Consider the following 72089-nt stretch of genomic DNA (forward strand, 5'->3'; position numbering starts at 1 on the left):
GTCTTCTCCTCCTCAGCACTATGTGATTGCTCCTGTGGCTTCTGGTCCTCAGCATTAGGTACTTCATCTGTGGCATCAAGGTGTATGACACCTTCTTGTACTTTAGAGCTCTCACCCAGCTCCACAGTAGCTGGTACAATAGGTTTGGGGGAGGCATAGCTCAAAAATCTCCAAATTGTATGAGCTCTAAAATTATGTACATAGTTTGAGCTGAAGCTATCCTCTTTCATCTGCAATGGCAGATGATAATTTAGAACACTTTGTATCATTATGCATTATCTTCAAGCTAAATGAAAATTATTTTTCCTTACAAGGTCTGGCTGTTCCTTCTCAAAGTAGCTTGAAAGTAGATATTTTGCATTGATCAGCACTCTCCATCCGCAGCTACTTGAATCATTTTGTTGTGGTGTCTGTACAGTTGGAAAGATATGTTAGAAACTGTTAGCATCTACACAAAACAAAATTATTCAATAAGTTCAAAGACATAGCATTTAATAGACTTTTTACCTCTAGACTTATTGGCTCTATTGAATCCAAAAGAGAGACATTGGGAGGACAGTGATCCAATGCATCTAAAAGCCTTCTGATACAACTGCAATATGTATAATTTAGATAGTATGATATCAAAATAATGAAGTTTTAAGTTCAAAAAGCACACACAGCACTTACAATTTCAGCTCTCTGTGTGTGTTTTTAAGAGAGTTGAATAGAAAGCATTGTTTCTGCTGGATGTCAATAGAAACAAAACTCCAGTGGTCACTGCATAAGGAAAAAAGCATAAGGAAATCAAAGGCTACAAGAGTTCCCAATCTAAAAGAAGAATCTTAAAAGAAGTAGTCACGCACATACCTGCTATGGTATGGAAGTAGCAAAACATCAATTACTTCAAAATTGCAGTGTTTGAACCAGCTGGAAATACTAATGGGAGTCTCCTTTGCATCTCTTAATTTAGAAGAAATGGCAGGATCAATAATATGGACTGTATGCTGTACAGAGGGGTGAAGCCAGCTTCTCATCATGCTGCATAGGACCAAAAAATAATTAGGGTAGGTTATAAAGGAGGTACCAAGAGGATTGATTTGCAAAAAATGTAAAATAATAGACACTTACTAGAGCATTGCAAGAATGATAGTATCTGAGCAATACTCATTCTTATGAGCCAATGCTGCTAAGCATTGTTTTGTCAAGTCAAAATCATTCACTGAAACTTCATCCTCAATATGGACAACTACATCAGGGCCCAGCTCCTGCAACCTTCTATGTATCTGCAGCTCCTTCTTTCCAGTCTCCACATCTATAACAGATTTTGTTTCTTTTATTTGTTGCTTCAGTGACTCCTCATAAGCAGCCTTCCCTCTGGTGTTCTTTGAGTGCGTTACCTCAACAACCTTTACCTCATCAACCTTCAACTTCCTTGTAGGTGGAATTAGCAATATGTCTCTCATCTTTATGTCCTGCCATTCCACAGGATGAACAAGCTTGTCATACCTCCATCTCACTTTGGACAAAGTGTTGAAGTCTTTGGCCATCAAAGTCACCCTGTGAGCATGGGCTGCTACAAGCATTGCATCTTCAAAATATTTTTCCAAGTAATCCTCTGCCATTTCCTGTAAGGAAAGAATGGTAGTTCTATTCCACCTAAACCCAAGGTTCCAACTATCACAAATTTCTCTCACCAGTCTTTGAAAAGGTGCCTTGGGTATTGCAAAGCCTATAGCTTTCTGTTGCCTCCTGATCTCCCTTAGCACACCTGTACCATGATTCAATCTTTTGGCCTTTTGCTTGAGCAGGCTCATTGGCTTACCCATCCTGCCATGTGCAGCTCTTCCCTTTGGAGGCACACTAAATTTCTTGGTACCTGCCCCAGCTGCTGTTGCTGCAAGCCCTGGCCCTTTGCCAACTTTCCTTGCAGTTGACTTGGTTCTTGCCATCACTCTGAAAAACTGCATACAAAGGATTGGAAAGAGATTACAGACATGGAGAACATGTTTTGACAAAAAAAAGGCAATCACAGGGGTGGATGAAGCAATATAGAGAAATTTGCAATAAAATGCGATATGAGGAGTTTGAAATTCCAAACAGGTCCAAATCGCGTTTTGCTGCAAATTCCTGAAATGACATGCTGGTGCATTCCTACAGTGATTTCTCTGTCTCTACAACTAAATACAGTATGAATGGAGTTTATGCAAGAAGATTACAGCTATGGATAGCTATGGAAGTCACAAAACCAGAATGACAGGGGTTGATGAAGCAATATTTTAATATTTGCAACAAAATGCAATTTCAGTTGTTTGAAATTCCTAAGGCCTTCTCCTCACGTTTTCCTGCAAATTCATGAGGCAGCATGCTAGAATATGCCTTCAGTCATTTGAAGGTGTTTGCATAACCATGCAGGACGGATTGAGTCTATGGAAGGCAAGAAGTGTGCACAGACTGAAGGGAGAACCCATAAGTACAGTTTTACACTCACATGCAAATATCACACTTGAAGATCTGCATTCCTACAGTGCTTTCTCTGTCTTGACTTGAGTCTATGCATTTCCATGCAGGATGAATTGTTTCTATTGTAGGCAAGAAGATTGTAGAGACTAAGGGGAGAACCCATTGTTACTGACCTGGAATCTATCTGTGAATGTGCTGTGCTGCTGATGAGTAACCTGTGCTGAGGATGAACCTGTGGTGCTGGACAGGATGCTGATGTTGTAGAGTATGGAGGTCGGGAGGCAAGAGAGCAGAGACTGGAGGGCAAGAGGTCTAAAACAGGATACTACAAATAAGTGCAAATACAAATAAGGCATCTTCTAAATCCCACACATATGGAATGTAGTCGTTTTTCACACGTGTGGATGGGACCCAGATCTCTTGGAGTTTGAAATTTGGCATGTGTGAAAGTACACTTTATGCCTTGGAACTTGTGCCATTCATGATTTCATAATCATTACCACAACCACTCTTCCCTCCCCTGCCTCCCAATCTTTCATCCCTGCCATGACCCTCGCATCTTCCATTTCCTTCTCTCTGATCCTTTCCTACCCAGCACACTCCATCCAGACTGCAACCTGCCTGAAGACTACTACTACTGCCAGATCTCTAGGTTACCTAGAGTGCAGAGTTCAAGCTAGTGAAAGAGTAGGAGATTTACCAGTGCAACTCCAATAGCATGGAAAAGGAAAAAAAAGGTCAGAATTCTAGATTGGTTTCAATGTTTTTTAACATATATTTCTTCCATCCATTGGATTTTTGATGTCCAAATGTCTTCACTCAGCTCCACCCTTCTTGTTACATTTTCAATTTATACTGTCCAAGAATGTGGTATATCACCCAAGAATTTGATTGGAGATGGATATGAATAGAAACTAGAAATTTGCAACAAAATGCGAGGAGAGTGGTTTATAATTCTCTAAATAGCCCATATCGCATTTTGCTGCAAATTCCTGTTGTTGACACATTCCTCATGAAAAGTTTCACTCAGCTCCATTATTTCTCTTGCATATGAGATCATAGTGTCCAGGAATCACTGAGATGAACCTAGTGCTTGATTTGACATGCACATGAACAGAACTGGAGAATTTGCAACAAAATGCGAGGAGAGTGGTTTATAAATCTCTAAATAGCCCATATCGCATTTTGCTACAAATTCCTGTTGTTGACACGTTCCTCATGAAAAGTTTCACTCAGCTCCAGCATTTCTCTTGCATATGAGATCATAGTGTCCAGGAATCACTGAGATGAACCTAGTGTTTGATTTGACATGCACATGAACAGAACTGGAGAATTTGCAACAAAATGCGAGGAGAGTGCTTTATATTTTCCAAATGGTCTCCCATCGCGTTTTGCTACAAATTCCTGTGTCTGATTTGGTTCTCACTTCTACCTCATTAATTTGCTATCTTTAGCCCTGTGGAAATCTTCATTGATGATGAGAAATGTTTTTGCTTTGGAACAGCTGGCTCCCAGGCCCCACCTTTCAAGAGGAAGCTGGACTTTTCTGCTGCTATAATTAGACCACAGCAATCACCAGGCGAGTCATGAGATGTCATGAAGGAATTATCTGGTGATATCCAATGCATTCACTGATTGCATATGTCAGCATATAGAATTCATAGTATATAAGTTTTTGAACAGGCAAAAAGAAGAGATTGGAGCAGAGTGCTGATTCTTCCATCAAAAAACAAATGGAACCAGAAGAGGACAATTCTCCAGATTTGCTCCAATTTGAGTTTCTTCACAAATGCAAGGCTCAGAGTAACTTCCATATATACCACAGTATTTTCAACATGGAGTTCACAATGAGCTCTGTACTGGAGCAGCACAAAGATTTTCTTTCAGACTATTGGGATACCTTCAAAGAACTGACAGAGGCAGGAAGAATTGTGGAAGGAGAAAAGGTTTTTGTGCATATAAATCATATTGTCTCCAATGACAGGCTGAGGTACCATGTGAACAGAAGATTTAATAGCCTGCCTGATCAATATAAATTCAACTGTACTTTGCACACCAGAAAGTGCAGAGTGCTGGAGGAAACCATGGCATTTCTTATGTACATTGTCTTCAGTCAGGAGTCTTTGGATGAACAAGGGCAGGAGATAGAAGAAGAAGACACATCTGAAGCAGAGGAAAAGGAGGATGTTTCTTTGGTCACAGAAATGGCAGAGCAAGAAGAAGATATCAACCTTCAGGATGAGGGGCTGCAAGTGGCTGCTCTTGACCTTGTTCAACTGAGGACAAAAACTCTGAGGGGAGCAGAGCCAGTTGAAGATTTTGATGTTCAGAGCAGCAACTATGCAGTGCCCATGCTTCCAGGTGTCTTGATTGGTGGAAAAGATTATGTTTTCCTCCATGATATAGAGTGTATGTTCAATTTGAGGGAGGACTATGCCATTTCCCTTATTGCCCAGGCTCAAGGCTTGACAAGGAGGTTGGCATAGAGGATGACCATTCACTACTGGCTTTGGAAATGTTGTTTCAAAGAGGCTAATCCAAGAGGCCCTTACATTTTGTTTCAAAGAGGCTAATCCAAGAGCCAAATGAAGCTGCCTTCCAGCTCACACAGGAAGCTATGAATCTCTCAGCACTATACACAAAAAAGCCTAAAGAAGAGGCTGGACAAGAGGGGAGAGGAATAAATCTTTGGAAAGATGAACTGCTTGTTGCTGATGAAAATGAGAAGGTACTTCAAATCAAATACTTTGACTTCTGCTTAACTTTGTTTTTGTAGGTTGTGTATTGTCTCACTCCAATCTTTTGATATGTGGCAGCTACAAATTGAGGATGACACATTCCTCCAGAGATCAAGTGGAAGCAGGCCGGTTGGGTTTCACAAAGTGTCAGGCCTAGCTCATTATATTCATGATCTAGGCAGTGCCAAGATCTTGATTTACCATAGGCAGTTGAGCAACAATGGAGAAGCCATTGTTTACTTCTTAAAATGTTTGTCCAGGGCTTTAGATGGACATGTTCTTTCATGGCAAAAGGAAAAGATCATTTTGATAGAGAGGTTGTCTGCCATAGATATATTTGGAGATTATGTGAATAAGCAGGCCTCTAGGGCCGCTTACTTTTTGTCTTACACTTCTTATGCATTAGCATGTGGTGTTAAGGAGCCCAAATATCTGGAGGGCTATGGAAAACACCAGCTCGTAAGGTTTCGAGAGCCACCCATGATTGCATCAGGCCACATAGTCCAAGAAGAGAAACAAGTGGAGACAGCTGAAGAAAAGGATACCCCTCCCAGACAAGCAACAGAGGCAAGCATTGATAAACAGACAGTCAACATCAAGCCAATAAAGAAGAAAAAGACTCCAATCAAGATCAAAAAGAGAGTTCCGATCGGCAGGCCCTGGGAGAAATAGGATTTAGTCATCAAATATAGCACAAACATTATATTAAATTTGAACTGATTTGTACAAAGTCTTTGATATCTGGTATGATCTTGTATAAATGAACAATAAGTTGAAGATGAAAATATTTGTACATTTACATAGAGTGGTGTCGTTAAATATTAAACAAACAATATATTGAAATTGTGAACAAATTGTATTAAGTTTAGATCATATGTTTCACAAAAGAAATACTTTTCATGCATAACACCAAGAGTCACTTGTTCCACTAAAAAAATTTCTATTGAATGAGTTTGAAAACATGTGGACATAACACCAATAAGTTACAAATGAGTCCTATTCATGTTTACTTGTCCATTTATGGTTTCTAAATATCTTCTATTCCCTCCATTGTCTATGTCTCTCTACTGCAATTGAATTGTCTAGAGCTTGTCTTCGTCTTTGCTTTTGGGCTAGAAGAAAAGCAAGCATGATTTTGGAGCTAGCAACTTTTCTTTTAGCATGCAGCCTCTGTAATATGCCTCGGTAAAACCATTGGAAGACTTCCTTCAGACTATTTGCCTTCTGACTCCCTCCATAGTGTTGTGTGTGTCTAAAAAATGCATTACGTGCCATGTAGTGAGACTTCTCCATGCCTTGGGTAGACCAAATTGCTGGGCATCCATACTTTTTGACAAAATAGGGAAGGTGGTTGTATATGATATGCTGTAAGACATAAGAATGCATAGTAAGTAATAAAAAAAAGAGGATCACACTTAAGTAAAAGAAAAAGACAGAACCTTACCATGTAGTGAGTTATATTGCAGGCTATCCACGCGTCTTTTATTGACTTCCCAAAATGTTTAATTGCCTCCTCAAAGTTCTTGTAATCACTCTTTGTCCATGTTACTTTGTCACAGAACATGAAGAGTTGATCAAGAGACCTCCACACCTCTGCCTTCCTATTTCGTGCTTCCCCATCTGCCTCATGATCTTTCACAACATTATGGACTTGCTTCCACAATCCATAATTAATTTTGAAACTGTTCTACCTTGCCTTACTTGCTTACTGTGTTTGGGTCGAGACAAGAATCTTCTTGCCTTAACACCACCAATAGAGGGCTTGATTGGTACCTCCTTGCCATCGGTAGACTTTTTAAAATCCTTTGTGATTTGAACATCTCCTCCATGCAGGCCTATATCGGATAACACTTTTTCGAATGCTTGAAGAGCATCCTTTCTATTTTTTTCGGGATGGAGTTTCCAAGCAAATCCAATATATAAAAATACCAATTTCTCAATAATTCAACATAGACCATGCAATGTGCAGATGTGAACATTACATAGTGGAATGTCCAGAATGGCCTTGAAGTCAGGGTCAACTTTATCTCTATTAGGTGCTCTCTTTCACCATTTTGAATCCATTACTTGAGCTGATTCTTTGCAGTAAAGATAAGGAGACTTTGAGTTGCTCCTTTACTAATATTATACATGCACTTAAGTGTTTTAAGATCCCCGGCCATGTGCCACTCTACTTGAAAATCACCTTTTCCTGCAACATGGAGATTCTCGCCTTGCACTTGTCTTTTGATTATTCTTGGTATTTCCGTGTGGTGAAACACCCAATCTAGTGTTTCATGGTCTTCGGTCTTCACCTGCCAGATTATAGAAAACAAAAGTATTACTATAACAGATTTGAAAACAATGACCAAAATCAAGTATAAAACAAAAAATGATCATACCTGGAACGAGCCTAACCACCATGTGTGTTTCTCTGACTGCACACTAAAATACTTCGAACTCGCTTCAGTCAATGATGTATCAATTGCTCCATTCATCAATGTAATAGTAACTCTTTCCATTTTCTTTTCCTTTACAACCTCACACTCATCCAGTTTGATAACAAATTTCAAAATGCCTTTGCACTCCTCAAATGTAATTCCATAAAGCTCGACCATTCTTTTTTGAAGTTGTTGTAGATCTAAAAATATATTGTTCCAAGGATCATGCATAGTGGTTCCTTTAACACCATGAAATATTTCTTCAATATGGATATATTGCCCAATAAATTCATCTATACTTTCATTCAAATGACCTCTTATCCTCCACACGATTGCTGGATTTGGCAGTTAAACTCGTTTAATCCTTTGATCTTTCAAAGTTGAGGATATCGCATGGAAAATCGAACTATATCCCTTCCTGCTAACTCCACTAACATCAAGAGCCTCTTGGATTATAGCGCCATCAACTTGATTATTGGATACAAAGTCCTCTACAACATTGCGTTTGACTGTTTTGTATTTTTTTTCCTCAATCAAACCTTTTGCTACACCGCAAGAAAGCAATCCTTTCATTTGTTTAACAGGAAGAAGGTTCGGGTCCATATTTTCTTTTGCAGGCTCCAATAATATCCTGTAGTAACAACACAATATGCCTATATCATTCAGCACCTCCATTCTTGTTTTGCGACAATCGACGAAATAGATATAGTCTGGAAGAGAGCCTTTTTGAGTATACAAAATGATAAATTTCAATCTAACCTTGCTTCCTGAATTCGTCGCTTGCATCCACCAGTCCCAGCCTTCAAATTTGCAATGTTTTTAATCTTCTTGGTACTACGTAGTTTGTCTCCAAGCACGGTTCTCTTCTTTCTTGCGCTTGTCAACTCTTTTTTACTCTTTGAATGCTCCTCAATTTCATTCTGCAACTGTTGCTCCAATTTTGCACGAATGGCTATCTCCTGCATCTTGGCCCCCTTTTCTTGTAGGTACATCATTTTATACGTTTCCGCAAATGCAGACTGCGCTGAAATATAACCAAGAAGTCCATTTTATCCATCGCCGGCAAACCTCAGTAATGTGGTGGGATTGACAAATGGAGGTGTAGAGTTTTTTACTTGACATTTTGGATATATGCTTCCATCGCACCATAAGTCAATATGTTGAAGCCCTTCTCTTCTCATATTTTCCCGCTGTTGAGCATTCAGCACCGTATCCTTTCGTCTTTTTTGTGCTAGAGCATATTGTTCTTCTAAGTCGATGTGAAGATGGTGTAATCGCTTCTTCTGAGATAGTGACTCACTAGTATCGGCCATTTTTTGTGCTTCTGAGGTTGCGAAGTTTGTTTTTCAATCTCATAGTCGTTTTGTAACATGAATCGTGGAAGTGTGGCGGTTTCCATGTGAATATTTTGAAAACTTGCAATCACCAAGTTCAGTGATGGACTCTTTATGAAAGGCCTGCACACGTCGGCAAAAGAGATGCGGAATCTTTGGTAAACAAAAAAAATCTAAGGAGATATTTAATGCAAAATCGTGTTAGTCAGACAAAAGATTATCTTATTCCTTTTTAAATTGATAGTTCTGTAGTCCTTACTGACAGTTCTGAGCCACGTTTCCGTATTTTACTATTTTTGAGGTCTTTTAGGAGAGAAATAAATAAATAAATAGTGAATTTCTTACAGGGCCCCAAAATGAGTTCCCTTTTTCCCTAATGGGATTTGGGAGAGCTGCATTATTTCTTGGGCATTGAGGTGATTAGATCACCAAGTGGGATACGGCCCTTGCAGACATGCTGTCCAAATATGGGATGACAGGCTGTAAGCCTATTTCAGTTCCTTTGGGGGAGAATGTAAAGCTGAGCGCAGATGCAAGTGAGCTTCTAGAAGACCCTACTATGTACAGACGCATAGTAGGAAGTTTGATTTATATGACTATCACTAGGCCAAATTTGAGCTATGCTATTGGATTGGTAAGTCAGTTTATGCAGGCTCCAAGGAGACTGCATTTGGATGCGGCTAGACGCATACTCAGGTATGTGAAGTCCACATTGTAGTATGGACTATTTTATGAGACTGGGGTTTAGATACAGTTGCATGGATACACTTATGCTGATTGGGCTGGTAGTATTTCTGATAGACGATCTACTAGTGGATTTGTGTTCTCTTTTGGGAGTGCTGCAGTCACATGGAGCAGCAAGAAACAGCCTACAGTTGCCTTATCGAGCACAGAGGCTGAGTACAGGGGTGCAGCAATGGCTGCATGTGAGGTAGCTTGGTTGCATAAGCTACTTTATGATATGCATCAGTCTACAGATGGGCCAGTTGTCATTTATTGTGACAACATGAGCAATGTATACTTGGCACAAATAACCCAGTCTATCATGCTAGAACAAAGCACATTGAGGTGCATTATCACTATGTGTGGGAAAAGGTTTTACTAGGTCTTATTGATCTAGTTTATGTCAACACAAAGGATCAGGTAGTTGACAGATTCACGAATGCATTGGGCACAGAGAAGTTGCACAAGTTTAGAGACCTACTTGGTGTGTAGGAATTGGGATTGAGTTCGAGGGGGAGTGTTGAGATATCGAGCTCCACTCATGATATGCGAGGGTGACCGTTGTGCATTTATGTCACCGACTTGTTAGCTGCAGATGCGGTTGGTATACACCCCATGAATAATAGCTGGATGATAGCTACCCTTATGTACTCTAGTTCATGGCTCAGTTAGTATGCCACCTTAGTTAGCTGAGTTTGGTTTGAGACCCACACATAGCTTTCACAACTAAGAAGAGGAAAACTATTTTTAGCCTCCACCTTTGTGTGTATTCCCCCATTATGTATGTGAGAAAGCCGGAAGTGAGACTCCTTCCTTCTCTCCCACTATCTTCACAAAAAGTGCTGATCTTTTAATTACTATGATGGAATTTTTGTTGCCGTCTAGATGGGAAGTCACATTGTGTCGAATGGGACATTTGTTTGAAGCTCTTATCAGAAAAGGACACCATGTAAACATTACTGAGAGCCCTGCTTGCTTGGAATACCTTGATACCGTGTCTTCTCTCACAATAAAGTATGATAAGAAAGGTCCGATCTCACATGAAGAGGATGTTGACATAGAGATGGCCATGTATGATGAGAGCAAGAAAGATGATGAAAATGCTGAAAGCTCTGGATATGATAGTGATGACACTAGCGATAGTAAGGAAGGTGAAGGAGATGGATATGACACTGACCTTGCCTCAGAAGGTTGCATAAAAAGACCATGAAGCTAGAGGTATGAAAACTTATCTTTAATTTTCTTTATTTATTTAAAAAACTTTTTTAAATTATAATTAATTTAAAATTTTGAATCTCATAATTATTTTATCCTTTTATAGGAGGAGGAAAAGGAGGAGGATGAGGAGGACATAGCTAGAGTAGAGAATATAGGAAGCTCATCTCAAGAAAGCAAAGCTGCTCTGGCTATCCATCGGATGAGTCTAGAAAATAATCATACCTTGCAACAGATGGAGAAGTCATTTCAAGTTAGATTTCAAGTTCGAGAACAACCTATTACTTCTCTATTCGATGAAGAGGACATTTCAATCCTTTTAAACTTCAAGAAAGAGCTTAATGACAAGGTCACCATGAGAAAGACAAGAAGAAACAAAGATAATCCCAAATTTGAAATGAGAAAAAGCAAACACAACATACAAAAGTCATCAAAGGCCACAGAGTCCTGAAGACAAGTCGACAGCCTAAGCATTGCTCTTATTAGAGATAGCTCTAGGTTGTTGGGATGATGTAGCAACACAGACATCTCCATGGCCTCTACCAACAATTGAGCCCATTCCCTTTTCTTAAGAAGTTTTGCCACCTCAACAACCCCATTGGAATTTATGAACTGTCCTTGGCAAAGTTCAATTCTAGATGTCTTATCACGCACTGGATGTAATGATGACCAAGGCAAGTCGTTCTGGGTCTTCTCCTTGCAGTTATATCAACAATTGCCCCATGCAGTATTTTTGGATGCCCTACCTGGTGAGGTTTCCCTATACAAGCGTGCTTGATTTAGCAATAAAGGGAAATGCCAAGTGTAAACTAGAGACCTTGAGCTAAACAATAGGTCAGCATGGTGAAGGTGCATGAACTTCCTAAGCCAACCATGGCGATCATGCCAGATTATTACACACTTAGCTCCTCCATCTAGTTGAGAAACTACTGGGCATTTCCATGATCGAGTCGAGCCAACATGTGGCATCACTTATTGGAGGTCAGGAGTCTAGCTACCAGAGTGGACCAAGCCGTAATAATAATTCAAAAGGTACAAGTATAAATTTGCACATTTAGGCAAGGCAATCCAGACATGGTCCAAGTTGTCGACTAGTGGAAAGAAAAATGGCACCTGCACCCTATCAAAGTACCACCCTCTATCCTTGGCCACCAACACTAGATCCTAGGCTTCTAGGTTGAATTAGACCTTATGTCCTGTAAAACCCAACAGAGACACCTGATACCTTCACAGATTGTCCACCTCATTGGACCCCACTTTCTCTCTAGCACCAAGTGTCAAAGACCTCTACAATGCCCCACCAACGTTCACATTTAGTTTGGATGCACTATAGGATGTCATTGAGTGGAAGCATCTTCTAGTTGTTTCCTTCTTCATTGTTTTGTCCTGCACTTCAAAGAGCATCTCATTCACATTAGTGCAGACTTGTGAGGACACGGATGAAGTTAGGCCGAGGTGAAATGTTGGAGGCAAACTGCTCAATGCAAGCTTCAAGTAACCAAGTACCAGGGTACTATTTACTGAGCGCTCAAGAAGTGAGGTTAGGAAAGATGTGGCTATGTAGCTAGACCAATCAATAACGTCAATTTTGAGAAGTCCTCGGCCGAATCCAAAAGGTGGTTCATGGGTCGACAAGTCTAGAGAGTCGTAAAGTTATTTAAGTAGGAAACCTAAAATAGGACGGGTATCATCAAGTGTTTAGTGCTTAGTGTAGCTCTAGAAAAGACGGAGTCATGCTATTCTTGAGTGATAGAGTAGTGCCTCGAGTTGAGGTGAGTCTATGAGTCACTACATCAACTTGTTGCATAAGCACCATTGCAGCTACTCTGCGACTGGTTGTAACAGACTCCGAGCCCCTTTCCTTGATAATACAAGTACTTAGTTTTCTTTGCAACACTTGTATTAACTCACTCATTCTTAATCACTCATCTTCATATGGTTTTGGTACATGCCTGCACAACCCTGTGATAGTCTGATGCTCGTTCTCTGCATCTAAGCACCAAGTAGAATGCTACATGCCAAGCATACCTCAGAGAGTAAGAGAAGGCATCTTCCATAATGAGCACTTTGATGCTCAACAAGCACTAAGCACACATTGAGCAACTGGGTACACTGGTCAACTGAGGTTTAGAAAAAAACATTGTTAGTTAGTAAGCAATGACCCTTTAGTCAAAGAATGTTTTCATAGAACTTTACATGGTAATAACTAGAGAATCTGGCACAGTAGCAACAAAATTTCTTGACTCAGCTTGTTTTTCATCACTATCTTGGTGAGGCGCAAAGTAGCATAATTCCTATGGGTGAAGGGAACAATTTCACATAGAGCATGCCAAAAGGAGGGTATAAAAGAAGTATTTACTAAAGAAAGAAATCAATGATCTCTAGAGGTTTTGTTTAGGCATCAGGCTTACTTGCAGCCTAGCTTTAAGAAAAACAAAAGAATGGTTAAACAATATACATGGAAATTCCCTAGATGTATTACGATCAACACTCCACTAAAAGACTCCCTCCTATGAAGGTAGTGCTAACAAAATAAGTACATGTGGAAATTCCCCCCAAGTAACATCAACTCTCCACTAAAGCATTCCCTTCCTAGGGGGACAACTACATCAAACTTGCACATAGCTCTCACTACATATATATAAATAGTTCCTTCATGTAGGTTGATTATTGGCATGGTCCATCATACACGTGCAATGCTCCTTTGCAATTAGTCGCAATCCAACAATCTTGTTCAACTAAGAGACTTGGCATCGATTACACAAATAGTGTTATGATGTTATTGTTTTGGTATCTGACCTTGTTAAGATGTGATATGAATTTGTTTTTTTCCCTTCGTGCTAGGATCTTAGGATAGGGAGTATCAAATACAAATTCTTTGTCAGAATCTAGAGTTTATGAGCACAAGAACCTAAGAACCACCCACTAGCTCCGTGTACAACACGAGATAAATTTTGGATGTAGGATCCAGGCATCATGGACCAAAAATATATGATTGCTCCTTTGCTTATGATGATTCCTCTCCATAGCAATGTGAACCATTGCTGCTTGCCCCTTCGCTTCCACCTTTGTTCTTGTAGAATTCTCCACATGCCTTTTATTCTTTGGTTGAAAAATATCCACCCTCCCCACATTCACAATATTTGGTTGAGCAATATCCACCCTCCCCACATTCATTGAGTCCATTATTTCATTGTATGCAATTCAAAGGAAGTTATAAAACATGAGGAGCCTAGTTTAATATGATTCTCGATCACTATATGTGTTCAAGATAATAAGTTAAAGAATGGTTGCTTGCATTGCCTTCTTGGATGATTGGTTGATCTTGATGTTGCAATAATGAATCCTATACAGTGTGCTTTGCAAGTGCAATTGTTTGCAACAAGAGTGGTGGTGACGATTTGCAGCTTGATTTTGTGCCTGAGCTCGTCACCACCAAGGACCTTGTTGGGTGTTGCAATGTTGAGGTGGCTTTGTATGGTGCTACATGGCCATGTCTTCCACCTTCTCCTTGTGCCCTTCCTTACTTGTTTGTGATGATTGCAAAAGCTCAATCAAAGACCTCTTTACATGCCTTCATGGATTTGAGAAGTGAGGTTATGAAGCCAAACATTATAACATGGAATGATATACTATGATAGCTCACCGCTTCGTGCTAATGGCATTGTTGTGAGAAAGATGAGTCGAAATGAAGATAACAACAAATTGAAATGAGAAAACACGAAAGATGAAAGCAAAGGTAGTTAACTTACAAGGATGCAAAGCTTGCCTCTAGTGATCAAAGGCCACAATAGTAGATCAACAAGAGAGGATGAAGGTAGAAAAGGTTATGAGAAAAAGCAAAGAGCGCTAGAGAGGACTCATGGTTTCACACACATTTCAATCTAAGAAACCTAGCTTTTTGGCCTGCTGTGGGTGCAGGTCTTAGTGAAGGCTTTGCACTAGAAACGAAAAAGGAGATTTGTGTATTTTTTCAAATTTTGGATAATTTACTTTGCATCATTCCTTCGGTGAGGTTGTTGAAAGCTGGCCAGCCTCTAGGTTAAGCAGCTGCAAGTAGCCAATATGATTTTGTGTTTAAGTAGGTACTGCACATAAGCGTAGCAAGGGCCTTGAAAAGATGAAGCCCAGTGTGGCAAAGAGGCATGGCCTATAACTACGAAAGCACAAAAGGGACGTTCAATAAGGTCCGAGGCATGCCATTCAAGTCTCCTCCATTCACTACTACAAGCGTAAGTGACAACAGAGCGCCATAAAGAAACGCCGCGTAATCCTTCAATAAAACCTCAACCTAACTGATGCATGCAAAGCCCAATCAAACATTTCCACGTGGGCAAGCATAAAAAATTGCCACGCAAGTGAGGCCAACGAATGAAAGTGGACAATGGTTTCCAAATGTAGAGCACCAAGGTAGTCCGGTTAAACCACCTAGGGTTTTATTTGGAGCGATATGACTTGACTCCAATCCGAAAATGAGGAGGATTAAAGTCGCCCACAGAAACCATGTCCCGCCGCCCACAGAAAACATGCTGCTTCTTCTTCTTCTTCTTCTTCATCTGAAACAGGGACAGTTTTGTCAGCTCCTGCTATTTCCCATCGCTGCCTCTGTCGCACTTCATCGTCCTACGGTTCGCTTCACCCTGTTTCTCGCAATCCCTCTTGCCTCCCTTGAAACATCAATTGTCTCCTGTGCCCTCATAATTGCTTTCATTGCGCTTCTCACCAAATTTTCTTTCAGATCCATTCACAGATCGATCTCATTCTCCGCCGTTTTTCTGTGCACTAGATTCAGAGCGCTTCTAAAGGGATCGATCAAGCTGCACCGCACATGGGCTTGACAGTTTTGAGCATGAATTCACCACCCGAGTTCTTTTAGTGACGCCCAAGATGAACAGCACTTCTCAAGGAACTCTCTTTTCTTCCTCCTTGTAAGACAACCTATGATCGATTCAAAAAATTAAGCTCAAGGCTTGGGGATGAGATATTCCCGCGTAATCGCTGAACGTCATGAACAAGGTGCAACAACTCTACGAGACCTGTGTGGAAACGTTCAGTCCTGTTGAAGCCCTTCCCTCACCAGAGGCGTTGCAGCATTTGCAATCTGTACTAGGTGACTACGTCTGGTTCATGCACTCTTTGCAATAACTGCTTGAATTACGTTCGTTTTATCATTCGTTTTTTTTCCGTTCGTCCGTTTGAACAATCCCCGTTCGTGAAACCGTACTTTATAACTCGAATTTATGCCCTCTACGGTATCTGTCTGTTATGTCCTGTAGCCATTTGGTTTGTTCAAATAGTCTAGCAGCTTGCCGTTACAAATTTTGTGAAAATCTATAAAGATTCTCAAAGTGGAAAGTTTGAAGTCTAGGCGTTACGCTTTCGTGTGAATTTGTGATGCTTTGATTTCACACTAATTTTTTTAACGTGCCTTACGGCAGAATTAGGCGCTTCCCCAACGGATTCTCTTCAATTCTTACGATTGGGGTTGCGTTGAACTAGGAGACAACTTGCCGTACAAGGGGACGTAGACAAGGTGAAAGTACCGACCGTGCAACCTTGTATGCGATGCCCTCGTACCAGCTAGCTAGACAAAGGTCTCAAAATCCCCTGGTCGGTGTGTGCATGCACTTGATCAAAGATAATCCTTTCTTTGCCCATTGTGTGAAAAATCTTGTTTTGAGGGACAGTAGAATCACATCTTTTGCACTTTGAAAGGCTAAGAAGTGGTTCCGGCTGGTTGGCGTTCTACTTGAAGAGATTGGTGACCGGTATGAAACGAAGTGTCGATGGAAAAATATCAATGACTTGCTCCTTCTCCATAGGTCGATGTAAAGCTGAAGAGTGAGATGAAAAGAGTTTATGTATCTTTCAATGCGGAATGCAAAACTGCCCTAAAAGGGCTCTCATAACCAGGGCCCCTGGCCCACAAAACTAGGGCTTTTGGCCCTCACTTCAAGGGTTGATGCCCTCTTATATATGCAGGGTCCAGCCCCCTTCTTCCCTGCCATTTTCTAGGCATGGTAGGCTGGCTGGAACCAGCCCTATACCTGGCCCACCAGGCTGCTGGTACCCCCCGCCATGTTGCACCTCTGCCAGACCCTTCTCCAGCGCTGTACAGTTCCGTACACCTTGCTGATGGCATCGCGCCCTTCATAGAGCCCTGCTGCAGTCAGTACGCCTGCTCTGCAATTCCGTCTTGCCAGGTCAGATCCAGGGCTTCATGCCCCTGCCATCTCTCCTGCACAAGGTCTTTTGTGCTGTCCACATGACAGCTCATGTGCTGCCCATAGGTCTACCTCCCCCATGCTCTCCTCATATGGGGGCTTATAGATGGGGAGGTGACCATTCCAACAATCAGCAACAACAGTCCGAGAGTCTCTTTAACCGCATGGCTCAACTCCAAGAGATGTGGGATGATCGTGAGTAGGCCGCTAGAGAGTGCGAGAGAGCAGCTCAGGTGGCAAAGGAATAACATGATCGCGAGGCTCAGGAAGCCAAGGAGCTCTGACGGCTCGAAGCCTAGGTAGCAAGGGAATGTTGAGATCAGGAATAGGCAGCTGGAGACCGCGAGGCTCAGGAGGAGAGAGATCAAAGAGTGTACCGCTCTAGAGGAGAAGGGAGAACGGGACTGGCAACTCCTCATTTCTCTACTCCGACCACATGGAGAAGAAGGAAGGGAGAGAATCCAGCAAGCCGTCAAAAATTCTGTTCTTGGGAAGCTTAACTTCATTTGGTACGACGGTAATCAAGAACCTGAAACCAGCCTTCGGAATCCCCAAAGGGCATGGCAGTGAACAGATAATAACCAGCAAATACTTAATTTCCAACCATTTATAACTTTCCACAGCAAACCAAAATAACTTAGAACACAACTGTTAGAAATCGACCAACAGAGGGTTCGCACAACGGAAGACTGATAGAATAGCCGGGGAGCTTACACAGTGTGTGTGGGGAGTGGAATCACAAACTTCTTAAACTTATGTGCATTAAATAAATGTGTAGACTCATCAATAGACAATAATCCAGCCAGATATAGAAGCTACCAAAACAATATATTTGCGTCCAAAACTATGGACACAACAAAAGAGAGAGAGATCTAAAGTCCCACCAGAGCGTGGTACTTTGATCATACCACAAGGTACTTCCACTATCTGCAGGATATCTGCCCGCGTGCTCCACCTTGAGCTTATGTGGACACAAGGTACTTCCACTATCTGCAGGATATCTGCCCGCGTGCTCCACCTTGAGCTTATGTGGACTCTCTGTCGTGATTGATCCTCTCTACCTTACTGCCTGTGTATCAGCCTATGTGGGCAGCACCTTGCTGAGCTAGGTGTGCAGCTCTCCAGCCTCTGTGTCCTCCTGGATGTAGGCTCATAGGTTGCTGGTTTGCTGCTCCTTCTGCTCCCTCAAGTGCTGCTCCTGAGAATGGTTTGTGAGGGCTGAATGGCCCCTTTATATAGGCCCAAAGCCCCCCTTGACATAGCCGACTGGCAGCCCCTTAGTGGCCGACCAGTCTGCTCCAAAAGATGTGCCCCCTGCCTTTAAGTGGGGGCCCGGCCCCGCCTTTCTTTGTGTGCCAGCCCCCTCCCACTCCCCTCTATGGATGGGGCTGTGGGATGGCCTATGTGGCCGACCAGCTTCCTGGCCCTGTATAAGGACAGGGTGCTGCCTACTGCAGCCCCTCCCTTCCCTGCAATTCTTGTGCTGCTGCCAGGCCATAGGACCTTCTTGCAGGTTGTATCCGTGCCCATGGATCCCGCTATGCTGCCGTACTGCTTGCGTCCCTGCGTGTAGACACTCATCATGTTTTGCGCCTCTGCTAGGCTCTTGTGCTGCCCTGCCACCTGCTGTAGGGCACATGGTGGTGGTTCAGTGTTTCAGGCTGACAAGCCCAATTATCGGGTATGCGTGCTAGTCAAACAGTTGGGTTTCAGCCTAGTTTACAGCCCATGGGACAGAATATGATGTATGCAAATGTTGGAGCAGCCCCAGGGATGCAAACAGGTATGCCTAATGCAGCAATAGGTAACCCTGCTTTGGGAAATATGCAAAATTTGGGTGCTAGTCTGAATAGTACAGCTTTTCCTAATGCTGGTAGTGTAGGGGATAGAGTGAGTGCTGCTGTCCCTTTTGCCCAGGCACCTGTTTATGACAATTTGGCACCTCAAGGGAAGTTGAAGGACTTCAAAGAGGCAGGTGCAGCCGTGAAATTTGAGACATTCAGTGGGGTGCATGACAAACTTGAGGCCTTGACCTTTTTGTAGAAGTTCGATGCAGCCTACACAGGAGGGAATTTCACAGAGTCATCCAAGGTATGTCGGGCTGCAAGTTTTAGATAAAGGGAATGTACTTCAGTGGTGGACCACTATGCTTATGCGAAACATTGCACCAAACACATGGGTAGGTTTCAAGATCTTGCTCTTGGTGTATCCACGTCCCACAAATCAGGCCATTACGTTCCCAGCTTGCTAAATTGATCATCGATATTGCAAGTTGGGACTTGCTAGGTTCCTAGCTGGTGGCAGATCAAGGAAATTGGCTTCTGGAAGGTGTGTGGACAGCTGGGGGAGCAAGAAAAACGAGATTCTGATATGAGATGGAGCTGAACCAGCCCTGGCTTAGTCCCCAATCCACTTGAGCCAAGAATAGCTGCCTTTGCTTGCCTTGCAAGTCACTGGATTTTTACCCCTCTCTAACCCTCAGATCCTTTGATAGCTCCAACTGCCCATCCACTAGCATCCACATGAATGTGAATAATGACATCCCAATCTGGCTGCGTGAGAATTGGGGCCTTCACGAGGCAATCCTTCAGATCATTGAAGGCTAGTTGTTGTGGGGCGGCCCAAACAAAAGATCGGTCTTGATGTAGGAGTTTTGTCACAGTGCAATAGCAATGTCGGCATAGAAACGAATGAACCTCTTGTAATATCCCACATGCCCTAAGAAAGACTTCACCTCTTTGGGTGTACGAGGAATAGGCAATGAGATGATCACGTCTAACTCATGCCCTCAATAGAAACAATATGACCAAGGAGAGCACCTCGGAGTGCGAGAAAGAAGCATTTGTCAGGGTTCAAGCACAAGCGCACTTCTGTACACTTATCAAATACGCATCTTAACTTGTGTAGATGCTCATTTTGTATGGTCGGATCGAGATGGGAGGTGTATTTACCATTGAAAATAGAGAAGTCATCTAGAAATACCTCAAGAAACTTGCCGATATTCTCTTGAAAGAGTTTGGTGACAAGTCGTTGAAATGTTGCGGGGGCATTACTACTCCATCTGCATGTGAGCTGGATCACCGCACCACTGAACCACTGTACACGTCCTCGCCATGTGCAATTGTTAATGCCTCTGACTGCTTATGTGCGGAGCTCTCGATGAGATCACCTTGGGCATGGTACTTCCGTGTGAACCTGCGGTTGACATGTGTCGATGCATGGTTGCCTTGGATATGGTACTTCTGGGTGAACCTGTGGTTGACACGTGTCGACGCATGAGTGACATGTGGTCAACGCCTGATGTCATGTGGTTGACATGTGTTGACACATGGTCGACATGTGGTCAACGCCTGACGACAGCGATTGCTTGGGGTGTCTCTATTGTAACAAGCTTGTCCATAAGATGTGATCGGGGCTCGTTTGTCAGCCGAAACATGCAGCTTACCTGCTTCCTCAAGGTCAATGTTTGGTAGTAGAATGGAATTGTCCCTGAAGTCAAGGAGTGGTACCTGATGGGCATCTGTCCTCACATTGAAGTCCCCAACCAGGAGGACTTCAGCGCGGCTCGAGAAGTCGACAATGGGCTGATAAAGAGCTTCATATGGTGATGTCTCAGCGTCCTCTCGGATATTTCAAGCAAAGTGGGAGGTCTCAGGAGGGAAGTAGCATACTGCAACGAACAAATCCTGGCTGTCCATGTGTGGGATCTAGATCCAAAGAAATTTGGAGTGTGTCTCTCTCTGCTCTATTGAGTGGTTTCCAAAAGGGTGGACCTGCAAAGGACTGCTACTCCTTTTGAATGTCACCTCGACACTGCGGAAATCAAGACAAATGTGTGCTCTCTGGCACCACACTGCCTCAGGGCATACAAAGCATCACCTGCCGGGCAAAAGCCCTATGATCTGCTCACCTGTAAACTGAGATTCAAACCCAGTAAAAGCATATGTCCTCTTGCAAAATCAAGGCATTACCTTCCCAGAACAAAATAACTGTGCAATCAACCACACACTGTGGTTCTCTTTTCCTCAAGCACGAGGTAAATGAAGGTACTTGCTGTACTTTCAAGAAAACACAGTTCTGTGAACTGAAAGATGATCCTGAATCAAGAGGAATGAAGAGTAGAGTGCTCTTTCTCCTCTCTTTCTTCCCCAAACAAAAAATGTACCTGTTGTACTTTCGTACTTGCTGTACCTGTGCAAAAGCCAGATCCAAGGAGAAAAGTATCCTCTGACACAGATCCCGAAAAAAAAAATGTACCTCCCTGCTGCAAAAATCGGAAGCAGCTCCCTGCTCAGTTGAAGGGCCTGTCAGCGTACAGTACGGTAGTCTGTACTGTACGGCACACGGCCGTCCGTACGGATGTACGGCCAACGTACGGATGCACGGTCGTACAGATGTACGGCGCGCGAAAGGAGCCTGCGTCTGCGCGATGCGCTGCCCCCTGCGAAGTGGCGCGCTGCTGCGCCGCCCTGCCCTGCGCGATGCGCCGCCGCCCTGTCTGCTCGATGCGCTGCCGCCCTGCCTGCTCGCAGCTGTAGCAGCTAGCAGCTGCTGTTGCAGTTGCTGGCGCTGTTCAGCGCCGCCTGGCCCTGCTGCAGATGCTAGGTTGAGGAGTTCGTTGAGGGGGTGGTTAGGCTAGGGTAGGGAGTGGAGTAGGGAGAGTAGGAGAGGTAGGCTCTGATACCAGTTGAAGGGCCCGAAGGGGGAAGAAGAGCAAGAGGGAGAGAGTGAGAAAGAGAGAGGACTCCAAATGTGCGGGTGTGAAGTGATAAGCCACACCACAAACTCATTAGTTTTATTAGGATTAGGTTTTATCCTATGACTGTCTTAAGACAGTCATAGATGTCTTAACTTTAATAAAGGGGTGACAATGTGCCTTTACCCCAACATATGCTTCAAGAAATAGACCCACACTTTGCGTGTGGCATCATCAATAAAAGTAATGAAATACTTTGCACCCCCTAGTGATAGCTGTGGCATCTCACACAAATCAGTGTGCACTAGATCAAGCGGCACTAGATCAAGCGGTGCTCTATTTTGGGGAGTTCTCCTCTTCTGAGGAGTCATAGAATGCTTGCCAAATATGCAATGATCACAAGTAGGCAAATCTGAAAATGAAAGAGACGGCAGATAACCCAAACGTGACAGTTCTTGCATTCCTTTAACGGACATGTGTCCCAACCGGCTATGCCACAATGAAACCTTCGGCAGCTCGGTTATGGCAACAACATGATTACCTACACTGGAAACATAAAGAGGGTACAAGGTATCACTCTTATATCCCTCAGCCACTACAACCGGGCCATCAGTAATCACCCATTTGGAATCCCCAAATGTGGTGTGGTAACCACTGTCATCCAACAAGCCAGTGCTAATCAGATTTTTCTTGATTTGCGGCACATGGCGAACACCATCAAGCATAAATATGCGTCCATCAGGGAATATTATCTGTATACTGCCAATCCCTGCAATTTGACATGCATAGTTGTTCCCAAGGTGAACAACTCCATGAGTACCTGTGTAGGAAGTAAACCACTCCCTATGAGGAGTAACATGAAAAGAAGCACCTGAATCCAAGAGCCAGGTGTGCATGTCATGGCCATCAATAACCAATGTATGTGCAATTACAGCAGAAGAGCATAAAACATCATGTCTGTCACTTTCACTGTCCTCTGCTGCAACATTCACTGCATCCAAGTCATCTGCCTTGGCCTTGCCTTTGCCTTTGCTTCCACTGCCTGCATCCTTTGTCTCAGCCTTCTTGGCTTTCTGATCCCGTATAAACTTGAAGCACTTAGACTTCACATGTCCCTTCTTGCCACAATAAAAGCATTCAATATCCTTTTTGCTACGGGACTGACTGCGGGATTTGGACTTGCCAGCAGATCTCCCCTTCTGCTGAGTCCTACCTCTTTCCTGTACTTGCAAAGCATTGGAAGACTTGCTGCCCATATTATTCTTCCTGCTCATCTCCTCCATAAGGAGAGAGCTCTCCACATCAGCATACATAAGAGTGACATTTGAATTAGACAGGGTGGTCTTGAAAGTGTCCCAACTCTTAGGGAGGGTACACAACAAGAAAGTAGCCTTGAACTCCTCATCAAGGTTCAATCCCTGTGCAATAAGCTGTGTAAAGATGGCATTGAACTCACTCAAGTGTGAGGTCATAGCTGTACCTTCCTTCATGCGAAGATCGACAAGCTTCTTCAACCAATAAACCTTACTGGCTGAACTCTTTTGGGCATACAACTCTTCTAGCCTCTGCCATAGGCCATAAGAGGTCTTTTCAGCCTGAACATTGAACACAAGAGAATCACTGAGAGTAAGCATGATAGCAGCCCTAGCGGACAAATCAAGCTCCTCCCACTCATCATCTGACATCCCAGATGGCTTGACACCCTTCACCCTTATGGGCTTAGAAATCTTCTTTAGCAGAAGTACATTCAAACACTGTTCTGCCCATAATGCATAATTGTGTGCCCCTTCCAATTTCTTTATGTTCAGAATTGAAGATTCACTTCCCCCTGATGCCATATCAGATAAGGAAAGTACCTGACTCCTTGTGAGTCAAAAAATGACTAAATAAAATTCTGATTTCTCAGAAAACCTGCTCTATCAAGAGCCAGGAGCACTCACAATAGTGCTGTTTTTACTGTCAAAAAATCTGCAGCAAAACAGAAAATTTTCCCTCCAGTCACTGTACCGTGCTCAAATAGGCATAAAACAGTAACTTCAGAATGCTGCAGCTGTTCCACAAGTGCTTTATCAGTGCATCATCATCTGACAAAGCACAAAACACTCACTGCTGTCCTGGACACTTCTCCCACCTCAGATGAGGTATTGCACTGATTTTATATGCATAAACCACTTGTCATACACTGTTTTGTCCACTGAAAAAAGGCTCCAAGCACCTCAGCCTGTCACAAACCTGCAACAAAGTATGGGACAAATCCCAAACAATCACCCTTCTGCCAAGGGGATAAAAGGCATCTGAAGTTCTCAAACAGTAACTTAAGTGCTCACAAGCAAAATCTGGGCAAAAGCCCCTTGATTTGACACCTGTACCAAGTGAAAAACACCTCAACACTGAGGTAGCATACAAAATACAGCGCTCTCCTGGCACTTTCACCTAAAAATGTAATGCATAAACGGCCCTGTGTACACAGTAACAACACAGATCCCAACGTACAAGCACTGAAGAGAAAATCTTTTGAGCACTATCAACGATGGACAGTTAGGGACCGAGTAAACTCGATGCGCCCTAGCCAAGCGTGGCTCAACTGAGATTTTTCAAAGTGTTGTACACAGAATGTGACCTGCAAGAAATGTCACTGAATACACTGCGGAAACACGACCAATGTGGGCACCCTGGCTCCACACTGCCTCAAGGCATACACTGCATAAACTTCCAGGCGAAAGCCCTTTGAAATTGTCACCCGAAAGTTGAGATTTGCACTCAACAAAAGCATAAAAGCCCTGTGCAAAATCAAGGCATCTGACCTCCCCGAAACAAAATAACTGTGCAACGGCCACACACTGTGGCAATAGTCACCTCAAGCACGAGGGACACGAGTGTACTTGCTGTACCTCAAACACACAGTTTTAGAACTGAACAAATTCCGGGAATGAAGAGCAGAGTGCTCTCTCCTAGTTGAGGGCTAGGAGGCCTAGTTGAGACCCAAGAAAACAGGGCGACTTTTCCTGCAGCAGCCCATCAGTATTGTCGAAGGCCTTAGGCTGTCCTGCCGCCACCTGCTTGGTTTCTTGGAGGTGCAGCAGTAGCCAGGGTACGGGGCAGGTGTGTGCTGCCAGGGGTGGGCTGGGAGGTGCAGATGGTGAGGCAAAGGCTGAAGGAACAGTGAGCTGTGGCTGGGGAGCAGAGCGGGGGGCTGGCGGAGCAGTAGGCTATGGCGAGGCGGTAGGCTATGGTGGAGCAGCAGGCTATAAGGGCAGAGCTGTAGGCTATAGTGAGGGAGGAGGGTCTGGCAAAATAACAGCAACAAAGCGTGGTGGGGGCAGCAGCGAGCAGCAAGGCGGGCAAGAGGTGAGCTGCAAGGTGCATCTAGGTGTGGCCATGGCGAGCAGTAGGCGCAGCAAGGGCTAGAGCTGACGGGAGTGGGATCGCGGCCGAAGCAGGGGTGGCGCCGACGGGAGCTGGTGGGAGTCCCATGGCAAGCAGCAGGTGCAGCTAGGCGGCTAGGCAGGGGCTGGGCAAAGGGGAGCAGGGTGAGGGAGCATGGCGGAGAGAGAGAGTTTAATAAACTCTACGAAAGACCGATGGGTCTATGAGACTAATAAAAACCTAATACAGAACAAGTAGAAGGGTGGCTACTAAGCGAGCATCATCACCCAAGCTGAGTGCTAAGTAGAAGTAGAAGTAAAGTAGAATTTATTATCGTCCTCGGGGGGCCAAAAATGACCCACGGGACCTAATCCTCAGTACAAAAAAAATCTCCTCCGATGTGGAGGGGTCAAGAGTTTTCAAGTTCTTGACGGTACAAAAAAAGACGAGTTTCCACAATAGTGAAGGTGTCTTGTCGCCAATCAGGCGTCAGTACATGCTCATGGAACCAATGAATCCCAAGGATCATGTCGCACCCCATCAAAGGAGTCAGAATAAAATCCCGCATAAACATGGCCTTCTGAACTGAAAAAGTTAAATGAATGGCCTTATGCGTGATGTGTGTGCGCAAGTCGGGCGTGAACCCGTCCATTGCAAGCTCGTGAAGCACCAAGGTGCACCCCACTGTCTTGGCAAGTTGAGGAGAGATGGCATCTTCTGAACTCCCCATATCGAACATGACAATAAACTGATGTCCATTAGCTGTGCGCTTGAATGAGCGCCTTCTTTTGATTTGAGAAGTTGCCCTCCTTCTTACCTTGAAAGACCACCGTAGGAATGGCGTTCAAAGCAGGGAAGACGATTCGTAGCTGAGGATGGAGGCGGGGATGAAAGAGCCAATAATTGGCGACGCACGAAGTAGGCGGTTCGCAACCTTCTCAGCAAGCCACTTCGGATAATCCTTCTTGCCATGCCCAACGATGGGGTGGCAATCAAAGCAACGATGTTCTTGGTAGTATCGCTTCTTCTCATCGGGCCATAGATAGCCTCCCGTTATACCGGCTTTAGCCTTCTCATCCGAAGTCATCTTTGGCTTGGACTCCTTTCGACCAAAAGCCTAGCCGTCTTTCTTTTGGAACTGGTTGTCCTTCTTTTGATCTTACCCGTTGTGTTGTTTGACAGCTGCAGGGGTTCAAAATCTTTCTGGACTTGCTTGGGCTTTCTCTCGTTCAGCATCATCTCCTGATTTTGTGCGAGAGTCAGCGCCCGATCGTAATCTAGCGGGTCGAAGTTTCGAATGATATAACGGATGTTGGTGTTCAATCCTCGAATGAATGGCTTCATCTTGGTGCTCTCAGACATGCCCAATTGCTGCGCCAGCGTGATGACCTTGTTACTGTATGTCAACATAGGCAAACCATTCCGGGGGAGACAAGAAAACTCATCCTCCAGGTAAAGCATATATTGGGGTGGGAGAAAACGGGCTTTGAGGTTGGTCACAAACGTTGCCCAAACGAAATTCGTCTTAAACATTGTTGGGTCAGTATGCTTACTAGCCCAATGTTGCCACCAGGTAACCGCCTCACTCGTAAGATGAGGGCTGCGAGGTGGACTTTGTCTTGCTAATCTTGAATCCACGCTAACGGAAAATGAGCTACGAATTGATGAATAAATTGCAAAATGGCTGAATGGTCACCCTTACCATCATACTTAACAAAATTTGGAGTGGACCGAGTGAGTGGTGTTACTTTTGTCGATGACGAAGCTGTGGTGGTGACTATTGCTGTGCTCAAACTTGCGTGCATAGTGGCTAACATCTGTTTGTGTTGTAGAAGCATCGCCTCTCACTCTAGCTTTTGTTGTCTCTCTGCTTGGGCGAGCTTTGCGCGTCGCAATGCCTCCTCATTCTTGCGCTCCTCACGCATCAACAAGACCAGTTTTTCAAAATCTGTGGTTCCTCTTTGTTCCAGCTGCTTTTCTGCTTCTTTTTCCTTTAGACGTTGTTTTGTTTGGTCCAGCTGTCTTTTGCTTTCTTCTAGCTGGGATGAGTGTTCTTTGAGTTGCTGTAGGAGGACCCACTTCTACTCTAGAAGGTTCGCCATCACTTCTTGAGCACTTGGTGGAAGCGGTTCTTGTTGGTAGTCTTTCTTCTCTTCATAGTCTTCAATGATGACTACCTTTCTTGACCCTTCCATGGCGCTTGTGGGTCCTTTCCGGATCTCAACACAACCATACACTCAAGTATAGACCGAAGCTCTGATACCAATATAACATGCAACGGTAATTTGATCGTGTAATTCACAACAAGACCTTCTTTAGACCTTTAGTGAGGAATTAGCGTTATACATCATAGAGAGAGAAAGGGGATGAGGGTAGAGTCGACAACCGATTGGGTCCCTGTACCCACCGAGGGCCCCCTATACTTGGAGAACTTGGAAATACAAAGAACACTCTTCGAGAGAGCACGGAAACGCGCTTCTGAAGAGCTCCCTGTGCATATGTATAGCAAACCCAAAGACCTGAGAGGCAACACCGACATTGAGACCTTGATGCTGTTCACACTGACGATGTAGGACACTTCTGCAAGGCAAGGGAGAGGCTTGTGCTGTCCACCGCAATGCAGGGTTACTGCGTGAGTGTGAGAGTGAAAACTAGGAGTGATAGATCCTATAAGAGAGCTGAGAGATGACTGGAATCTAGAGCTGAGAATAAGCTGTGTAAAACTGTAAAATATAACTGAAAAGAGCTGCTGAAACAGACCCCAAACCTTACTCCGTTTGCTGTCCCGACTCCCCGTCTGGTGCGCTGTGTGAACACCTCTCAGAGGGCTGAACTGATGCCAAAGGATGAGGCAAGTCAGAAGGCCACTGGGGGTGAGGGCCAGGCTGTTCAGAGGGGGCTGGAGAGGAGCTGTAGGAGGCTGAAGGAGTGGGGGAACTGAATGAGAAATGAGGGCCCTGCAGGCCCCCTATTTATATGGCTGGAAGGGCTGAGCCAACCAGCCCAAGATGGCCGACTTTTCAGTCAGTTTTCTTGGCTGGTTGGCTGGTCCCTTGGCCCCATAAATGGCAGCCTAGGGAGGGGTGCAGGGTAGCCTATAAAGGCAGCCCTTCCCCTGCCATTCCTTCATTTGTTCGAGCCTTGAGGGCTCTTGGACCTAAACCTAACTCTAATCCTAAGACGGAAACCGTACCCTACTGTCCTTTAGTGGGTACTAGTGAACAAGGACTGATCTGACCTAAGGCTGAGGGTGACTTACGTAGCTTGTGCCTGACTGTCCCTGGACAAGGGCCAAAGGGGTCACAACATATGACAAAAACTTTTATTAGGGAACTATTACACATTTGTCGATGTAGCCAATGTGTCACTTTGTACCCAAGTGCAGGGGTGCATGTGACAGTGTCGAAGCCCCTGAGGAATTCTACAAAGCAAGCATAGACTTTCCTCTAAAAAGAACCTCTAAAAAGACTCTTCGTAAAAATAAAAGAACCTCTAAAAAGAACCCTTTGATGTGGAGAACTCATATCAAGCCCTTTAACATTCCTCATTACCAACATAGTCATACACCTAACATCGTATGGAAACCTAAAGTTATGTTACGAGGTTGTCCTAGCTCTCCTGCAATCTCACATGTAGTTCGTGAGTTGCCTCCCTCACTTCCTCTTCCTTCAGTTCCTCCTCCTTTAGTTCCTTTAACTTCCTCAGTTCCAAGAGTTTTTGCTTCTCGAGACTATTAAAGAAGACTACTCTACCTAGATAGATTAATGTCACTAGGTCTTTTTTCAATAAAAGTTTTTGAAAAATATAATGTCAAAGTTCTTTTTAAACTTCAATACACCTTGGAAAACTTCTCTTTTGAGGATTTGAATCTAAATAAGCTCCATTATATACAACTCAAAACTTCGTTGGATCGCTTCTTAAAAGCGAAAGCTTCCTTTCAAAGCAAAGAAGTCTATCTAAATAAGGAACTCTTGATTTGCATTTTTACTTCTCCCTCACTTGACAAGATAGGCTTAAACTCCATTTTGAAGTCTCCTGAAGTAATGGATTCTCTCCCTCATTTTGTGAGAAGAATTTGGAAGCATCCAGTAGTAGCTTGGAAGTATGTAAAAACTTTAGGACAAAAGGCTTTCAACTATGGAGAGATAGGTAAAAGGCTTTCAGAGCATTCAAAATCTTCTATCCTTAAAGAACCTTGTTGTTGTAAAAGTAAGAGATTCCAAAGCTTTATTGATGTTGATTTAGGACATGTAGTCACAACTGATACCTCAATTTTGCTTTCTAGTAACCTAAGAGACCTTTTCATGAAAGGCACGAAATTTCGATTGTATTCTTTTAAAGAGTCTTACCTTTTAAAAGCTATCGATAAGGGAATCTCAAAGTTTGTTTTGCAATTAGAAGAATGTTTAGGAGTTAAAAATATCTTATCAGAATGGAAAGGGAAGATTTTGAAGAAAGTTGCTTTGAAACTAGAAGAAGTCCCTTCGGTTAATTGCTCAAAGAAAAGTAACCATCTTTCTAAAGAAGATGAAACTCTTCTTCGAAAATTCCATAGGAATTTTGTTATTTCTTATGTGGACAAATGTTCCAATAACTTTGTTTTTATTTGCAAAAAGTTTTACTTAGAATGTCTTTTGAGAGAAGTGAACTCGTCTGCCAAAACTTACGCCCCTGCCTTAGTTTCTCAAAAGGATTTGATCTCAAAACATCAGAGTTTTTGCAAGTCTTCTTATCTTTTCTTTGTGCTGCTTGGAATTTTCACAAAACTCCAAAAAAGCCAAGATTTATTGCAGCTGCTTGTGAGACTACTTTGACGGATGTCTCTAAATGGCTAAGCTACTGCTTCAAAGCCATTTTGCCTAGTGTCCATGAACTTTGGAGGGACTTATTAAAAGAGGCAGATGTCCCCTCGCACTCAAGCTGGATTTTAAATGACTCTGTAGGAGTCATTTCTGTTGTAAAATTTTTTAATTCCTCTCGAAGCATTCAGGAAAAAGAGTCTCCTATCCTCCTTCAAACCTATGATTTTACCACGCTTTATACAAAGATCGAGCTGGAAGACCTGAAGTTTAGAATTAAAAAGCTAGTGGCTGAAGTTTTCAAGCTGAGATTTGACAAAGATAGATGCAAAGTGCTAAAAGTTGAGAAAACAGCCTTATGCTTTGATTTTTTGTGGCTAAAAAATAAAGATCATGACATAGGTTCTAAAAAGAAAAGATACACAAAGGTAGTAAGTGTGGAAGATGTTTGCTCTTGGATAGATTTTCTTTTAGATAATCTTTACATCACAATAGGTGATTCTTTGTTTCAACAAGTTATAGGAACCCCCATGGGCACTAATTGTGCCGTCTTTTTAGCAAACTTTTATCTTTTCACTTATGAATTTGAGTTTATGCAACGTCTTATTTCTATCAATACCTGCCCTATCATTTTACATAAGCTTAGTCAAGTTAGGCGTTTTATAGATGATTTATTTGTACCAGATGTTGCTAACTTTCAAGACTTTATGTACAAAGACGCTAGAGCTTTTGGAGAAGGAATCTATCCTCGTGACTCTTGTGAACTGAACTGCACTTCAAGAGGGGATTCTTGTGTTTTCTTAGATCTTAGACTTTCTCAATCTACCATAGGATTAGAGGTTGATATATACGATAAACGTGGACAACGTGAATATAGTGGTTTACACATTATAAAAATGCCTCACATTGACTCAAACATTTTTGATTTGGCAAAATATGGAGTCATTTCTTCCCAATTCCATAGATATTCTCGCCTTCTTACAACTAAGGGTCTTTTATTACTCAATGTAGTAATTTGATCACTTTACTATAACTCAAGAGGTATAATCCAAGGAAAATAATGAAAGTTCGCACATTCTTAGATATGAAGTCTTTTATCTATGGTGTGATGTTGTCAGACGATTGAAGAATAGGTGGCCTTGCTTGATCGAATCAATCAGGTTATGTGAAACAAGGTCCAAATGTGTTGGTCTGTTAGGATGCCTAAGCAGCATACATTACTGCACTTCCACTTGGCACCTATTGTGATGGGCTTTCCGCCCTACCCCCCAATTAGTCTCCACAGTCAAGGATTTAGTTCATAATGAAATACGGACAGCAACACAAGAGGTCATTGTGGAGTTTGATGGGTAATCATTATTCAGTTGTATCTATTTTCCTCTTCGGAGGTCCACTACATTCTCTCCCTTTGATTCTCTCACTCACATCCACAGCATCACTTTGTGTATTGAGTGCATCATTTTGCAGTTGCAGTTAGTATTGAGCAGGAGAGAGAGTGAGGATAGTCTATCTCCTGCTACATTGGTATCAGAGCTTCAATTTTCTTTCCTGAGATAGGGAGGGTCAGTTTAGGGGCAGCTCTATTGTTTTATGGTCCAAACAAGATCTGGCAAGGACACCATGAGCACTAGTGAGCAGTCCAACAGCGGAGGGGATGAGAGTTAAGTGCCTCAACTGCCACCACCACCCCCATCATAGAACCTTGCAGACACTTCCATGTCTGCCATGACAGCCATGTTGTAGTCTATGATGCAGATGCAACAACAACAGTTTGAGGCTCTCTTCACTCGCATGACCTAGCTTTAGGAGATGCGGGAAGATCGTGAGCAGGCCGCCAGAGAGCGCGAAAGGCTAGCTCAGGAGGCAAAAGAAGAACACGATTGGGAGGCTCAGGAAGCGAAAGAAGAACGCAATCGGGAAGCTTGAGAAGCTGAAAGGGCAGCTCTGGAAGCAAAAGATGAACGTGATCGAAAGGTTGGGGAAGCCAAGGAAGAATGGGATCGGCATCTTCTCATTTCTCTACTCCGACCAGGGGGGGAGAAGAGGAGAGACTTCCACCTCTAGTCAAGCCTTCCTTTCCAGGGAAGCTCAACTTCACACGGTACGATGGCAATCAGGAACCCTTAGTGTTGACTTCGTGGCTCAATTAGTTTGAAAGCTATTTTTCAGTGATGCCTATGAAGGACGACGAGTGGTGCATCCTAGCATCCATGCACCTCACAGGCGCAGCGGTCACCTGGTGGCTCAAGTGGCAGAAGGACCACTATGATGCAGACAAGGAGACACCTCTTTACAATTGGATGAACTCGTGAAAGATCTTCGATCGTGGTTCCTGCCACCGCAGTACCTGGACAGGGTCGAGAGTCAGTGCAATGAACTACACCAGGGAGGCACCGAAACAGTGAATCATTATGCCTTGGAAGATAGTCAGAAGCTGAGCAATTTCTCCATGGGCTGCGTACAGACATCCAGTGTTATGTCAGAAGTTTCAGGCCACGGGATTACGATTGTGCATATGAGCTTGCTCAGAAAGGATTCAAGCAAGTCAATAGTAAGAAGTCCCAAGATTCCACGCCAGCTGACGGTGGGAATGGGCAGCAAAAGAAGAGCTGGATGGCGAAGGAAGACAACGGCTTTGGCGGGTACTTGGATATAGCGACACGAGGACTCTATGCAAAGGAAAATCGATGCTTCCATTGTCATGTGCCGGGCCATAATAAGAAAGATTGCTCGCATTACCAGAAGCTTCTAACATCAGGAGCCGCGTCAGGTGGTTTAACAGCAGCTTCAATAACCTCAGTAGTCATTGAGGAGCTTGATGAACAACAGACTACAGGGACAACCTCAGTAGTCACCCAGGAGCTTGAAGCTCAGCAGAAGGGGGAGCCTTGTCAGTTTCCCAATATGTTCCAGTTTTATGGACAGGTCGGTGGTCAGAAGGTCCTTATCTTGGCAGACTCAGGCAGTTCCGAGGACATCATCTCCACCGAAGCAGCTCAGAAGGCTCAGTTGCCTCTTACGCCAACGGAACCAATGACCTTGAATGGTGCATTTCCAAGGCAACACATAGAGAGCAACATGAAGGTAGCTTCAGCCACTCTGAAGATCTCAGGGTGGGTACATACTTGGCCACTCACGCTCGTACCTACTCAGGCAGCAGATGTCATCTTGGGAGCACGATGGTGGCACCCGTTCGAAGTCCAACCAGATTATCAGCACCAAGGCTTGGATGTCAAAATCCCAGGCGATGGGTCCAAGTTCATCTACAGGAGTAAGGGTGTTCCGCCTCGACCTTTGATATCAGTCATTCAAGGGGCTCGAGGCTGGCGCCAACAAGACTAGTATTACTGCAGGATACAGTGTTATAGCAGGATTTAGTATTACAGCAAGCAACAAGGTTACCCCAAGACTGGGATGCCTCTTTCAAAGTCCGTCCCTATCACCTATATGCACCGAGGAAAACCATAGGGAGCCTCATCCTGGAATATTAACCCATAGCAAATATCCATACCAGACGTTAGCACCAAATCCAGGCATTCAGTACCTGTAGATCAGGATTGAGGAGTTCAGCAACCATTTTCGGATTCATGAACTAGGCAGGATTTATCATCCAGGTATACCACGGACAGTCACCTCCATTAGCACGATGGGAAGCCCCTTTCATACCCTAGTTCAAGTTTCAGCAGAAGGGGATGTCACGTGCTAGCTAGTGCCAGCGCAAGCAGCCAGGTCAATGGCCATGCAGGCGTCCATACAGCCATTCAGGCAGCACTGTGCAATCAGCAATCAGCACATAGTCAACGCCACGTCATCGCAGGACAAAAAACATAGAATTGACTTTTTGGTCAAAAGTGAATGCGTTTACTTTTTGGTCACCATTGATTTTTTTGACCGACATGGTCAATGGTTGGAGTTGACCAGCCGACCAAGGTCAACGGTCGGCGTTGACCAAGTTGGTCAAGTTGACCTAACAGCTATAAAGGGCAGCCTTTGGCCCTCATTCTTCATCCACTCCTTAGGCCTTCAAGCCTGTCAGGCCTACCCTGCAACAGACCAGTAGGTTAGCCTCAGCCTCTTCAGGGATCTAGTGAGGATTCACCTCCTCTAGGTAGTCTAGTCTTCCAGTTTTGAAGTGAGGGTTTCAGCCCCTTCATACAATTGTATTCAGCCCTTTGGGCATTCATTATTCAGTTGTATCTATTTTCCTCTTTGGAGGTCCACTACATTCTCTCCCTCTGATTCTCTCACTCACATCCATAGCATCACTTTGTGTATTAAGTGCATCATTTTGCAGTTGCAGCTAGTATTGAGTAGGTGAGAGAATGAGGATAGTCTATCTCCCGCTATAGAGAGAGAGAGAGAGAGAGAGAGAGAGAGAGAGAGAGAGAAAGAAAGTTTATTAAAGTTTTCGGGAGACCGTGAAGGTCTATGAGACTAAAGATAACTGATACAATGAGAGAGAGAGAGAGAGAGAGAGAGAGAGAGAAGGGGGGAGAGTCTGTTATAGTTTGCAAGAGACTGAAGGTCTGTGAGACGGGAAAAAACCCGGATACAATAGGAAAAACTTAAGCGTGGAGCCACTAAAGCGGCCATGCACTCCCAAACCTACTTACATCAGTTATACTTTGAGAGTCTTTTTGAATAACTCAGTGGCCTGCTGCTTGAGTTGGGATCTGGTTATCCATACTTTCTTTACCTTCAATTTGTTGAATTGTCTGAGAATATGATCTTTGCTAGCTCTTGTTGCAAGAGTAAGTACTCCATGAGCACCATCTGAATGGATTATAAGCAAGTCGTTCTCTGGCCACTCAATGCTTGTTGCTGCTGCAGGAGATATATATACTATTGTTTCTAATATTTAACACACATATTCTTCATACAATATATAGGGCATGCTTTTAAATTGGACATCACATGTTTTTAGATCTGTCATATTTAAAGAGATTGTCGTTGCTGCAGACACCATCCAGCCTATTGATGTTGGGTTGGAGGAGGCAGCAAGTGCACAGCATGATTGGAGCTCTATTATGAATGGGAATCGAAGTTTAACTGATCCTTCTCGGATAGCTCCAATTACATATCTACACATACATGAGTGCGAACACTTTCAAGTAAGGTTTCACTTTTGCATATAGTGGCTGGCCATATTTTGTGGAAGGGTAACTTATAATAGTTTTCCATGATGCCCCGATCCAAACCTTTTTTCATGCAGATGTCAAACCTCGGTACTTCCAGTCTATTCTCAAGATCAATGAATCTGTGGTCTGACAAAGACATTCTTTTTTCTTGTGATTCAGATTGGGATCTTTTGCTTGTCACCTTCTGCTGTTATACCTTTGCATAACCATCCTAGCATGATAGTCTTGAGCAAACTCATCTATGGGTCCATGCAAGTCCGAGCATATGACTGGTTAGATCCCCTAAACAATTCGAGTGATGTAGATTTCTCACAAGGTAAGACTTTCTTCATGGCCTTCCAGGTTATACGAAAACGTTTCTTACATGTTATAGAGATATTCCGTGTTGCCATCATGCACCTATATTCTTATAATTGTTCGGTAAAGTTGCTAGTTTCTGTGGCAAAGTCCAGTGTTTTTACATGGTGTTTAATTGGATTTTTTTTTGTCTTTGAACACACAGCAAGGCCAGCGAGGCTGGCAGTGGATGAAGTGCTCTCTGCTCCTTGCACACCTTCTATACTCTACCCAACTTTCGGTGGAAACATTCACACATTCACAGCGGTTACTCCTTGTGCTGTGCTCGATGTTCTTGCCCCACCTTATTCAACTGAAGCTGGACGTCTCTGTACATATTTTCGTGAGGTTTCAGAAATTGAAGTCTCTGGTGAGTAGTTGGGAGTGCTGTTTCTGGAATACATTATTTTCTGCTAAGTTTCTGTTGGGAACATGAATTATAAGACAATTTCCATTCTATTCTGAAAACTCTTTTGAGAGATTTAGAATGGTTCCTAATTTATAAGATCCCATGAACTTAAGGATAGTGAGTAGGAACAGGCTGGGGACTCGTTTTAATGTATGCTACCGTGTCTATGGCAAGCAGAGGTGGGGCATACAGATCATGATGCAGTATGGCTGGAGGAATTTCAGCCTCCTGATGATTTTTCTGTACCAAGGGGATTTTATAAGGGTCCAACTGTCGTTTCCAAGCCAGTGTTATAGGTTTCATCCAAGTTGTAACCTTGCATGGAATCTCTTTTTCAGGTGGGTGTTTATGTACTCATACCTTGGTAGTCAACCTTTCTTAGTACACTTGTTGGGTCATTGTTATTTAATGAAAGGGATCGAAGTAGGATATCTGCACCCTGCAGGTTATCATATTTTTTTGGTTCATCTAGCTGTTTTCTTTGATCTTAGCAATATTATTAGTCATCACACCTACATAGACTGATACTTCGGTCACGCCACGTTCATGAGGATTAGCTCTTCGCATGTTCTCACCGAGGACATGTTGTCAAATTTATGTATCTTGGAGAATTCCAGTGTGCAGCTTTATGTTTGTACTGATGAGATCATAAGCATGGAAGAGTGTACTCTGCAAGTTGTTGGTTTTTAGAATTGTGTTGTAAATCTTCCCTCCCTGTGAAAACCCCTCTCCCCCCCCCCCTCTCTCCCTCTCTCTCTCAAGCGCGCACGCACACATTGACTAAGTATCGTAGGCCTTTTTGCCTGGAAATTCTGATTGGATGCGGTTATTGATGAATTCAGTTTGACGAGGTTATCGTACTTATATCAAGGAACTTGCAGATAAGATTCAGGCTTTTCAGATGTAGTTGCAAAGTTCAGAACTAATCAAAGGATTGGTCATTCATGCTCAGGTCTTGTTATTATTATTATCGTGAATGCAACTCTATTTCATTTCTTCTGCAGGTTTCATGGCTTTTCAAGCTGGGGTTTTTATTACCGTTTACATAAGCAGACTGTTTATATGACCAAATGTGCAGGGAAAGAAAAGAAAGCTTTCCACACAATGGTTGACTGATATGAATTGATGATTGCAACTTTTCTACTGTATACAAAAGATTATCCATTGATAAGCATGTAAAATCCAAGTATGGCTACTCAGGCTTTTAACGTAGGACCTGAGCTAGTTCATGTTCAATCCGGCAAAGCTCAAGATTATCAGTGTCTCACTTACAATCTTCCATGTATTTTTGAATAAGCGTAATATGTGTTATTCAAACTTATATTTTGATTCAAAATAATGCTTACTTTGATGACTTGTCATGAACATGGTAATTTGTGCAGGTTCATAATTAGCTTAAGATATCTTAAAGTGACTTCGACATAAAGCCTATCATTCAATTTAAGAATCTTTGGATTTAATAAGAACCAACGTTTTTAACGTTGAATTGAAGATAACACGGTGAAACTTAAGTTCCGATTGGAATCTGACGGAGTGCTGGTTTTGGAGACTATGTATTTTGGAGTTGAATAAACTGGTTGTCAAGGTTCTTGGTGTGAGATACAAGAGGACTAGATATCCCTAGGGCTTCCTACATGCATGTTAGTGCCCTTTTTGTTTATAGTGGTCAAATTCCTAGGGGTAGTTTGTGACCAATGCATTGACAGATAGGTAAAGTGCACGAGTGGAGGATTCTTGGCAACGTGCCAAGTGTAGGGGGGTCTCTGGTTAAGGGGATGCTTTCAAGATTGTGTGTAGGGGTCGCGTAGGATTCAGAGGTGACTTGCTCTTATAGACCCTTGTAAGTCTTAGCATTGATGATTGTATAGGTTGCTTTATGGTGGTGGGGATTATACTTCTACAACAGTTTGGTTTCGTAGCCAAAGGTTGGGTATTCGCATAGCATGTTAGCAATAGCTTTTTCATCTTCCTTTTAGGCTCCTCTTGGTTTGTGTCCTTTGTAGTGGTTTGTAGATTTAAATGCAAACACAAGCAACTATAGGACTTGCCACCGATTTTTTGACATTTGTGGTTGGTGGTTGACAAAGATACAACCGTAGATTGGTGTGTTACAAGTTGGCCATATGATGGGCAAATCTTTATATAGCAATTTGAATGTAGCATATGGCATTTTGAATACAGCACATGGTAAATAGCTCTTTGCAATTTGCACATAGGAGTTTTTGTTTAGCAGATATCATTTTGCATATATTTAATAGCAATTTGAATTTGGGATATAGCACTTTGTATATATTTGATAGCAATTTGAATTTGGGATATAGCACTTTTAATTTAGCACATATTACTTTCAACTTGCACTTAGCACAAAGCAATTTCAATTTAGCACTTAGCAATTTGAATTCTGCACATAGCACTTTGCATTTTGCACATGGTACTTCACATTCAGTAGAGATAACCACACATGTAGTGTGGGGGGAGAGTTGGCACACTTCCTCTCCAAAAATTATAAGGAACGCGCCCTTCCTTGGGTTCATATCATTTTACATTTAGCCCATAGTATTTGGGCATATAAGACTTTTCATTTAGCACATAGTACTTTAAACTTGCAATTAGCACAAAGAAGTTTCAATTTGGTACTTAGCAATTTGCATTTTGCACATAGCACTTTGCATTTTGCACATGGTACTTCGCATTTTGCACATAACCGCATGTATAGTGTGGGGGGAGAGTTGGTACACTTCCTCTCCAAAAATTATAAGACCAAGGAATGTGCCCTTCCTTGGGTTCATATCATTTTGCATTTAGCACATAGTATTTTGGCATACAAGACTTTTCATTTAGCACATAGTACTTTGAACTTGCAATTAGCACAAAGCAATTTGAATTTTGCACTTAGCAATTTGAATTTTGCACATAGTACTTTGTATTTTGCATATGGTACTTCACATTTAGCACATAACCACACGTATAGTGTGGGGGGAGAGTTGGCACACTTCCTCTCTAAAAATTATAAGACCAAGGAACGTGCCCGTCCTTGGGTTTATATCATTTTGCATTTTGCACATAGTATTTTGCATATAGCAAGTAGTTACTTGAGTTTGGGATATAGAACTTTGCATTTAGTACATAGCACTTTTCATTTAGGTCATAATGTTAAAATATATTTTATTATTAAAGACACAAAATAGGATCTATATAATGAATTAAGAGATTTTATATTGTTCAATAATTTTTTTGATTAATTACCATGAGGAATTTTTGTTATTTGGATGCTAATATAAGAAGTTGCTTTTTTTTTCTACTAATTGATGTTTTCATGTTTGTGAAATTAGTTAAATGCTACCATAGAAGTATCTATTGTAATTCTGTTGTCCCAGATCATAGTCCAATGAACAGCTTGCAAATTACAAATTGAATAGAGTTGCAAAATAAATTTCAAGATACTTTGCAAAGATAAGAATTTTAAATTTGAGATTTTTTCTTTAAATTTTAGAAATGAGATATGCATAAGTTAAAGAATTTAACAAAGATTGGAATTGAAAAAAATGTAATCTTGACTTTGCATTCTAGAAATGAAATAATTAATTATTGTATTATATAATTAATTAGTACTTTGCATTTTTTAAATAACCACATGTTTTGCTTTCAAAAAAATAAATTTAGCAGATTGCAAAATAAAAATAGCAAATTTCCAGTTTAAATCCTTTATAAGATTCCTCAAGATTAAAAACTTTACTGACATCTTATCATCATTTCTATGTAAAAGTTAAGAAGACCTTTAGTTTTGTCATCACTAATTTCTCATCTAGCCTTGCTTGCACATGCCTCCAAAACTACAGTAATAGTCACTTTCTCTAGATTTACCCCTTCAATTTGCATCTAAAAATACATTTGGACAGCCTCTCGGCCCTTCTCATGGAAGGCATAAGTTGAAATCATAGCAATGTAGGATACCGCATCCAGTTTGTTCATTCTCTCAAAGGTCCTTTGCGCATCCGCAGGGACTCTACATTTCCCATACATATGGATCAAAGCATTTCCCACCATAATATTTGGTGTCAAATCTGCTCTTTAGAATGCATTCATGGACCCACCTTCCTTTAGCTAAAGTTGCTTGGCTACTACATGCATTGATAATGCAAATAAAAGTAACCTTGCTTGGCATTACTCCATTTTGCTAAAAACAAATTCAAGAGCCTACTTGAATTTGCCATTTTGAGCATGCACTACCATCATAACATTCCATGAAACTACATCATGATTTGGCATTTTTTTGAACATTTGTAGTGCATCATCTGAGCTACCACACTCGCCATACATACTGAGATACGTGTGCTAGTGTAGCAGCCTTAGAGAAAGGTTGAGAGATCCATGCTCTTATTGTTGGCAACACATGAGCAGTTTGGATGAGATTCAAGGGTCGTGTTTGCATAGATGCCACTTCGGAATGCAGTCTCCTGGAATGCCATGATTGCAGTGTGCGCCCAAAATGGGTATGGTAAGGAGGCCCTGCAACTGTTTGATGCAATGCATGCCAAAGGCATTAACCCAAACAAGGTCACATTCCTCTACGTTTTGAATGCATGTGCTACGATGGAAGTCTTAGAAGTGGATCGAGAGATCCATGCTATTATTGTTGGCAATAGATGGGAGTCGGATGCAGTTGTGGGAACATCCCTCGTTTATATGTATAGGAAGTGTGGGACCCTACATGATTCAAGGGTTGTGTTTGCAAAGATTGCACTAGGGGATGCAATCCCATGGAATGCCATGATATCAGCTTATCTCCAAGAAGGGCACAATGAGGAGGCTTTACAACTATTTGGTCAAATGCAGACTGAAAGCACTGGCCATAACAAGGTCACTTTCATTTGCATTTTGGATGTGTGCCAACGAAACAACCTTGGAAGAAGGCCAACACCTACACGCTAGAATTGTTACGTGTAAATGGGAGTCTAATGTTGTTGTAGGGACAACCCTTGTCAATATGTATGGTAAATGTGGGAGTTTAGATGATTCAAGGGTTGTGTTTGCAGAGATGCTTGTACGGAATGTGGTCTCATGGAATATCATAATTTCAGCATTTGCTCAGAACGAGTTCAGCAAGGGAGCCCTACAACTATTCGATCAAATGCAGGCTGAAGGTGTGAAGCTAGATGAGGTGACCTTTATCTGTGTTCTAAGTGCATGTAGTCATACAGGTCTGGTTGTTGATGCAACACAATATTGTCTCTATATGAATAAGGACCATGGCATAAACCCCTCAGTAGAGTATTAGGGTGCATGATTGATCTTCTTGGCCGATGAGGACTGCTGAAAGATGTAGAGGACTTGATCATGAGCATGCCATTTAAAGATACTAGGTAATTGTTGGAGCAGATCCATGCATTGCTTCAGGAGCTCAACAAACTTGAACACTTGTCTAAGCTACCAAGACGCAGAGGCCTTGAAGATGATGCAGATGGAGCATCGAGGCAAGGTGGTCCTTGCTCAGCAAGCTTCTCTACCTGTAAATCTCCAAAAGTGTCCCTTATTCCATGTTCAAAAATAGAATTACCATGCAACGGAGCTTTCTCACACTAAGAGAACACAAAAGTAGTCCAGGCACTCACACGGTGGTGTTAATTTCAATCAAACTTCTTCCATCATGTGTACTTAAACAATAGATAGATGTGCAAGCATGTAAATAGACAATGCCAACTAGTGAGATGTAGGACCAGCAATATATTTCCATCCAATGAATATAGACACAATACAAAAGATGAGTCCAGTGTACCACCAGGATGTGGACCTCTGTACTCTCAAAAACTTGCTCTCCTCCTCCTTCTAAATCCCTCAGCCTGCATGCTCCCGTAGAGAATCAATAGGTCTTGTGGTTTGCCCTCAATCACACCTCCAAATAGCTCACCATGGACAGCCTACTGTGAGGTAGTGCCTGCTGTAACCTTGATCACCTTCCTTCGAACTCTTCGTGTGCTGCTCAAGCATCTCCGATCTGCTCGTGATTCCATGCGCTTCCCTTGCTGCAAAATTTGCTCAAGTTCAAGCTCCACCTTGTGTGCTTCTCCTGCTGCAATATGCTCAGTCCAAGGCACAAGATGCGTGTTCTTTCAACTGCAAAAGTGGTCAAATCTGAGCCCCTCAGTGAATGAGTAATGAGCCCATTTGGGGCCAAGTGGCCCCTCCTACTGGTCCATCTAGTAGGTGGGCTTGCTTCCATTAGTCTTCGAACTATTCCCCCTAGTGTGTTGTCCGAATTGTGGGGAAAGGTTCTGAATACCTCCATCAAGATGTGGATGCCTGTACTCTCAAAAATTTGCTGTCCTCCTACCTTCGTGGCACTCCTAAATCCCTCGGCGTGCGTGCTCCCGTAAAGTGTTAGTAGGAATAATGGTGCTCGCAATCTCACCTCCAGACTAATTGTGGACAGCCAATTGTAAGGCAATGCTTGCTGTAACCTTGCTCACCTTGCTACCCTGGATGACGGCCAAGGTTGCCTCCCTTTGAACTCTTCGTGTGCTATCCAGTTTTACAAATTTAGGCATCCAAGCACCTATCATAAACAAGATTTTTGTTATTTCTAAACTTACAAAAGATGAGTGTAAGGTTCTCAACCAAGGAGCCAGAAATGGCCATTTTTATAGGGATAGGGAGGGCAAGGTTCATGCCAATCTAAACCTCAATCCAACCAATAGAAGTAGGGCCAATCCGATCAATTTGATCGGACCTATCTATTGTAGCAGTTGTCCAATAATGGCAAACTGGTCTGCTATTTCCTAGGCTAATAAAAGTCTAAGCCAGGGTCTTTATGCAGCCCTCAACCAATACAAAAATCTATTGTTGATGTACATGCATGCTGCTCCAGTCTGCTCCTCAAATGCTGTTCTAGTGGATCTGTAGGCAGTGAGTTATGCTCCCTTGAGAGGCTCTTTTTATAGGTCCAAATGCCTTGTCCCATCCATATGGACTGACTTAGTAGTATGGGAAATCGGCTGCTAATCCAGGCAGGCTCATTGAGCCACCTAGTTGTCTATCTTCTTTGGGCTTTGCAAGCCCTACTTGGCCATGTCGCACACTGCCACAGACCTTAGCTCTCTTGCCATAACTTTGACATCTTCTAGGTCCAATTTGATGGCCCAATCCTTGTCCTTTTCCATTGCCTACCAACCCAAGCCCCATCTATTCTACAACTTGTGCAACCTTGAATCTGCTACTCTATTTTCATACAGCCATCCATACTATAGGCGCCTCCTCAATGTTTGTATCTACATCTACCAATGGGGGCTCTTTATAGGGCAACAGGCCCTCCAAAACTAGAGAACTTTAGCCTACCAGTCTGGGTGCATCATTACTTTACATGTCGGTCATATGAAGATGTGTTTGGACTTGGTAGGGAGGGGTCAGATGTACATAATATATTATGTGAGTTCACTAGTAGGCAAGAGAAGAAATATGCATCGGTGGAGCTAGTACCACCCTTTCCAAGACTAGTCGACAGGGCAGCAACAAAGCCAAACTCGTCCCTAAAACATGACCAACGAAGGTAAAACTGAGGCAACCAGGTCCAAAATAGTCAATGAACAACAAAACCAACTTTCACAAGAAATTTTAATGCATTTAATGAGAGTGGCCAGTTCATAACAGGAGCAACAACTCATATCAATAAAAAAACTAAACTGAATCAGTGATCTTTACTTCAAATGTAAATGACTAAAAGGGTTGTATAGGTCATGCCTCGCAAAACTAGCAAAAACATCTGGAAACTAGCTCCAAAATCATCCCAAAATGAGATGACCAATTCCCAAAATAAGGTGCCCTACTATAGGAAAGTTCCAGGAGCAGAATGATAAAAAATAGAGCAATAGTAAAAACGAGCTTGATAGCATAATTTATAAGACCTCTAACCAAATGAGGCAATCTTGGTCTTTGCCATAATGAACAAATTCATGGGTGAACTTGCAAGATGCTCCTCTAAGGTACAAAAATTAAAATAGAGCGGCGAGGCTATCAAGATAGTGACAAGACACAAGAGCTTGAACTACTTGCTTGAGTATTCCTCACAATAAGGCCACCTGAGATGTGACTGGGGTCATTTTATTTGAATGACCTACTAGTGGTGAGAGAAGCCCATCCTGTGGTAATGCTGTAACTAGGACCTATTGATGTTGCAACATGAGACGAGAATTTCCTATTTGTAGTTATCGCTGTGGAAAGAAGAGCACAGACTCTGCCAACCCATTAGTCACTTTAGGAATGGATACAAGTCCACGGTGTCCAATTCTGCCGACCCATTAGGCCCTTTAGGAACGGATACAAGTGCACTATAACCTAGAATGTGAAGAATAGCTTTTGTTGGTGTCTGGTTCTGCCGACCCATTAGTCCCTTCAGGAATGAATACAAGTGCACTATAACCCAGAATGCATAGAATAGCTTTCCATAAAGAGGGCCCCAAGACTAGTAGTTGGTACTGATTGCATCGGAGAGGCAATGGAGGATGGGATCAATTAGAGGGATCCACTTCAACCCCTAGACTGTCCTCTCTCATTCTTAGTGTTGACTCATTCATGTTGACTCATTCACTGCATTCTGTAAACGTTTGTCGTTGTTAGCAAAAGCAACAAATGAATAAACTTTAGTTAGGTAATGACACTAACAAAAGGGCTCCTCTTCAACAATGTGCAGTGTACTCATGAGCATCACGATGTAAATGTAACAGACTTGTGTACAGTGAATGTCACCAGACAGCCAGTAGGATTTCCTCTTCACTTGAACCACACAAAGGTCATATTTTTTAGTAACAATTCTGTTACTTGACAGTTTTCAAGAGTGGCCTCTATTACTTGATAGCTCACATTTTGAAGAATTGGCTAGCCAAGCAGTGCTACAAAAGGAGATGCAAAGGGAGGGGTGGGAGATTCGGGGGAGCGGAATGACAACTGCATCCTCTCCTGGCTGAGAATGGAGAAAACATCAGGGAGGGCAGTTTTGTCGTCACTTTTTTATTTTTCATCAAGTATAGAGATTGACTGGCAAAGAGGTTCCTCGTCATATAAACACAGACACGAAGTGAAATTCCCTAGTGAAAGAAAATAATTTCACATTGGCAAAGTTCGGACTTTGTAGTACAACAAGATACACATATTTGGACCCGACCAAGGTAAAAATGCATTGCAATGCCAAAACGATACATAACTTGACGGATTTAAAATCGTTGGGAGACACATCCTGTTCCCTTAGGAGTCGGGTTGCTCAGTGCTTGGCACAATGGAGAGAAATCTGAAGAGACACATAACACAAACAATTTTGTGGATCTAACAAAAATTGGAATTGCAAGAAGCGATCGAGAAAACTCCATGGAAGAAAACACATGTGAAAAATGCACAAGGAGAGGAGGAGACTTACCAGATGAGATTGGGGAAGGGCATTAAGCAGGAGGCTTTGTAGATATAAAGGTTGATGAGGGGGTAAGCTACAAGAATTCAAAGCGAGTACAAGAACACAGAGGAAAAGATGAATAGTTACGTTGGATCACAAAAACGTTTTGATATTAAAAATGATTTTGAAATAATAACACGTGGCTTCACAAGAGGCCAGATTTTCATTGCATGGCACAATGCTACCTGCCTAACAAGTACGAGGTAATCCTTCAAGTGATCTTCATCGAACCATTAACAATCTTCCATAGGATATTCTTTAAACTTTACCAAGTATTGAGATCTATGTCTATTCTTGGTACTCCTAACCTCATGGAATAGTATTCATTTCGAAACAAGTAATCTCCATATAAGACAATGTAAATAACTAGGAGCAAAGCTTAAAAGAGGAAGAGAAAGGTCAAATTACATTTGTGGATGCCAGCTAGCAAATTTGATTTAGGATCTGAGTCTTTTGCGAACAAGTCCTCCACAACTCTCTCTAGTACCTTCAGTGATCTCTTTGATGTAATATGGGAGCGACTAGAATGCATTGTGTTAGGCCCTTTTCTTGCTTAATACCTCCTATGCCATATGTGGCAACATGCTCTTGCTTGTACCCTTGCTCATGTCTCTTGCTTTACTTATGTGCTCATGGCACCACACTCTCAACACTTTCCCTTGGTGCCATATGCATTGGCTACTGCAAAAGGTCAGATTTGGAGTATACAAAGAAAAGTCCATCACCTCTCCTTAGTGCATACATGCTATTTAAGGTGGTTAAGTATGGTATTACAAGATGTTCAATGTCTTCCTTGTATGCTTACATATCTACTCTTAGGTGGTCATGTATGATAACTGAAAACTAAGGCCTACTGATTTGGTAACCTTTACAAAGTGTTTGCATGGAATTATACTAGCTTGTGAGGTGTGCCCCTTGCCATATGCCAACGTAAATATCTCATTAGTCCCTGAAGCCAAACTGATACACCATCAAATGTATCACATGAGCCCTAATTATGCCAAGTAGGTGAAAGCCAACCTGGATGATTAGCTAATCCCGAGCAAGGTTGAAAAATGGGATTGAAAGGAGTGATTGATTGTTCCCCATTGTAGTGGTTCCAAGAACAATGGAAAACTCTAAGTTTGTGTCAACTATCATCTTGCAAGCCAAATGCACGAACCATATCAGACCCTTTCCCAATTATGTTCATAGATAGCATCTTGGGCCAAGCAGTCAACTACGAGTTATATTTTGACTACTACAATAGGTAAAACAAATATCAATTGTGGCGAAGGACCAATACAAAATTGTATTAGTCATTGAGTTTCGGAAGCCCCATCTTCCACCAACACACCGCCCAAGGGCCTAGCTCGAAAGGAGCACAAAGCTCATCGCAGTGGTAAACCAATACCATTGTACCCTGAACCAACACTACCATCCTCCACCCAAGAAAGTCATGAGTTGCAGGTACAAGATGCTATCCTCTGTGCCCAATGTCACTTCGATTGGAACATACACCCAGACAATGGTAACGCAGCAATAGCAGCTCCAGCCACCTCAAGATCGCTTCCCCCACACACATGCATTACTTGGAGGAAGCCGTGCCCAATGCTCATGCCTCATCCACTGCCATGCATCACCAACAGTTCAAGCAACATCGCCCGCTTGGGCAACTGAGGCAACAAAGTCACCTGGATATAGAAGAAGACATTTCAAACCCTAAAGGAAACGAAGTCAGAACCACAAGAACCTATGTCCTCCCAAGATATAGCACCACAAGAACCTGCCAACAATTCGCACATAACAGGCCAACCTTAAGGTACCGAATACGCAAGGATGCCATGGGCAGCCCGACTCAACACAAGCATTGCCACCACCAGTGGAGAGACCCCATAGGAATCGAATTCCACCCCACAAAGAGTTACACAAGAACCTCGCCTTGGAGACGGACACTCAACATCGGAGCCCACAATAGCAACAAAGTCCGACACAAAGGTGCCTCTGGCATCCAAGGTAAAGATCAAGCTAGACACATACTCTACATGACTCCTTACTCGCTATGCTACAGTGTGGCATCTGCCTCCACTGCATTCGTTCATAATCATCACGTCTAGCTCTAGGTGAGTCAGTATGGTAGGCATCTCAATTGATGCACCAGCAGCACACTAGTCTCTGCCAAACACACCGCACACACACACACGGTCAGCACTAGCTGACTAGAGTCCATTCTTGTATTTTTATAAGTGCTCATGCTCTCGCACACTGACCTCATTATCAAGTTGCACAACACAAGTGCACTCTACTCCATCCACATTTCCCCCACCCCATTCCTCCTCCCTTCTCTTTTTTCCTATTTTTTACATAGTGACTACCCGCCGACCATCATTGAAGCACTCACCACTGATCGTCGCTGAAGCGTTCACCACCGACCATCTCCAAAATGTTTGCCGCTGACTGTCACAATCACAATCCATGTTGGGTCATCGCCTTCCAACATAGCACTGTCCCATTGCCATTTGGGTACCATGCCGACCACGGCCTAAGATACTCCACACCGACCGTCGCCATCAAAGTTCGCCACTGACCGTCTCCATCAAATTCAACACCAACCGTCGCCATACCAATATCCCGTCAGTCAGGGGGATAGAATCTTTAAAAGCATGCCTACCCTACCGAGTTGTCACCATAGTTGTTGCAACAAAACTCTATCAAAATTTATCCAAAAATCTGACAGTTTCCTTCCCACTTCTTCTCCATTCCCCACCAGCAAAATGATGTCCTCCTGTTCTTCCTCATCCATAGATTCCCTCGTCATGCAACTTCCACTTCTATTTGCCATGGAGTCTGAGCATGACTTTTCCAAACTATTCTCTGTTGTAATCCCGACCACTGCCACACCATCTTAGCCATGTCTTATTTTTCTCTTAACCTTCATCCCACCTCCCTATCTCTTCATTGCCCCTCCAATCTCCAAACCCTATCTGCCCATCCCATTCTTCTCAATTTTCAAGGTTGGTGCTGCATCATCACTGAGTCCCTTAATTATCCTGCAGATTATGAAGTGATGCAACTCCAAAGCCCGAGGAACTCACGCCATGTATCTGCACTCCTGAAAGCCTGCATGTAGACATAACTTGGATGCAGACCTATGGTCGAGTCTCAGCAGAGTCCAAGCTCAAGGACACCTTGCGGCCTACCAGTCCACCACCCCTCGGAACAATAATGCTCTTTAATCAGGTTTTAATCAGGTGCTACAAGCTCCAAGGCTCACTGGAGTCCTTGGTGAGCAATTTTGAAACAATTCACGTAGCATACCCTGAGGAAATAACCGAGGACAAAGAATAAAATGCAATCACCCTCTTTCATACCACTGCCCCCCCTCAAGATATTCCATTATTGCCTCCGCTAGATCATACCCAACCCACCCAATCTCTACTTCCTAGGACAACATTGCTCGAGTACTCGTACAATGCCTCCAACACCACCACTGTCCATGGTAGACCCTCCCTACCTCTAATGCTTCGATCGACCTCCCTGATGAGGCATTTAACACACTGCTCAAAGTAGCACATTTTGTACAAAGCACCGGTGCTACAACTCCTACAAGCCCCCCAAAGACAAAGCCAATGCCGCTTGCTGATGACGAAGACAAAGCCAATGCCGCTTACCGATGATGAAGCTCCACCATCCCCACCAAGGTCCCCTTTTGAGGATGATCACTAGCGTCTAGACTTGCAGTCCTTCCAAGAGTTATCAGATAGTGCACTAATGCACCATTGGAAGCATTAGCTTGAGGGCTTCAACCTCCACCTCTACGAAATTCTTAAGGTGCGCCCTCTCACACAATTCATAGCATAGTCATTTGACGATTGGCATCGAGCGCATCCTAAGTAAACAAGGGGGAGGATACAACCTCACCCTCAATGCCCCCATCCCTACAATCGATGTAGATGGTGGTCTATAGCCGAATTGGCGGCTCCCATTTTTGAAGCTAGAGAAATTTTGGTGCTACTACCGCAGCACACCATCGATCGTCGAGTCCACACACTCTACATGCCCATGGAACGACGTTAAACTTGGGCTGCCTTTCGAGCTCTCCAGCAACAAGACCCCAATGTGTTGTACAATTTTCCCAAGTACAACTTCCCAAAAGAAATGATGCAACAAGGTTTTTGCTTTGGCCTCCAGTCATTCAACGACACCTACAGCTCAGTCCCAAATCCAACTGTCATTGCCGCCATCCACTTCAATCACCTCATTCTCTTACTCCTCCACAATCTTCCTACCCACAACTACCCCATCGATGATCGCATTCACAATCTAACTAATCAGATTGTCTTCAACCCCGACATTGGTCCAACTCAGTTCTAGGACCTTCGCATCTACCTCTGTGTCTGCAATCTCCACGGGCATCACCTACGCACTTATGAGGATATGGATGCCACCCATTTTTAAAAGTACGGCTCGTACCTTGCTTGCCTCATGTCCAAGCAGTTGGACTGCTACGCCATCCCTCTCCACCACCTCCTCCAGGCGGCTAACCGAGGACGGATCAGCAATAAGAAAGGGGCCACAAAAATGTAGTGTGGTCTCAAAGGTGACTCAAATGTCAGGGGGTAGTTGAAGATATGCCGACGGAGCTTCCACTCCTGGCTACTCCTTGTGGTAGCAATTCCTTAGCACGAGCCATCTGCAAGTGTCACTCAAGCGGCCTTCGAATTGTTGCAATGTGTCTCCACACGAGAAAGGGGGAAGGAGAAGAGGGGAGAAGAGAGGGGAGAAGGGAGCAAGAAGGGAAGATGAGAGTGAAGGGGCATGGAGTGGCAGACACAAGGGCTCTACAATGGAAACAAGAGAACACCCAAAACACTCTCTTGGAAGAGAAGAGGGAGCTTGTATTTAAATTTGTGCAAACAACAATGAAGACCAACCAAGAGTTGAAGAAGCACCATTGAGTCGTGGCAAGAACATGGAGTGGGCGCTTCATGGGGAAGTACCACAAATTTTTTTTGAACTCCTTTTTTCTATCACATTTAAGTTCATTACACACACTCGTAGCTCATCATGAGCTTAAATTGAAAACTTGATTAGTTTTGGTTGCTTTTTCAAAAATGGAAGATAATCAAGAATTCACACCTGAAAATGTTCCACATCTCACATTAAACCTCATGGAAACAACACCTTACACCCCTATTTACCAAAACTTAATTGATCCATTATCTGATAACCCTCGACCACCTATCGAACCTCCACCAAAAACACCATCACCACCACACTACCCGGACAATGCAATCCAAGAATTTCTTCAAGGATTATCGGTAGTCATAAGTGACACAATTCAGAGAGAAATGCGCTTAAAAAGGACATTATTTGAGGATCAGCCAGACCCTTGAGAAAAGTCTAAGAAAAGAAGGTTTGATCCTAAGGAGCAGCTTCAGTTTCTGAAGTATGATGAGGCTAGGCATGCGGAGAAACTCCTTGTTTGGATTAGACATTTCCAATTGTACTTTGTACAATTTGATCGTATGGAAGATGAGAAGTTAGCACTAGCTACTCTACATTTAGAGAGGTGGTCCATATGCCAATCGAAAAGTAGTCCAATCAAGGAGTGGTCTAAGTTCTTGGAGGAATTAAAGATGACATTTCTCCCACTTAAGTATAAGGAGGATCAAATGTTTAAATGGGAGAAACTGTGACAATTTGATAGGGAGACAGTGAGCGAATACACAACAAAATTTCTCCGTTTATCTCTAGAGTTCACAAAGAAGATGGAAGAGGAGAAATTATATAAGTATCTCTTGGGTCTTAGACCAAACATCCGACATGAGTTGGAACTCCTGAACATGACTAAATTAAAAGACGCCATTAGATTGGCCAAGGCAACGGGAAGGAAAGTTAATCCTAGAATGAGAGAAGTGACACATGAGGCATCAACTTCACAAAGTAGACCCTTTGTTCGTTCAGCTAATTCTAAACAAAATGGATGATGCTTTCCTAGGCGAGAGGGAGTAGGAACAATTAGTGGCAAACCAACAAGGAAACCTACTCTAGGTGGACATGTGAAACCTCCATTCATGTCTCCTCAAGAAGGATAGATTGTTTAAGGAAAGAAAATGTTTTGGATACAAAAAAGTGACGGATCATAGATTCTATGATTGTCTGGAGTTGAAGAAGTTGCTATGTACGTCTTTGGTTTCAGCAGGTATGCATGCATGTCCTCCTGTGGTGGTACTCTCTCCTGTGTCCTGATACCTTGACCTCTTGGCTTTCCTGTATTCATTGTTTTGGAATTATTTCCACTGCTTCATGTTTCGTTGCCCTCTTTGTTGCTTGTTCATCTCGGCTGCAGGGTCTTCTATTTGTGGTTTTACCCTAATTTTCAATTTGGGCTTCTTGGCAAAATCTGTTTTGCCCTGTTGTTGTGCAACCTCTAACAGTTCTTGTAAGTCTTTCTTTGCATCCACTACTGCTTCTATATCTGCTAAAGTATACCTTGCCTACTTTAGGAGTCTTCTTGTTTCTTTGTTGGGGATATTCCTCCACTATGCATTTGTATTCTCCCTCATTTTCTTCATCAAAGAAAGGTACACATTGGTGGGGATGTGATGCATTTAGAATTTGAATGAAAGAGCATATAAAATAGACCGGAGTTTGGTGTGCATCATACTTCTTCTCTTATCCTTTCTAGCGATCTCCCGAGGATCTCCCCCATAATTCTCACATGCATGATTGCTACCCAATTGACTTGATTGCCCAATTCAACAAAATGCATCAAAAAATAATTATCCTTCAAAATATAAGCAAAATTAATTAGAAGCAAACTCTCTCCAGAAACCACTTGCATTGAACCCTTCTTTGGCCTTTCTATCATGACACGATTTTGTAGTCTAGAATGTATTAGGCTAGAAGGATCAAATGTAATAATTAGAAGGTAGGCTAGGTAGGTATAAATGGCTAAATGCCATATGGATAATGTATTAGATATGTTAACTGATTAATATATATGGAGCACTCACACATGTAGGTCCTAGGATAGGAATGGGTAGGAATGCATGGGTGCATTAATAAATGGTAGGCATAAAAGAGTCATAGGCTAAGGGTAGAATAATGGGGTATGCCCAAGGGATGGATCCCAAGAGGCATGAGAGGTTGTGACCTCGTATGCATGGAATGTGTGCATGAGGCATTATGCATTTATATATGTGGTTTGTGGATGGCATGAGCATTGTAGAGTTGTCAATAGCAAAAGTACACTCACGTGGGCACTCCTTCCACCCCATTTGGAGGGCCAATACTTCTCTAATTTTGCATCATTCTCTCACACATGTGCATCCTCCAACTAGTACTTGACAAGTGGTATCAGAGCCAAGATCCTCTGACTGTGAGAGCCTACCATGTGGAAGTTGCAACAGTCTCACTGACATCGGCATGAAGTAATCGAGGAGAATCAAGAATCATCCATCAAGAGATCACCAGTCAGCTTTCCTTTTCCCCTTTCAAAAGTCAAATTTTTACAACCATGTTTTTTTTGTTAATAAGGGGAGACCTTTATTGATTGGGGCCATTGACTTTTGTCAAAGCTAACCCATCCCAAAATTCGGGAGTCCTAACCCCCTTGAGAATCGTGCCGCCCTCGAAATCCGATCGCCCCCACCGTGCTCTACATAGGAGCCCTCAAAACCACTGTGGTGTTGCCTCTACAGTCACTGTTTGTGCCTTGTGTCTTGATGGCATGCCGCAATTGGCACTATGAAACACACCATGAACTGCACCATGTGCAGCCCACTAGTCGCTGTAGACTCCAACCTAATCTAAGGCCTAAGTAATAAGGTCTTGTGTAAGGCCCGCAAGCCATGTGCCATGTGGTACACGGTGTTGTAGACTATGATGTGATCCACACAAGAATACGTGTCATAAAATGCACTGATAGCCACTGCCAGCCCTTGTAGTCGCCACGCGCTACCCTTGCTAGCCGCCTCTATCACCTCCTTGGAACCTCTGCTACAACTATCCTGCATGCAGCCATCATGAAGGCAGCCTCCTCCTCTGACCACCACGTGGCACTGTTGCCATGAGTGTAGCCAGTCTTGTAGCCCTATGTGCCACGATTCACACTAAAAAATGTGCTACAAGCCACCAGCCACTATCGTCACATCCCTCCCTCCCTTTTAATTGCCATCTCCCTTCATTTAAAAAACCCCCTCCCTCATCTAACTTCTATGTACGGTGACATGAAGTTGGGGGTAATAAACTTCACGCACTTCTTCACTTCCTACTACTTTGGAATTGAGTGATAGAGATATTCATCATTGGAAAAGGGACATTAAAAAGAAGCTTTTATACTAAGAGACCACACCATACTATCCTCTCTTATATGAGAATGCAATTGGTAACATCCCAAGTGATGTTGTACTCAAGCATAGGGAGGATGAAAGGATCAGCAGAGGGGCCATAATCTCAGCAAGCCGGTCTGTGCCAAAGAGAAGAGCGATACGTTGTTGAAAGAAGATATTGTGGATCAAAGACATAAACTGATATATATCAAGGAGTTTGAAGGGGCTGATTGGGTTGGATGGGTAGGTTCTGGGGAAACATTGCACCTTCTTCATAGATACCTTTATAATTAGCTTAAAACACTTTGCAAACTGTCATTAGACATAGAGGCCTATAACTTTCAATAGAGACATGATATTAAATATTCAAACCCATATCAAGATGCATCTTGAAATGGGCTTCACTTTGATATAAGTTTTGTAAGAAACAGACAAGCGCTCGGAAAGATATGGGCAGTTTACTCGGTGGGGGTAAAAACTGTTTAAAAAAGAAACAATCACACACACAAAGTCATAGATTTTTGGTTTAACATCTAATACAATAACTAAAGATAAGGATGATGCTCCTCAAAGAGAGCTTTGTGTTTGATAAAAGTTTCGTTCAAATCAGGCCATCGAGCAAATAGTTATAAGCAAAATACTGACAGGGGGTCAAACTATCATGAAAAACACCTACTCCTTCTACTGGTGCAGACTTGGGAGAATACAACCTCCATGATTAGAATTCATAAAGCTTTGAAATGCCCAAACACTTCACTTTTCTTTCTCATAAAATACACCCAAAATTTTTTGTTGTAGTCATCAATAAAGTGACAAAATAATGACAGCCTCCAATAGATGCAGCTTTAGTAGTCCACACATCAGAGTGGATTAATTCCAATGGCCTCTTACTCTCTTGAACATGTCTAGGAAATGGTTTCCTTGCCTGTTTTCCAAATTGACAGGCTTCACATACTTTATGTAACAAGTCAGTGACATAAATGCACAACGGTCACCTTGGCATATCACGAGTGGAGCTCGATATCTCAACACACAAGAGAGACTGGTCAAACCTGTGAACAGCTTGTTGCAAAGAGACATGGAAAATCATCTAACATATCCAAGTACTGGAGCTTCTCACTACTTGATAAAGAATCACCAAGAAGCTCTTCATTGCATTGGCATCGTTTAGTGTGCTCCACATCCTCCACATGAAGTCTCTCTACAGGATCTTCTTGTACCACCACCTTGTTCCCTCGTGACTCATCTTGATCAACACCAAGACAAAGACCAAAGGCCACTCCTTCCACCTCACCCTCTGAGTTGGACTCCTCAGAGCTACACCCTATCTCTTCTTATTCAGTAGTTAAGTCAAATCTTGAACTCTCTGATGTTGAAGACTCCTCCTTGACAACTTCCTTTTTCCGGCTTCTGATGTTATAGTGCACCTTTTTATCATTTCCTTGCAAAATCAATTCTCTAGTATCCCACTTTTGAACAGCCTTCACCTTGCATAGCCAGAGCCTTTCCAAAATCAATGGATAGGCATGTGCATCTGGCTTGGTGTGGATCACTTGAAAAGTAGTCGGCACAGAAATTTCACATACATTCACTTCTAGATTCTTCACAACTCCCAAGGTCTTAACCCTAGTGTTGTCAGCCAATTTGATGCAATAAGGAGAGGTAGTACTAGAGTATTTTAAATCAGCATCTATCATGGTCTTCTCACTCATGACATTAATTGATGCACCTCCATCAATGTACACATTAGAAATCACTTGACCATCAATGATCACACCAACCACAGGTACATCATTAGCAACATCTATATCTACCTTTTGAACAACAGGAATGGCACTTTTCTTCTTTTTCTTCTTTGACACTCTTGTGCTTGCTAGCTTTCCCCATTCCTTCTGTAGTTTTGGAGACAAAGCAAGTAATTGACCAAAGGTGATATGAGCTTCCTTTTCTTTAAGGTCGGACAACAAGTCATAGCTTCCAATGCCTTGTCCCAAAGGAAAGTATGACTAGCTAATTCTCCTTCTAGATGCCTTCTTTTTCTTACTACAGTGTTCCGCTTCCTGATGTTCCTCATCTACTTCTTCCTTCCTTTCTTCTTCTTCTTTTGCTTTGCCACGCCCCCATTTAGCCATCATTACCTCTCTTTCCTTATCCCTTAAAGAAGCTTCTAAGAAGGATACTTGTTTTTCTTCTTTCTTTCTCAATCTAGGACACTTGGGGCAATAGTGACCTTTTTCATTACATTCATAGGCAAGTGACCCCACTCTTATCTCGAGACCTATCTTCACTCTTTGGTGCTCTATGTTGTCGTGCATTAACCAAAAGCAATTTCATATTAGCAAACTCTACCATCAATTGGGAGACATTATGATCTAACTCAGAGGACTTTGGTACCTGAGGAGTTCCCATTACCTCCACCTTAGAAGTTGAAGCTGTTGAAGACACAAAAGAGGATTCGATCTTTAGAAAAGCTTCTTTCTTGGTCGCAATGCGAAGTGCCTCCACGTATGTTGTTTGATCTTTACTCATTACTTTCAAGCAAAGACGAGGCTCCAAAGCCATAACAAATTTTCTCATCTTTAAGTGCTCCATCCCTATGAGACCAAGTTTAACACTTGTGCTTATGCCACAAATCTTGTAATTGCTACAGCCATGTAGGGGTCATTCTCATGTCTTTTATAAGCATCAGTGACATATTCACAGAACAAATAACAAGAAGGTTCTTCTCTACATATATACATATATATATATATATATATGGATATATATAAAACTAAGCACAAAATGTAGGAATATAAATACATATCATAAATATAACATAAAATACCTCTCTCTCTCTCTCTCTCCCTCTCTCTCTCTCTAGCCTTCAAAAAGGAACATATATATATATATAGTACTATATTATATTGTATTACATATATAAAATACTGTATATAAAATATACAATTATTGTGTGTGTGTGTGTAATATAAAATCATGACTCTCTCTCTCTCTCTCTCTTGTTTTTAAAAAAAATTCAAAGTTAATAATTTACCTCTCTCTCTCTCTCTCGTGTCATGCCTATGTGGCCACGTCATCTGGGTGCAAATGATCTAATTTGGGCAGCTAGGGCATGTCAAACACTATCACATGTCAACCTCTAGCCACAGGTCGCTTTGCAAGTTCTCAGTCTCGTTTGCATCATGCCAGTTGTTGCCATGTCATTTCGGTTGCAAACCATGTCATGCTATTGGGCCACACCATGTGTTGTGTCCTGACTCCCACCCCATATGCATTTACACCCCCCTCCTAGTCTTCTGCACATGGCACTGCCACGTCTTATCATCCTATTGGCACCTATGCACTCTAGAAGTGCATTTACTGTCCCCTCAAATTTTGCACCATTGGATCCAACTGTGGGGCCCTGGCTTCTAACCATTCGATTTGTAGTCTTCCTCTCCATCTGTCCGTGTGATAGTCATTATTTCTAGCTGCTCACGTCACATGTCACATTGCTCTACACCCATTCGTGCCACGTGTCTCAGCTACTCTGCACTGTTTCTACCCACTCGCACCATGTGTCATAGTGCTACTCTCCTTTCGCTCCATTCCCAAACCTCCATCTTGGTCTCTCCAAACCTCCACAGTGCTCCATGTGGATCTTTTCCTTAAAGAATAGTAAGAAGTACTAACTCAAAATCCTAGCATTTTATCAAAAATTTAAAGGGAAAAAATGAATCAGTGAAAATATGGACATGAGATGCATCATCAATCACCTAACTACTAACTTAAAATTGTACCTGAATCCTAGCATTTTATCAAATTCTTAAAGGAAAAAAATGAATGAGTAAAAATGTGAACATGAGTCGTGACATAGGGTCTGTTAGGGATTGATCCTTCCTACATTAGGGGTGATGATTTATTATTGGCTTCGTGATGTGCATATTTTGGAAGTTGAAGCCCAATAAATACATGAATAAGGTGATGCTCACAAGAGCTCATAACTGATCCTCGTTGTTGTCTATACAATATTTGTTGAGGATGGTGTAAATTGCACTATACCTTAAGGGCTTGGGGGCAAACCCTAACCCTAACTCTAAGGGGTTTTCATGTATATATTCATGATTATTGTCACAGTACAGCATAGTGTACAGGTCAACCACACATGGTGGGGAGGCAGCAGACTTCCTTTCCCAATGATTTAGTCTGATAGAACGGGCCCTTCCCCAGGCACCGAGATTGAGAGTCTTGAAAATATTAGCATTGAGAATAAGTCCTATGATTGGATAAGATACTAACATATTACATGAATGTCAATAGTCATAATCATAATCGAACACCAATAATTTTACCATAAGTGGAGCACTAGGAAAATTTCAAATTCTTGTCTTTTGGCAATGGAATAGTTGGCAGACTCAAATAGGTGAAGCACGTTCATCGCAGAAGCAACTTTTGCAATTCCTTCCTATGCTTGAAAGTTATACACACCAAACGGTGCACAACAGTCGAAAGTCCACCATGCATCTTTGCATTAGTCTCCTTTTAACCTTGAGATTACAATGGTTGCCTAGGTGGTAGTCTAACTAAGTGCTACCGCTTGGAGAATCTAATCACATGGCCAATCATGGCCTAGTTTCTTTGACATCTAGCTAGCGGAATTGCCAATCATGGCCTAGTCCCTTTGACATCTAGCCAGCGAAATTGCTTATGGAAGTAGAGGCCTCATCACGATATTCAAACCACTCCTAGCATTGTCACTCTCATCCTTACTCCAAGAGTTATTACAATCAACTTGACCTTTAGAGCAAGTAAGCCTTTGTGTTTGACTGCCACTGTTGCTACCGCTACCACTTGAACTGTCGAATCTCCTCCAGACGTGCTAGCATGCCATAAGTTCTTCAATTCAATTCTTTTGATAGACTTTACTAGGAAGTCCATAGCACCTTTAGACAAACACTCGAAGATAATGCCCATGGAGTCATGAGATGACATCATGATCACAAGAATCTGTTTACATGCCATTATTCTTACAAAGAGGTTTATGCCAGAAAGACATGCCATCCAAACGTGAGTCAAAAGGCAGCACGTTCCTCTAATAGGGGTGTGAAGTTAATGTAGGTGAGAAGTATAAAGAGACAGCTAGAGTAGGTAGGTGAGTGATCGCGATCAAAGGGTATATCATGGTAGGTGGAGTAAGAACTCAACGGGGTGGGAAGGGCTACTCGATGGGGAGTGGAGATGCCAAAGAAAAGATAGGTATGATCAGCCCCTAGAGGGAGAGGTGCTACGGTAAAGTGAGTGATGCAAGATGTGAAGGCAGGGGATCCCATGATGTAGTCAACAACACTAGAGCCTCCGCAATGTGCAAAGCACATGAAACCACCTGAGGCGGGCCATCTGTCAAGACCATTATAAATGATGAGATCATGCATCCTCCTAAGGTCTAATAGGGCCTACCCATAAGATGTGAATGGTCCTTGTCTATCGGCTGAGACCTATAACATACCTGCCTCCTCAAGTCAATGTTTGGCAGTAGAGTGGAATCATCTCTGAAGTCGAGGAGTGGTGCTTGATGAGCTCCTGTCCTCGCATTGAAACTAGGTGTATGTAGAGTATCAACAAAGTTGTGCTTGTAATATCTTGAGCATCAAACATGGTATGATGAATCTTAAAGGATCAGTATAGCCAAAATTCTCTCTAGAAAATACCCAAGCAAGCTTGCAATATCAAAATCTAGAGAGAGAAATACTAAAAGCCTACACTTTTTGAGGTCCCCCCATTTTGTGGAGGGACTCATGAGGTTCCCCAACTTTGTGTAGAGACTAAACAGGTCCCCCCACTTTGTTGAGGTACTCAGGAGTCTCACCCACTTTGTGTAGAGACTCAAAGGGTCCCCCCACTTTGTTTAGGGACTCAGGAGGCTCCCCCACTTTGTGTGGAGACCTAAGACTATGAGGTCCCCACAAAAACTAGAGGGACTCTTGTCCCAAAGGTTCCCTACAAAAGATGTGTTAGCAAAAGTGAGAGAGGGAGAGAGAGAGGAGTGCACATGATATAGCTACCTATACACTAAGTGTATTGACAATGAACATGGAGATATACATGTGAACCCCTTAGGGTTAGGGTTAGGGTTTGGCCCTATGCCCTATGTGGATAGTGCAATTTACACTGTCTTTAACACCCCCTCTTAAATTGTGCACTGTGTAAGTAGAGGGTGCATGTACAAGACCTGTTTGTGGATTTCGTTTGGTGCATATGATAGCATCCAAAACTGAAAAGAAAACTAAAAGAAATCAGAGTAGTATGTGCATATGTGAGCATAATGACTATGTAGCAGAAGCATGTACAATGAGTACAACTAATATGGTCATGTACAAGATGTGAATTTCCCCCTCTTAAGTTGTGGGTCATCCTTTGCCTTTGGGAATAAAACCCAAAAGATAGGCCGAAAGGAATAGGAAGGAAATATGCAGAAAATAAAGTCCACCTGGATCAAAGACCGGTCGATCGAAAGATGACTACGTAGAGAATTGTGTGTATGGCTGCATGCTAAACATGTCAAAGATGAATATGTCATGTATCGCCAATAGCTTCTCTATAGAAGAGGCATCAAGATGTGAAGCTAGTCGATGTAGCTATGGAGAAAAAAATTTGGTAGGTTGTGACATACGAGAGTGTCACCAACCCAAAAGAACTAGAAGCAATGCTAGAGGGGGGACGAGCATTTTCCGAGCAAAAACATACGAGCGATCTGAGCAGTGGACCTTTAGTTAAGTCTAATTTGATACCTTCAATATATATATTTTTTCAATAAACATCATGTGCAAAAAAATAAAGTAAAAATAATATATCTTCCAAACAATTTATAGTCAAATGGTCTAGAATCTCATGAAGATTGAATTGAGAGACATGGATAGATTTCTATAAAAGGACCATTCAAACACACCAAAAGGTCACCGAAAACTATAGTGTGGTGAGTAATACATTGTTCATACACAACTCTTAAAGAAGCTGTGGGCAACAAAATACTGTTTACATACATATAGCTATATTGTGTCAAGCAAATGACTATCAAAATGCACCCAAAAAGTCAACACAAGCCACAATGGTCATACAATATTTGTATGCACCTATGCAAGTTCCTTTAATATAACCACAAGTAGAGATAAACGCCCTTCTTAGCAAGCAGGTAGAGCTTGGTAGAGTTCTTGCCTACTTAGTGCAGATTGGTGAATGAACATGTGTATCTTCTCATCTAGACCCAAGTATTGCATATAAATGTAATACAGATGTTTGCATGGGATATATCTGTTTTGCCCTTGAGAATGGCCCATAAAGTCCAGACATGTGCATGATGGAAACACTGAAACCACAACATTGTACTTGCTCCCTTTTCTACGTGATCCTGGAGTGGAAACTAGGTACTCCACATGCTCTCTAGGGACAACTATATTAACACTGTGAACAACACATTCCAAGGAAATAGACTTAGCTATCCTTGTTCTCATTTCACATGTCACCTCAGTTACCCATTCCACAACCATGCCATCCCTTGTGCTCGGTCTACTTGTTAAATCAGCAGATTTGGCCCTAGTGCATTGCTTTTTTAATCTAAATCCTCCAGCTACTAATAACCTCATTTCTTCCTCATCCAGGCTTGTCCCTTTCTCAATAGGCCACTCCCTCGGCACCTCAGGTGGTTTTCCTTCAATGCAATTTGATGGTGTCCATGTGTGGTCCATGTTATCCCCACAAAACCAAATCAATTGCCTTCGAATGCCTGCTTTGGTGTTGATTCTCCCAAAAAAGCTAGGTGCAGGAACACCTCTCTTTCCCGTCCTACCCTTGTGATCTATCAATTTGTGGCATTTGACTCCTTTGTCCTCTAAGTATCCTTGACACCTCACCTCACTACCTGCATTAGTTCTTCTTATAGCCCACATAGTCTTGTGTACTACCTCTTCTTCAACATATTGATTTGTTTTCAAGATTGGTGTGGTATTTTGTTTTCTCTTTCTTGGCTGATTTACATACTGGTATTCTGGACGATGTGAATCATTTGCATACACTGCTTCTGAGAAAGATTTTGACCGCTTCCTTCTCACAGTCTTCAAATCACCCATACAATCTTGACCTCCAATAGTTGCATCCACCTTGCTAGCCACCTCATTACTGAGATCAATGAACTTGCATGAGTTGCTCCCTATGTCCCCATAAGAGTGCCTTCGAGATAGCTTTTCCAAACTAGGTCCACAACCCAAGTGTAGTCCCTTTAGATATTCTGTGTATCTTGCAGTTTGCAGCAAAGCACCCGTCATATCTGTCTCACAAGCATTTTTTAGTGTGACATATTTCACTCCGTCATTCGATGCCAACCAACTTCCATGGACTGACTCTGCAAGGTTGGCTCTAGGAACTAAAAACTGGTCAGATCCCTCCATGCCCTGTGCCACAACATAGATTAGTTTCCAATAATCAAAAAACAATAAAGTTGTGAATGAAATAACAATAGACCTACCTTGAGAATGTATTCTCCCCAATGAGCCACTCTTGCATGCCACCACACAATCCATGTTTCTAAAATGGAGATGTCCTTCTTATGTGCATGATGCTTGAACCACGAACGGAGGTTTTTCAACTCGATGTCTGCAGCTTCTTGAGATGGAGCATTCTTCCACTGTCTACACCTTAGCTTGAACTCCTCACGATCAAATGATGGAAGGAACTTAGCATGGTTTTCCAAGCTTTGCTCCCAATGGAATAAGCAAGATCTCTCTTTTTCTTTGAGCACCTTATTGGCATCACCATTGAATACCATTCTAATTGCACGCCAATTTGCTTGTGCCTCATCAGCCATAAACCCTTTAAATTGAGGCTTTGGGAATCCCTCCTTCTCCATGACTCTATTTAACATTTCCCAAAAAAGGATCTGGGCTTCTGTATCCTCAACCTTGAAATCCCCAATAGCAATAGTCTGTAGCTCTTGAACAAAAGGGTTGTAAACATGGCATGCCATTGTATTCCAATCATGCATACGTTTGACAAAATCAAAGCAAACCCAGCACGATCCTAACTCTCCACCTGGCCTCATCTTGTTCACTAGATCAACACCACTACCATGTCCCTTGGTAGACATCTTGAAAACATGACATCTTTCAAATGAAGAAAATTCAAGTTGTCCAGGGAACACCATGCTCTGAAAATAATCATATACACACTTTCTTTTCAGTTGTAAAAGAGCATCATAACCATCTGCAAAGGATCCACTTTCAATTTGGGCCTCCCTTTTCCAACGTGCGAGCCTACAGTTAAGAACATGTAGCATCAAAATCCCATTACTTATTTTTCATAAAAACTTGAGTACTTTTAATCACATTAAAAGGACAAGTATGCACATACCTTCTCTTGTCCAAAGTTGGAGTAATCTTCTCTAGTAATGATGTCAATTCAGCATCACTCATGGCTTTCGGATCATCTTGAATGACGGCATCCAATATTATTTTCTTTGCTAATGTTTTTTGCAAGGCTTTAGGTCTTCCCATCCCATCTATTTGTATGAGCTTAGTCAACCTAGCCTTAACTTCCTTCACAGCACCTCTAGAACTTCCTTCACCAACGGGATGCAAATGATACCCTGAGTGTATAACACACCTCTTAAATTGTGTATCACCCTTGGGGTGTGGGTAACATAAGAATAGCCTACATGGGCACTCTTGCTCGCAGAAAGGACGAGCACCACAATGCAAACACTTAAGAGTACTATTTTCGCCAACATATGATCTTTGAGGACACACTCGTGAAAGTCTCCCTTGCCAATGCTTCTCATTGGCCTCTTTGGTTCTCTCCAAGTAAGGACAAAATATGTTTTTGCATTGTAGATGCCCACCACATCTTCGAATTCTAACTAAACCATCAAATCCTGTCATATTACTTGTTATATCATCCGTCCAAACATGGCTGTCGTATTTGGTTTCTGTCCCCTCAGCACGGGTAGGGAGGTCCGAAGCGGGAAGCTCAAACAAAATATTGCCATCATACTTTACTGGAAGTGCATCAACTTCTTGTATTGTTGTTACAATGTCCATAGCTTTTTTGAGTGCACTTCTTGCAGGAAGGTTTTTCAAGAGAGGAACCAAACTCATGGTCTTATCGGATTGTTCATCTACTTGTTTTTTATCCGACACTTCCTTACTGATTTCTGTCAAAAGCTTTACACCTCTAACAATGAAGGTGGTTCCAAACTGAGTGTCAAGATGAAACAAGGACTCCTCACCTACAAAGGGAACCTCAAAGGACAAGTCGTCACACTTGCTATCAAGTAGTTGATGCAAAGAGATTGAGCTCGGTGAAAGTCCAAATGCTAAGTGAAGGTATTCCCTACTAATGCGTGCAACACCATTCGTTGTTGCAACTTGCAGTGTCTTCGACCTATTGTCATTGGACACAATTGCAAAATCCATGGAGCTTGTGGAACACAATCTCCCTTCCTTCAAGTGAAAGGAAAATTAGTCATTACCAGTTTTAAGATCTATTGCTAGCAAACGAGGCACAAGTGAGTAAGCATGTGAGCAACAGTAGTTCACGCACTTGTCTCCTTTCGAACTCTATACTAACCAACTCAGCTAGACGATCATTGTTCTTTGATACTAAATCAGCTAGACGATCAAACTCATAATATAACCACATTCATTGCCACCGCCACGTCCCAAGCACACAAGTCCTTGTAACCGCCAATTCAGAAGAATCTACTCATATAATCTTTGCCGAAGAGGCCTTAAATGGGTGTGTATCCCTAGTATAATTTTTACTCTAAAAACAATCATACCAAAGGATGGAATAGTTGCGAGAGAAAAATCATGGACATGATGCCATCATTAGTTCAAATGAAATATTAGAGCTCAAGAAGGTTAATGGATTGAAGGTGGTAGGAAAAAGTAAAGACATCATAGTTTCGCTGGCGAAACACTATTGGAGGCCATTTCATTTGGAGTTCACAACTATACTTTCGCTGGCGAAACTAAACGGGGCGGAAAAAACGAAACTAAGCGAAGGAGGAAGGTCGAAGGGAAACGGAAGTGGAAGAAAGGAGGGTGGAGAGGGAGAGGGAGAAGAAGAGGCAGAGGCAAAGAAAGAGAAACTAGTTCAGAGAAAGAGAAGGGGAGGCAGAGCCAGAGAAAGAGGCAGAGAAGACTAGTTTCGTTGGCACTAGTTTCGTTGGCGAAACTAGTGAACACGCCTACGCCTACGCCTACGCCCACGCCCACGCCTACGCCCACGTCCACGCCTAGTTTCGTTGAACACGCTCACACCTACGCCTACGCCTATGCCTACGCCCACGTCCACGTCCACGCCTACACCTATGCCTACGCCTACGCCCACGCCCACGTCCACGCCTACACCTATGCCTACGCCTACGCCCACGCCCACGCCTACGCCTACACCTATGCCTACGCCTACGCACAGAAGTAATCACCAGCTTTTGACCAGGACCGGCCAACATGCGTCTGATAATTCAAATCAGCCTTGGAATGCTAATATTCAGCGCTTAGAACTGTGTTAGTGGAAATGTAAAGGGTGAAGCTAAAGCTAGATGTGAAAATGTGAAGGGCAAAGCTAGATGTCAGAGGTTATGGGTCAATGCCTACGCCTTCACTAGTTTCGCTGGCGAAACTAGCCAGCGAAACTAGTGAACACTAGTTTCCGCCACTAGTTTCACCAGCGGAAACTAGTCTAGTGAACACTAGTTTCCGCCACTAGTTTCGCCAGCGAAACTAGTGTTCACTAGTTTCGTAGGCGAAACTAGACTAGTGTTCACTAGTTTCGCCAGCGAAACTAGTGTTCACTAGTGTTCTCTCGTTGTCTCCGCCACTAGTTTCCGCCACTAGTTTCGCCAACGGAAACTAGTGTTCACTAGTGAACACTAGTTTCCGCCACTAGTTTCGCCAGCGAAACTAGTGTTCACTAGTGAACACTAGTTTCGCTGGCGAAACTAGTGGCGGAAACTAGTGTTCACTAGTGAACAAACTAGTGTCCGCGGCGGAAACTAGTGTTCACTAGTGAACACTAGTTTCCGCCACTAGTTTCGCCAGCGAAACTAGTGTTCACTAGTTTCGCTGGCGAAACTAGTTCACCACTGAAAATAGTGGCGAACTAGTTTCGCCAGCGAAACTAGTGAACACTAGTTTCGCTGGCGAAACTAGACTAGTGTTCACTAGTGTTGCTGCCACAGCTGTAGGAAAGATCATAGCTAATAAGCTGTAGGAAACTAGTTTCCGCCGCGGACACTAGTTTGTTCACTAGTGAACACTAGTTTCCGCCACTAGTTTCGCCAGCGAAACTAGTGTTCACTAGTTTCGCTGGCGAAACTAGTTCACCACTGAAAATAGTGGCGAACTAGTTTCGCCAGCGAAACTAGTGAACACTAGTTTCGCTGGCGAAACTAGACTAGTGTTCACTAGTGTTGCTGCCACAGCTGTAGGAAAGATCATAATGTATTGCTTTTTGAGAGCGCGATGACGGCTACAATAGAAGCATCTCTCCCTCGTCAGTCCTTCGGGGTTCTTGGGAGCTACGAACTCAGTAGCCCGTTTTTGGCACGTTCAATTTATAGCCGTTCAGATCGTTTTTGCCTATCCAATGTTGCGAGTGGAGGAAGGTATACTGGATGCCGACTTAGGGTGCCAGTCTGGGACAGCATTTCTTTCACGCATTTGCTCCCGCGGTGAGCTTTCTTCTCAGCTCCTGTGTCCTTACCTTTCAGCTTCGACTATCCTCTAGATCGCATTGCCGGTCATCTTCTGAGGTTCGTTTCGACTCGCTATATTACTGCAGAAATGAAGCTGGTTTGGTACTTGCGTCGGCTGAACTTCCCTCGATAACGAGTGCAGCTCTTCTTGGTGTTTTTAGTATATTCGCCCTTCGGGCTTTTATATACTTCAGGCTACAGGTCTGTTTTGTTTTTCGCATCGCCAATGGGCTCTACAACATCAGACAAAGTCGAACCCCAAGGAATGTCTAGCAGTGTTTGTCCTTGACGTAACAATTTTAACTCGTAGTTAAAGCTTGCATCCACAGTTCCTGCTCTTACCGGAGACGGAGAGGCACTAAGAAAAGGAACTGGACAGCAGGAGTTCGGGGAGGCAAAACGGTTGTGGTGAGTATATGGTTTGCTCGTCCATTTGCGCAAGCTAAAGCAATCCTGAGACCCACATGTTTTGGCTCAATTCAGTGCAACAACCAGTCGACGGAACTTCCAAGCAGCAAGGAGCCTGTGAGCCTCGCCTTCGCCTTTTCCCGTCGGTGGGTGTATTGCTGCATTGCTGCACCCTCTCCTCATGAAAATCCTCTCCCGGCTATGGTGGACCCAAGCTCCACATTGCTTCTCCCCTTCCGCCGCCCCCGTGATATGGTAATAGCTCGGCTATGGTGAATAGCTCGGCTATGGTAATAGCTCCCACGAGACGCCTTTGCCATCACTTATGCATTTCAAGGCCTTTCTAAGCCTTGCCCCGTGACCCATCAGCTGCCTCCTCTTCCTATCGGCCACGTCAATCTTCCTATCGCTTTGGCCTCCATTCCATAGCGCCGATTCTTGCGACAGCTTCTGTGTTTTACTAGTCTCCGAGATTCAGAGGTGGCAACCAGTCCGTCGACGGAACTTCCGAGTGGCTGCCTGCAGGTCGACCGTGGTACAAAATTTTCGTCCGTCAACGGAGGTTCATTCTGTTTGTTGGGGGGTTTACCGTTGTTCTTCACGCACGCACTTGGTTGCACTTGAACTTCGGGTTCATGATCCTCAACAGATTCAACCGGAGACTCGAAACAACGCTCTCAAACTCAGTTTGGGCGCACTGTTTTTATAAAGTCTTGATAGTTTTTGGGGGGGGGGAGTGGGCGAGCCAGTCTCCCTTGTCGCTCGTTTGTCCTGTGCAAAGTCTCATAAATCCCTTCGTTCACTAGTTTCGCTGGCGAAACTAGTTTCGCCAGCGAAACTAGTTTCGCCAGCGAAACTAGTGTTCACTAGTGTTCACTAGTGTTCTCTCGTTGTCTCCCTCTGACTGCCGCCTTCATCACTCAGTCCTTCCTCTTCCTCTTCATCACTCAGTCCTTCCTCTCTCTCCCTCCATACTCCCTTCATCACTCGTCCTTCCTCTTCCTCCATGCTCCCTTCATCACTCGGTCCTTCCTCTCTCTCCATGCTCCCTTCATCACTCGTCCTTCCTGTCTCTCTCCTTCCCTCTCCCTCCAAGGCTCGCTTCCACCTATCTCTCCATCCATGCTAACCACCAAGGCTCCTTTTCACCTGTCTCTCAGTCTGAATTTCCATGCTTTCTTCTGTTCAGCTGAATTTCTCCCGTGCCTTCACTCTGTCATTTTTCAGATGGTTACACTCTGTCATTTTTCATTTAATCATTTCAAAGATGGTTTCACTATGTCATTTATTTGTTTTTCTTCTTGTGCAGGTGAGCTTATTGAAAATTGTGCAACAAATGCCTCCAGTAAGTTTGGTTTCTTTTTCTTTTTCTAGTTGCATTTCACCTTTGCATTTTTGCAAATCTTGTAATTGAGTTCTTCAAATGTGTAGAGAAAGAAACGTGATGTGTCTAGTCCTATCACAAGGAAAGGTGGCAAAAGGAAGAAGCAAGAGTCAGAGGTCAAGAATGAACTGAAGGAGCTTGAGCAAGTTGACATTGAAAATGATATTGAGGATCCTGAGGACAACAAGGATAAAACTATAGATGAACCATCCAACAAAGTAGGAGTTAAAGATGATGTGGAGGATATCATTCCAGAGTGTGTTGAGAGACCTTCAGGTGCAGATATTTTAGAGCTTCTTACAGTAACTAAAGAAATTCCACCTCCTCGAATTCCCTTGTGTCGTTGTCTCATAAACCCAGTTGTGCGTCAAATTAGGAATGATTTGACCATTTTGAAAAGAGCATTTGAAATAGAGGGATACATTCCGACAAAAGGATCTTTTATTCTATCTATCAAAATGCCTGATGGGTCTTCGAAGGATGTTGATGATGTCACAAGAGAACGTTGGGACAAGAATTGGAGCTTAGTTAATGATGAGTTTGAATCAGAGATAATTGGCACACCATGGAGCTTTCTATCAAACAAAATGTTCTTCGTGTGGGAAGGAAATCATCGTACAGCATCTTGGATGGAAAGCATAGAAGAGCTTTACACAAATATCAAGTCTAGACACATTAGAGTACAAGCTCAAGTTATTGAACCGGAAGCAAAGGATGAGCTTAAGCTTGTTGCTGCTCTGCAAAGATTTAACTTGTAAGCCTTGTTGTTTATGTTTTCTATATTGAGATGGTAAGTGCTTGTAAATGAAACCAATTTTGATCCATTTAAGTCAATGGTTGCAGGCTTAATGAAGATGCAATTGTTGTTACTAATCTCAAGGATTATTTGTACCACACAAGCACACTCGTATCTTGTGATGCTCAATATTTTACTCAGGATTTTAGTGAGGAGGAGAAAAAAGCTATTGAGTTGGCAAGACAGAAAGAGGTTGGAAGTGGACGAAGGGTGTGGTATCCCCTCACCCAAACTATTCTTGGGAGGATGGTATTTGCTGTAAGTATTAGTTCTTTAGTTTATATATTTTCTTTTTTTGTGACTTTGCTTTGTGTTCCAATAACATTATGATGAGATTATATGTTTATGTTGAAAGGGGAAATGGAAATCAGATTTTGAGGCTCAATGCAAGAAATTGCATTCTTCCATGCCAAAGGATGAGAGAGAGTCCAAGATTCATGAGATTAAAAAGACTGTGGGAGCAACATATCGAAGAAAAATTACACGGGTAAGTTTTCAATTTACCAAATTTTGTATTTATAGATCACAAATTTGAATTTGTAGTCCACAAAATTCTACGTTTTATATCTCAGATATTTGAATTTATAGTTTGCAAATTTGAATTTATAGTTTTCAAATTCTAATTTTACAACTCATAAACCATAATATATGATTTGAAAATTATAAATCTATAGTTACAACTTGCAAATTTTTAGTTTGTACTTTGAAAACCTTAATATATGGTTTGTTGTGTGTATCAAAGTCTCTTCTAAAACTTTACTATTTGGCAGATGCTTTCAATAGTCAATCCTTCCCATGGCAAGGAGTGGTTTAATATCCTTTGGAATTTACCATTTGAGGATACATCAATGAAGATCACTTTGGAGAAGCTTTACCAAGTATCAATTGCAACCTGTTCCAAGGCAAAGCAACTATCTATTCTTTCTCTTCTTGGTGCAGATGACAATCTAAAGGAGAGTTATGGGATGCCTATGACTGACCATGGTTTCATACCTTGGCTTGCAAAAGAAATATGGATGGACCATGTGTTGGCAGATGCTGGGCGATTGCTTGACCAAGTAATGAAATCATCAAGCATTGAGGGTGCAGCTACACTTCCAGACAGTCCTTCTATTCTGGAATACTTTGATGGCATTATAGTGAGACACAGGCCTTTTTTGTTTGAGCCTTTTGCTTCATTGATGACAGTTGCTGTTGTTCCATCTAAGCAAGTTGATCTTACAAATGCCAGCAGATGATTGGTTTACAGGTGCGTTTTGGCTTTCGTTTTCAATTGAAAGATATCTTTGTAATACCTTGCATTCTCTTATATTATCCTAAAAATCATTTAGGTATCTCCATTATCTGGCTGCAAATAAGAGTCTTAAGGTGGTACCATCCATTTGCAAGGCTTGGACTATGCTTGCACCTTCTACTTATTGCATGTACACCTCTCATATTTTTAGAGAGAATAAGCATAAGGATGGTCATATATTGCTTACGGAGTGGGAAAGGAAGCACTGCCCTTGGTGGATCGAGATGAAGGCTGGAACATGTATCGAGGAAGAGAAGGAAACTTATGATCGCCATTTAAAAGGTGAGTGCAAGTCAAACTCGGGTTCGTCGGGCAACATGGATGAGGCACAAAAGAAGAGGCTTGAAGAGGAGCAAAAAGCAATAGTAGAAAAGCAAAAGGCAAGTCATGTGACTCCAAATAACAAACGAGGCGGAAGACCTAAACCAACGGGCACTTCTAACACAGGTCTATTTTCTTATAACTCTTTCTTTCATGTTTCAAAGTGATTAGAAGCTTCCTACAAATTTAATTTAGGATTCTTTGTTATTGTAGACAATGATCCACGAAAGGAGGAGTCTCTTCTTAGCAAGAAAGTGTGTAATACAGATATGGTTTATGTTCCTTTGTCCACTTTCTCATCATTTGCAACTCGTATCTCACAAGAAAACTACAAAGTTTGGGAGTATGATTATGTATCACTTGGAAAAGAAGTTAAGCAATACAAGTATGATGGGGCTTTTCAAATCATAAGAAATTTTTACCATGAACTTGGTGGCATGAAGAAGTCACGCAATGGAAAAAATGCTGCATGGAGTGTGGATTTTTGCTTGATTGACCTTCCTACAGGATCAATAGTGAGTGGAATCAAGGGTGGAATCCCTGGATGGAACATTCTAAATGAGGAGCATATCTCATGCTCACTTGCTATTGCTTCATCTGTGATGGATGATTATGGATGGACATTGGTGATGTGTTCACCTGTATCCACTTCATTCGTTGAGCGTTTGGCAAGACAAATGAGACTAGAGGTTTCTTGTAGGTGAGCAATATATCACAGTTGATAATGTCTGTTTATGTGAATTGCATTCAGCTATTGGTATCTTATAGTTAGTACATGTAGATGGATCGTGGAGACGGGAGATTGCATTGATGTTGCGGATAATGTTGGCTTTGGTGTCAAGGTATGTCATTTGGCTATTTACATGATTGTCATGTTCTTGTTTGTTCGTATTTTAGTATTCTCCATTAACTTTTTCAATCTATGTTTTATGTAGATTACTGCCTTTCAAATCCTATTGTTCTCTAGGATTGGCAAGAAGGCACATCACTATCTTGATAGGGCAAATAAAGTTTCCCAATCCCTTAAGGTGTGCATGGACAATTATTTCATCACTCATTACTTGCCTTCAAGTGTACGGTGCATAAAAGAGGGAAAGGGTGGACAGTGGCGTGGTGGGTTGGAGAAGAGTAGCTCCATGATGTTGATGTTCATGGAGTTGTTGTGTCCGATTGGAGGCTCTGTGCTTGAGCTTGGTGCAGGTACAGCACCTGGGATGAAAGCAGCAATTCACTCAGGACGTCCATGCATGGCAGTGGACAATGACAAAGAGATTTGCACAGGATACTTAGAAGGCATGCTTAGAGACAACTTCACAGAGGCAGGGCCTTCAAGTGTGAATCAAGCAGTCCTCATGATAGATGATGAGGAGACAGACTATGACTTTGATGCACCTCTTGATTAGTGAGTAATTTATTTGATCTATGTGTATAATTTAAGCATGGTTAGATACTGACTAATTGAGCTTAGTGTTCTGCCTTGCTATGCAGAAGATGTGGCTACCCAAATGGCAGGAGATAGCACATTCGATTATGAGTTGGTGGAGAGGCATCATGGGCATCTAGACTACATA

At 42.7% G+C, this 72089-nt stretch overlaps 1 protein-coding gene across 2 annotated transcripts; it reads left to right on the plus strand.

The window, feature by feature from the left end:
* The first annotated feature begins 15490 nt into the window (after positions 1-15490).
* LOC147881571 (plant cysteine oxidase 4-like) lies at positions 15491-37109 on the plus strand. 2 transcript variants are annotated; one of them, XM_087369900.1, is made up of 6 exons: positions 15491-15982; positions 34917-35068; positions 35255-35411; positions 35598-35801; positions 36018-36178; positions 36845-37109. In XM_087369900.1, exons 1-5 carry the CDS (start codon positions 15880-15882, stop codon positions 36134-36136), a joined length of 735 nt encoding a protein of 244 aa, XP_087226026.1. In that variant the 5' UTR covers positions 15491-15879; the 3' UTR covers positions 36137-36178; positions 36845-37109. The 2 variants fall into 2 exon arrangements, with proteins under 2 accessions (XP_087226026.1, XP_087226025.1); XM_087369899.1 differs by lacking the exon at positions 36845-37109 and having other exon boundaries at positions 36018-36517.
* Positions 37110-72089: the final 34980 nt, after the last annotated feature.

The sequence above is a fragment of the Dipteris shenzhenensis genome, chromosome 31 (genome assembly GCF_047967505.1).
Source record: "Dipteris shenzhenensis isolate YYH24624 ecotype China chromosome 31, Dip_SZ_1.0, whole genome shotgun sequence".
NCBI lineage: Eukaryota > Viridiplantae > Streptophyta > Polypodiopsida > Gleicheniales > Dipteridaceae > Dipteris > Dipteris shenzhenensis.

What these genes read in the sequence shown, in the direction of transcription:
- LOC147881571 (XM_087369900.1), top strand. Translation starts at nt 15,880, where the DNA reads ATGAACAAGGTGCAACAACTCTACGAGACCTGTGTGGAAACGTTCAGT. An exon ending in GCATTTGCAATCTGTACTAG is followed by an intron (nt 15,983 to 34,916) that starts GTGACTACGTCT and finishes TCGTTGCTGCAG; the next exon opens with ACACCATCCAGCCTATTGAT. An exon ending in ATGAGTGCGAACACTTTCAA is followed by an intron (nt 35,069 to 35,254) that starts GTAAGGTTTCAC and finishes CTTGTGATTCAG; the next exon opens with ATTGGGATCTTTTGCTTGTC.